Source organism: Ixodes scapularis, unplaced genomic scaffold, assembly GCF_016920785.2.
Source record: "Ixodes scapularis isolate PalLabHiFi unplaced genomic scaffold, ASM1692078v2 PGA_scaffold0__279_contigs__length_252992795, whole genome shotgun sequence".
Lineage (NCBI taxonomy): Eukaryota > Metazoa > Arthropoda > Arachnida > Ixodida > Ixodidae > Ixodes > Ixodes scapularis.
In genome coordinates, this window is record NW_024609835.1 from 68,941,924 (window position 1) to 69,014,012 (window position 72,089).

The 72,089-nt window shown below is 43.7% G+C and overlaps 1 protein-coding gene and 1 pseudogene across 1 annotated transcript; one reads left to right on the plus strand and one right to left on the minus strand.

Moving 5' to 3' along the window:
* The first annotated feature begins 6,192 nt into the window (after window positions 1-6,192).
* On the plus strand, window positions 6,193-52,126 carry LOC8043724 (atrial natriuretic peptide receptor 3). Its single transcript, XM_042292129.1, has 2 exons — window positions 6,193-7,011; window positions 52,050-52,126. The coding sequence occupies exons 1-2, from the start codon at window positions 6,297-6,299 to the stop codon at window positions 52,124-52,126; spliced, it is 792 nt and encodes a 263-aa protein (XP_042148063.1). The 5' UTR covers window positions 6,193-6,296.
* A 171-nt stretch (window positions 52,127-52,297) lies between these two features.
* LOC115329786 lies at window positions 52,298-54,336 on the minus strand (annotated as a pseudogene).
* Between the last annotated feature and the right edge of the window lie 17,753 nt (window positions 54,337-72,089).

The following is a 72,089-nucleotide window of genomic DNA, read 5'->3' on the forward strand; positions in this document are numbered from 1 at the left end:
TTCAAGATTTCCACCGACCAAACAAATACCACGAAAGCAAAACGGCTCGAGCTTTCCAGCGTACATCGACGGCACCTTCCCCCTTTCTCCTCCCCCCCCCCCCCCCCCCCCCTCTGATCCGTGGCCGGAAGTCAAGGCGCTGCATACCCCGCAGCCGAGTCAATCCACGAGAAAATCCAAGAGTGAGGTGCGAGGCGAATTTCACCTTCGCGCGGGCTAAAAGTGCGGGAGTTTCAAATGTGGAGAGGTTCTGACTTCGACTAAATTACGTTCTGTGACGTAAATATTGCTAAAAAAATTTTTTTTTTCGCGAAACATTTGTTTTGTGACATGCTTGTCCCAATTAAGCTGTTTAAAATTTTTTTTCTTTGCAGTTATCCTTTAAAGCGAGTACTATGGTGTACTCAACTGCCTATCGGACATGAGCGGATGACGTTTCGTACTACCGTATACACTCCGAGAGAAATCAAACCTTGCGATTCCACTCGGAGATCGATTGTTCTATCAGTTTGTGATCACACGCTTATTTGAGCAGACGACGCCACAGCGCCTGCCGATGTTATAGTCAGCTGTGTCCACGATGGTATATGCTCGAGTTTAGCACGGTCAGTTATGGGACACTTTGAGAAAGCAGTATCCTTTGAACATTTTGTATTCTTTTCCTACTCCTTCTTAACGACGATGTAGCGACTCGCGCATGCTCGCATAGGGGGTGGACGCCAGACGCAGAGAGTACTGATTTAACATCGAGGGAAGGCAAAAGCTCTCTCATCTTAAAGCTGGTTTCCTCCTGGTTGTGGTGTAAAAACAATGAAACAACGCATTTCGGAACCTTGAAATCGAATATTTCTACAAAAACTTTAAATATATTTTTAATCTAGGGTGGTTGAGACAACAAGAAACTTTTCGGGGAACAAACTGCTAGCCCAGCGGAAGTCAGGAATTGCAAAGAATACAAAAACACACTTGCATACTAATTATAAAAAATATTTAGCGAATTACCTTCTAATAGATAAGTATACACTTAAATTCGAATTAAAAAAAAAAAAAAAACTGAGCGTCATTTAAAACCCCTAAATCAGAATTTAGTATAACTCGAAGCATGTGGGAAGCTCGTAGGTGCGCTAAAGTTACCCTCGTGCAGCAGGCGCAAGATCTTCGATGTGAAAACCTAAACGATTGTCTTGTCATTCGTGTTTTCGCATCGTCGGCGTTTAGGCTGCTGGACGAGTGGGGTAAACTTTGCGTACTACGCAAAGTTTACTCCACTCGTATTGACCTATTTAAGGGTTTTCGATGACTCTCAGCAAGGTTTGAACGAAACCATGTGTTTATTTTCATTAACTGAAGTACCGAATTAGTAAATGTCAGGCAAGTTTTTCTTAGTTTTTCTAATTTGCATGATTCTTGGATTTACTGACACCCGCTGTGGCTGCCAGTTTGTCCCGAAAAAAAAAGTATATATTTTTTTTCGCAATCGCTCTATTTAGAAGGACGTTAGAAATTCTGCGCAGAAACTCCTGGTAGTTACCATAGCCTTTCTTGCGCTCCATGGTAAAGTAAAAGAGAGCATACTTTGGCCTTTTATCACAACGAGGCTGACCGTCAGAGGGCGCAACACTCATTTCAGCTGTTTGGTGACATTACTAGAACATTTCTATCTTTCAGCAAAAAAGAAAAAAAAACAGTGTTGTGTATCTGACACGAAGATCCCGTTATCTCTGTACGACACTATATCAAAGGCATCGACCTAGTGCGTACCCTAAACGCGGCTGTACAGGCTGTAACACCATTAGCGCGAACAAACCTTCGCCTGTTTTCTCCCTTTTTCTTCTTCTTCTTAGTATTAAAGCATTATCACGAAAAAACACTTCAGTGGTCTAAAGTGGGTAGTAGTGGTAGTAACCCAAGTGGTAAATTTTGATTTCCGCTAGTATAATTTCGAAGTCAGATATGGAAAAGCCCGAAGTCGATGATCCCGCTAACCCTGTCGCGCAGTGTGCACAGTTGTTCTCACCCATAGGTACTTGCTCCTCCTGTAATTTTGCTCTCGCTCTTTCAGAGTCGACCTGTGAAGTCCAGTTATATGGAAACCTTCAGATTGAAGTATTTAACTTTAAGAAGTCATTATCTTAAGCGAAGGTCAATGTTATTTGGGCTGCACCAACATCGTTTTATTCCAATCAGGTTTGTTGCGTCGTGATCGATGTACCGAACTGTCTAGCGAGCCCTACGAGACATGTACCCAGAGGCGCGAATTGGTCTCTCGGGCGCGCTTCACCTCCAAAAGAGTCATAGCGCAGAGAAGGAACCTTTACGAGCAAAATTCCACGCCGCGAACGGCGATTTGCGGCATCCACACGAAGTAGAACCATGAGGCATATCCAGCAGTGGCTTAAAGGGTCCCTGCTTGATATGGATATCCAGTGAGGTTTAAAGGCCTCCCCTCTCAAGGGGGGGCTGGGGGCTTCAGGGAGATGGCGTCATGGGCGGAACGCTGCCCAGGTATATTTTGTTAAAGTAACATTTGCTGTGACCAAACACTAAACATTTCTTCCTGAAAAGGGTGGTGTATCTAAAATCTTTATAAAAAAAATGTTCCTTAAGGGAACAAGAGGAGAAGAAAGGGGACAGGAAAGTGCCCCCCTACTTTCTCCCCTTAAATTCACCGATTTTTGATCGTCCCGCTCGTTCGGAAGCACCAGACGGCCGTGATCCTTTCGCGCTCGTTATTTCAGATAAGACGGCTCGTCAGCAAGTCGAGCAGCTTTGACGCCATGTACAGCCTCCAAAGTTCTCTTTAACAATACAGCGCGAATGCAGACCTGCCGGTAGGTCAGCGGCTTACCAAGGCGTGAAAGAGCTAGTTAGTGAAGCTAGGCGTGTGCCTTTCGCTGACTAGCGAGAAGGCACACGCGTAGTCTCGCTGACCTGCTGTTTTATACCGCAATAAGGCGCTGATCTACCGGCGGTCTGCGTTCGCGCGATGTCGGCAAAACATTTGGAGGCTTTACCATCTTAGAAAATATGAGTACCGAAGCGGTTCATAGTGTTCTTAGTGCGTTCCTGTCATTTTCTGAGAGAGCTGTGGTCTGAACATGGAATGGAGTGCAAAGTTGAGGTCCCATACTTCAAAATATTTGACAAAGTGAGAAACTGTCGAGCTTGTGGCGGCGACAAAAGCAGACAAAAAATTCAGAATCGGGTGTTCATATTGTTAGGAGGGGTACGTGGTAGGTAAACTACAGCTACGGCTACGAAAATAACTAACACCTCCTCGCGCTCTAAAAGGCGGCAATACTCGCGCTTAGAACCACATGCAAAGATGGGCCGTTTCCGACAGGGCCGTAAATAGGAAACGTTTCGAGGCGGCATTATTATCTCTGAAGCGATAAGCGTGAAAGAGCGTTAAACACTGATGGCTGTTCACCTCAACACCCCTCCCCGCCTTCGCCCTCCCTCTTCGTTCTACCTCGTTAAGCCAGGGTAACGTTTCCATTAGGAAAAAAAGAAAGATACCGCCGCCGCGGCGTGGGCCTCGTTGCCGAAGGCTACGCGCGTTCGAGACGTGCTCGGAAAAGAAAAGCCAATCCTTATTTCTTGAGACAATCAGGGATTTCCTCACGGAGTAAATCCCGGATTATCCCCATGAATTTACTCGACGAGGAAAGCCTAAGACGCGCCGCATTCGCACTGCTAATACATCGTACAAAACACAGTTTTTAGACACATTAGAGAGTTTTCGCAAACCGTCTCTGCACATGCGATACGGTACGATGGGCCGTCCGATACGAACTGCGCATGTGCGAGCCTTCTGTGGTGGCGCATGCGCAGTGCAAGCCGGAGGGCCCATCGTATAGTATCGGACGTGCAAAATCGGTTCCCTAAAGTTTATTATTGTCTCAGGCCTGCTTTTTTTATTGTACGACGGTCCTCTTACCGAGGTTATAAGAAAACTACCTTCAGACATGCTGGAAGCAAATACATACATAGGAAACAAACATGGTTTGAACATGCTTCATTCGTATCCGCAGATAATTCTCTCACTATGTCTGCGTGTCCGCGGAGAATTTTGATGCGTGTCTCTAGATAAGTTTGTCCTCGCGTGTGCAGCGAACTCAGTGTGTTTTGTTGTATGATGTACTACGAGCACTGGGACTGGGGACTTGAATACCCCCCCCCCCCCCCCCTCTTGAGTGGGGAGGCGCTGTAGGTCTCCCCTGTAGGCCGCATATGCTATTTGCAGATAGCGTAACGTCCTTGTTTTCAGACATATGGCACTACTCCGCGCGTTTTTGAACAGATCGGGTCGGGTGTAGCGGAAATGTCCAAGGGCTTTTGTTTTCCTTTGTTGTTTTATATCAAGTAAAAAAGAATGTAATCAATATCATTAGTGATATCAAAATTGCTCATTCTGAACCAAAACATAAACAAAGAAAGATTTTAATCGATGTCTTTTTTGCGTAATATGCGCTAAAGCGTCGACGCCGTAGCTGCGCTGATTGTGTCGGGCAGTGTATGCTCCAGATGCTGTGTACGTGTTTTGTAGAATATGATGTAGGGGACATCATATTCTAAAGTCTGTGACTCGAGGAAAGAGGCAACTGGCTTCTGAGCAGCGAACATCGACAAAGCAAAAGAAAGTTCTGAAACTGACCTTTGCACTGTTTTGTGAAAAACGTTTCCTTTATGTGTCGTGGTGTCGATGTACTTTACTCTAGGTATATGTTGGTTTCTAAAAATTGTTTTGAGATATATCGCTTCATGTGTTTACTTTTTTCATACAGTGAATTTATTTAGAAAGTGCATTCTAATATTTCTAAAGGAATTCTAGAGATAACTTTTTTGCAATAGAGATAATAGAGAGCGCCATCTTTAAAGTCTAATTTCTATAAACCGCTTTTAGACTTTCGTGACAGTCAAACTGTACAAACTGTATAAATCATACAAAGATAAATATTTCATCATAAAAAAAGATATATATTAACTGCAGTTGACGGAGGCGGCCGAACGAGAGACTAGCAGCTGCTTAAGAAGGTCAAAGATGAGAGGTATTGCTCAACTAAGAAAATTAGATTCAAATGCGAATGTTTTATGGGCTAATAGCTAAGCATTTGTCCCACATCTATGTGAAAAGTGTACTATATTGACTTACCTGCGGATAAAACTGACTTAAGTTAGTATTATTTGATTCAGTAGGCCTCAAACACACGTATCCCTTTATTTCCCGCGTTTGAAAAATTAAATTCAGCGGGTAAGAATAGACAAAATACAGACTACTAATATAAGGCAATGTTTTCACTCGGAGTTCTATCCCCCGGAAAAAGTTACGGACAGCCGTTTCCAAAATAATGTTTAGAAAGTATTTTATCTTAATCAGGCGAATCACAAATGTAGCAGAAATTTGAAGAAAGAACTGAAAATTAAGAAGACGTCCAAGCTTTGCTTGACAATATAGCTCACCATGGGACGCTATGCTATAACCTTTCAACACAGTCTTCTTTTTCCACACTAGTGCAGGTAATATAAAGGGCCTTGAAAATTATGTTTTCATAACACGAAATATAGCGACTGTATTTCGTTTTGAAAGAAACGCGAATTTGTAAAATTTCAGTTAGATTCCCTTAAAATGTGGAGTCACTACTTCAGTGTCATAGAGAAACAGTTTCACTTGAAATATATAACAATACACGGAAACAGGACTCGTCATCGGACACACATATTACCATCGGCTAGATTGTGTGTCATTTAAGAAACAAAATATCCCTAAATAAAAAGAAACAATAAAAAACACCAAAAATAAACGAGACGTATAAATGTGAACAAGCACGGCTAGATGTTCTACTTGTTCACTTGGTACTTTTTGTTTCGCGATGCTTTTTTTCTTTTCGTGATAACTAAAGTACTTCTTTTAATATTCGCCTAGAGAATGTGGTCATTAATGTTCAACCCGTGGTTCTGCAACCCAAGCCATGTTTAAAAAACCGTTCAAAAGCACGAAGTTCATCTGAACCAAGCGCGCAAACCCTCGGCGTTCCCAAGTATCCCACTTCCCCAACAGATGGCGATGCGCGTCCGCTTCCTACCGGACTCCGGTTTCCGCCTCCGAAGCTTTGCACACACAAGCACGCACGCACAGCCTAAAGGCGCCCAGAAGCAAAATCCAGTTACCTCAATTGAGGGAGCGCGCCGTCGCGTGGTCCACCAAGAACTCTGGCCGAAGCGAGGAGCGGGCAAACAGCGACAGTCGGAGCAGCACCCACGAGCCGGCTCGACGTTCCAAACCCAGGCATGAGATGACACCTCCACGGCTGTCCATCCTCCCGTCCGTGGCACTCACGCTCGCTGCAGTCGTGTGCTCGTCGCGTGCTCAGGTCTCCGGCAGAGCCGACAGAATCCGCATGGACAGTCTTCGCCAACTGTCTCCAAGGACTCCTCACTTTCTCGTGCTGGCGCCAGACGATAACAGCCTTCCCTACGCCCTGAAAAAGGTGCTTCCAGCCGTCCTGGTGGCCGTTTCCAAGACAAAGCTCAACGTGATCGTACACCACTACGACACCAAGTGTTCGTCCACAAACGGACCACTTTCCGTGTTCGATTACTACATCTCGGGCCAGGTAGACGTCTTCTTTGGTCCATCCTGCCCCTACGTACTGGCGCCGGTCATCCGGTACGCATCGGAATGGGGGCTTCCTTTGCTCACAGCTGCTGGCCAGAACGACCACTTTGACAGCAAGTCCGTCTATTACCGACTGCTGACGAGGATGAATGGCTCCTTTTCCAGTCTAGGTCAGGTGTTTGTCGAGGTGATGCGGCAATTTGACTGGACTGTGGTGGCCTTCCTGTTTCACCAGTTCAAGGACAACTCCAAGGGTCACACGGAGTGCTACTTTTCGCTCTCGTCCGTCTTCACTGCTCTGGGAAAGAACGCGTCGCACCACTCTTTCGACGAGGATGACCACGACGTGGAATTTCATCAGCTGCTGGGAAAGATCTCCCAGAAGGCACGAAGTAAGTGGATCGGCCTTTTTCGCGCAAAAATATTTAACCAAGAATTTAATGCAGTTAACTTGATTTTTCGAATATTTTGTCAAACTCTTATGAGGCAAACGACATCCTGAGTTCCGGTGGTTGCCTGTTCGTCACATCCCGGTCTAAAATTTCTAGGCAATAATATTAAAGAGCTTCTTAGTATTGGGACTGAATACTCAAGAATACAGAGGTATCCACTAAGTAATTTTATATCAAAAACACCTTGTGGATGCATTATCTCAATAATAATTTGGACTAAGTAGAGAAAAACGGCGTACCAATGAAACATGCTTTACATTATTTACAATGTCCTGTTTAAAAGCGGACAGTCGTAAGTTGCATAGTTATTGCGGAGCTTTACAAGACTGCGAAGCACGGTAATACAACACTTCAAGTGATAAAACCGGAATTAGTTTTTGTGCATTGAAATCGATCACTTCCTTCATCCTCTCGGGCGGGGAAGGAACAGTAGAGGACTTTAGTAGAGAGTAATGACTGTTGGAAGTTGAAATAAGTTTTGGTGTATAATTATCCAAAATTGTTTTTACATATTTTCCATCCTTTAGTTTGCAATATATCAATAACACGTCTTCCACATATCTTACGTTATGGTGGCTGTGCACACTCAAGCTTTTCATTTGCATTTTGTTATTTATTGAAAACAGTAAATAGTCATTCAGTATTCGTCAAGAATATAGTCTTACCATCATTTCCCCCTTGATCTAACAATTCCTTCATCCTACCCCTGTCTTATTTCCGGTAATGTACTCCTTAACTAAAGTAGTCCATGATAAGAAAAAGCTAGTCGTACCAACAAACGAATTTTAGATACTATATTTTTGTCACTCTTCAACCATTTTTGTCGTGGTTAATTAGAAACTATTCGAGTATTTTTTTTCTAAAAACTAAATATACAAATATTACTTGGGTAGTTGTCATGCTGCCAAGAATGGTTAATACCATGGAACCTGGTTTAACTGCTCCAAATACTGCTCTGTAAATTTAAAAAAAAACGGTTTGGAAGTTCCTACAGTACGAAATATTACCTTAGCAAATACCGTATGGGTGCAGGCGAGCTGGTGAATATGAATCATGTTTAATTAACCTGAGACAGTCATAGAAAAGAAACATAAAAACATGAAAGAGACAAAAAATTGATCGGACGTCGTGTAAAAAGAAATAGACAGGAGGCTTCGTCCTGTCTACTTTCCGTCTCTTCTATGTTATAATAGTTATAATGCTTCCTCTATACCACAGTCTCAGGTTAATTCAACATGGTTATAATCGTAGCGCTCACGATGCATTTACTTTTACTTTACAGTGTGCCTCTAGCCACAAAACACAAAACGATGCACAACTTGGCATTGCTTGCTACAGTCAAAAGGAAACGCTTATTTACTTATACTTGAGCTGGACCGTTACTGGGCCCTTTTTTACATTTTCAAAGTTTTTAAAATTGCACGAAATATAATAAAATTTCATTGTTTATTCAAACTATAATTTACTCGCTCTAACGTTCTGCAACAAAGGGGCCGCGTACGCCGCAAGTTTTGCCTAGTATTTAGTCATTCGGCTGTAAATATACACATGTTGCAGGGGGGTTCTTACTGATTTACCATAAAAGCCCGAATTTTGCTCCTTTTCCTTTTATGATAATAAGATCCTAGTGCAATGTATAACAAAGACTGTGCGTTCATGAATAAAAGATGAACTTATGAAAATGCTTAACGTACAGACCTCTTAGCTTGCTAGTAATAAAAAAATATTTAAACGACCTGGTTGCGTTATATGTGAAGCGAGGTCACGAAAAATGTGCACTGTTTCAATATTAAACATGATTTTTATTGAAATGTAAAGTTGTTCGCGAAGAAAACCTCAGAACCTTAAATATTACGTCCTTGCTATGGAAATCGAGGGATTGTTTTGATAGGAATTTAAGGGCACTATTAATTTTTTAGGTTCATACAGAAGTAAATAAAAACTATAAACTAAGCTTTGGGAAATTGTTCGAAAAATTATAAAATCTCAGAATATGATGTTTTGATTTGTTTTGAGATATTTTAAACAAAAATGTGCGAAAAAATAAGAATATTTAGTTTGATTATAATGCAATTAAATGCAAATGTTGCAAGCGAGCTCGACAAGAATGACGAGAATAATCCCTGGAGAAGGGGAACAAGAGGGACAAATGACAAACACAAATCTCCAAACGCAACTAGGTGACTGGTGCGCGACCGAAAAAATTTGCCTCGTCCGGGTTCAAACCCGGGACCTCTCCATTACAGGTGGATGGCTCTACCAATTGAGCTAACCAGGGGTTAGACATCAGTAGAGCAAACGGGTTTTATCAGCCGCCACCAGTCTAACACCAACAAGGGTGAAGCTTGCAATTTAAGGTTATGATTATAATGCAATTAAATGCAAAGGTTGCAAGCGAGCTGGACAAGAATGACGAAAATAATCCCTGTTGAAGGGGAACAAGAGGGACAAAGGACAAACACAAATCTCCAAACACAGCTAGGTGACTGGTGCGCGACCGAAAAAATCCGCCTGGTCCGGGTATCGAACCCGGGACCTCTCCATTACAGGTGGAGCGCTCTACCAATCGAGCTAACCAGGGGTTAGTCATCAGTAGAGCAAACGGGTTTTATCAGCCGCCACCAGTCTAACACCAACAAGGGTGAAGCTTGCAATTTAAGGTTATGATTATAATGCAATTAAATGCAAAGGTTGCAAGCGAGCTGGACAAGAATGACGAAAATAATCCCTGGAGAAGGGGAAAGAGAGGGACAAAGGACAACCATTTTTTCTGTTCTTTGGTCTCCAACGGCGGGAAAAAACGTAATATGTTCCATTGGGGGAATATGTAATTATTTATAACCATCTCTTCTTAAGTAAGCGTCTTAGGAGTGCAATTTCTGTCAAGTAGAAGGTAGGAGAGCGGAGTTTCTGTGTTTGTGATATAAAACTATTTCGTTACATTTAATTTCTTACAGCAATTGTAAGTCACTATGTTCTTGGGCCCCTAATGAGATGTGCATATAATTTGGGTGCTAAATATTTCGTGTTTCCAGGCTCGTTTTCTTCCTTCATTCACCTCGCCTTGACTGTTTGGCCGATGGACGTAATTACGCTGGCTGCACACGTGCTTTGCGCTCACGTGAGAAAGGCGCGAAGTTTCGTTGGGAAACTGCCTAATGACCATGGGAACTTCTCTATCATTAAGCCCGTCCGTTCTGTAGTCAATTTTGTCGCGGCCGCTGACAGCCCTTAGCTAGAATATATTTAATCTAGAGCAGGGTACTGATGTTTTCGCTGGTGGTATATTAAGTCTACAGCTGTATATACCGTGAAATATTTTGTTATACGTATGCCATAAATAAGAAATGCTAATAATAATATTAATACTAATAATAATCTAAGTAATAGTAATAATAACAACAATAATGCCTCGGAGAGCCACGGCATCGCAGAAGAACGGCAGCCCGAACCAAGGAGGCCCACGGTGTCCCGTCTAGTGAGGGTGATTATGGGATGATACACTTTCAAACGCACCATATTCTCTTTTGGGCTAAGCTATCAACCCTTGAGGGTAAGTTTGTTTGACTCACGCCTGCAGTTTTAGAATAAAGAAGATAACATATAATAAGCAAAAATATTCAATCTTAATATATCCAATTACGTCTGGCTAGGATTTTGTACATTCCAGACAACAAATTTTCATGTGACACAAAATTCTCATAAATTCGAGAGCGGGAGTGTCATACTGACATATGTCAAATCATTCAGTTTAAATAAACATTACTATAACAATAGTGAGAGCAGCCTTAGGTGTCAACGTCCGCAGAGTAGTGAAATTGTTAATCACTTAGAATATTTTTAATTTATGTGTCGAAACAACTCCTTTCGCAACAACGAAGGTTGAATACAATCAAACAAATATATCAAGATAATACATTTTGCATAGAATTATTAGGTGAGTGGGTAAAAAGTCAAGCAAAGAAAACGACAAGACGCCGTACCCCGTCGACATCTGCTTTTCTTTTGTTCGGGTTTGTACTTCTCGTAAAACTATATACCAATAAATACCCATCTAGAATATAAAAAATGAAGAACAGTTCAAACGTGTGATAATTAGAGTTTTTTACGATTCCAAAAAAGAGAAGATAAAGAGAGATCATGTATTGAACACAATTCTTGAGAGGTGATGATTTCGTCAAAAAGCTGCCTTCTTATATCAAGATTCAAAGAGAAACAAAAAGCTTAAATAGTTTTTATCTTCAACGTTTGTTGAATGATATAAAAAAAAACACTCTACTCAGACGACCCAGTGACGTAAATGTAGTTGAAAGTTCTCGTGCAATAGGAAACAAAAACAAACCTTTTTTTTTTCGCAGTGGCTGTAGGCATAGATTCACTACATGCAAAAGGTGGAAAGTCATGAACGCTTCTTAAAAACAAAACAAACAAAAAACTTTGCCTTGAATATTATTCTTGATTCACTTTATATTGGGACTGAGTTACCACCGCAGTTTTTGCTTACGGTACTTACAGAGCAAGTTGCTATGGTTTCTAACGGTAAGAAGTTCTGTCTGACAAATAACCATCACTGCTGCTTGTAGAGAATACTTTCAATGAATTGGAATTTTTATCTATAAACCAAAAAAAAAATGACTTCAGCATTTCCTTAATGCGGTTGCTCATGTCAAAAAAAGTAAAACAAAAACTACGAAGTTCTTTCATAGACTATACTATATTGAAGAGCTTGGCGCTGATGTTGGGCAAATAGAACATATAGATCTCTACGGTACTAAATTAAGAATGGTCGTCTAAAATCTATTAAAGCACCAGCGAGATCTTTGCCATAAATATGAAACTTATAGTATCGTGAAAGAATATCTAAATTCACTAAATTCAAATCGTTACAATTTTTTTAGATGATGACCGTTATCTGCTGAAAAGCTGCGAGTACGCAGCTTTTTTCCAGCCCCCTAGTCCCAAATGTAATTGTTTGTGACTTAATAAACTGATTGATTGATTGATTGATTGATTGATCTTGTCTATTCTTACTGTGGGTTTGCTGTGAGCTTGCTGGGCATGTGCCGAGCAGTGTTATTATCTTAGCCTTTTCCCCTGTAAATTAAGCCTTTATTGGTGCTCATTTTGGGGTGCCGAATATATAATCTAGCGGCTAGCGAGAAACTTCGGCTTGTTTGTTAGAAATCTAGTGTGATCTCTATCTTTTTCTGGTAACATGTAGAAAAAAAATAAACTGTACCTAATATAACAATATATATATAAAAAAATGATGCCCAACCTTTGGCTCTGTTCGATAAGTCAGCCTTCGCTGTCAGCCATATATCGCCCATCTCTTCTGGTCACGTGATATCAGACTTGGGGAGTAATCTGTTACAAGTAACAGATTACTCGTAATCTGTTACTTTTTGAAGTAATTTTGTAATTGCCACGTTACTTTTTTCGGAAGGAATTTGCAATGTAATTTTGTTACAAAATATTGGTAACAAATTACTCTAATTACTGGTTACTTTTAAAAAAATAGAGGCATAGTACTGTAACTGGAGCAATACGAGCAGAAAATTCAGCAGCATAAAGAAAGGAAGTTCGACATAATAAAAAAACATCAGGAAAGCCAAAAGAAAACACGATTGTTTGTGTAACCGGTCACTAGAACCACTAGAAGAACGGGCAAGGCATGTAGAAATATACAAAAAACAAAGATTAAGTAAAAGAACCCGGAGTAGGCTCTCCGTCGCCTTGCATCGTGTTTTTCTTCTTCCGGGCTGTGGAAAGCTTTTCGAGTTTATTTGTTTTGTCTTTTACACCGGTTCACCTTTTCCAACTACTTTGACGTCTCCCACCACATGCACAGAAATCAAACGCGGGTCCGTACCCCCTCGACTCGCGGGCTCACAGCTCGCCTAATAGCCGATTCAAACAACGGACCGAATCGCGATTTTCGTCCGCGGACCGTGTACCACGTGATCGGCACGTCGCCGATTCCTGCGATCTGCTCCTCGTCCGCGGACGCGCGGATGATAAAGTCGAGCGTCTCTTTCACTTGCAGATTTTTGGCAGGAGATTGACTTGAAAAGCGTTTAATGCGGCCGCGGTACATGGTTGTCTTGTTTTTTTGTTTCTTTCTACACAATTAAAACAAAAATGGCGAATCGTTGTGTATCTGTGAGTTCGCTGGTTAATTTTGTCGCGCGATTCTTGGCTCCACACGTGAAAGAAACTGCAGAAAACTTGTTCGGCTGAAGGGGTGTTCAAACAGGATACTACAAAACGCACGACTCCGACAAATCGTGCGGCGCTCCGCTTCCGGCCATATTTTTTTGCCAGGGGGAAACTTCCCCCCGTCAAATCTCCCTCGATCGCTTCCTCCACGGCGGCCTTGCTCTGCTCATCACGTGGAATCGGAGAGCCACTCACACGCTCTGTTGGCTGTCAGTTAATCGCCCAAGGACTCCGCCGTTTTTCAAGTCCCGAAAATGAGAAAAGGAACGACACGAAGGTGAGGTACGCGAGGTCGTTGGCGAGGTCAGCCAGACGCAGATGGCGTGTGACGTCAAATCTTACGAGCGGCGACGTCAAAGGAAAGTGGAGGAGGCGAGCAGAAAAGTCGTGATGTTGGCTTGACCACAAAGATCGTCGGGGACACGACTTCTGCAAAAAAAAGCGTCAAAAATGAAGCGCCCGCTTCAATTTTCACGATTTGTCGGAGTCGTGCGTTTTGTAGTTTTCTGTTTGGACAACCCTTCACCCGACGCAGTTCAGGTACTCCTCCGGGTCCGTGTCAAGAAGCTTCCGTCAAAACCGCGATAATTCTTACACGTCCAATTTAAGGTGACCTTGGTACAATCAGGATTTCACCGAGCAAGACCTCTCCTGTGGCAGTGTGCACTTGAGTCTTGTGCACGGGCACGGAGTGCGTGAAGGCATCTTCAAACGCCCCTCCGCGAGCCCAGAACTTCGTCGCTTCTTACGCCGGACTCTTCTCGAGCAGGACCATGCCTGTGTTACTATCGTGCTTTGGGTTAGTAACGCTAGTGGCGCTTCGCGCGAAGCCTATCACGGTGTTTTGTTTCAATCTGTACGTACCAGCGACGTACAATTCTTTAACGAGAAATCAAACGTCCATTTCTCTCTTGGACAACGGTGACACGGTATGATGTTGGAGTTTCGTGGCGCTCTGGGGCGGCGGACGAGCCGCGGACATGTTATCACGTGATCAATGCGCCCGCGGATAAGTCCGTCGTGTGAATCAGCTCTGACAGACGATGTAGCCTCGCGCGAGGGGGTCGAATTTTCTTTGTGTTTGATGTGTGCAACTGTTTTCTGGCACGCTCTTGAGGCACGACTGAAAAGCGCCCGGCGCGAGGCTAAGAGCATCGTCTTCTAAGGTACTGACGATACTTCTTTTGGTGCAGTTGTCTGAGCTTGGTGGTCGAGTCCAGTCTTCACTTTATAGTCAACTGTCAACATAAAAAGGGGGGGGGGGGGGTGAGTTAGGCCATCTAAGGAGTGCTGACGAACAGAGAGAAAGAACACTTAAAAGTGGTGTGATCCTGTATTGTTTTGTGAGACCGATGGCCACCGCTTTTCTCGCTTTCTATGGCCTCCACAAATATTGGTATGAAATTGAGAACCGATGAATGATCGATAACCCGTAACCTCCACGTTTTCTGTCTGGCCGAGTTTTCGGTCATGGAGCGTCCGTCGTCTCCATGGCCATCTCTTAATGGGAGGCTCAAAATTCAGGGCATTAAGGAGAACGGAAACCTAGAGTTTCAGCGCATACTTTGCTCGCCAAAAACATACGTTGTCATCAGCTAGAACAACAAACTCTAATGCACAGAAACACGTCAAGGTAAGCTGGGACACCTACATTCTGCATGGGCTAATAATTGAAACGTTAGAACCATTTTTTTTTTGTGAGTAACAGGCAAAACACCCGAGTCAAAAGGGAGGTTTCGTAGATCGCTTCTTTAGCTCCGATCTGGTAGCGGAGGTAGACACTGCTACTGTGCATGCGCAGCACTATCTTTGTCTGCACAATTTCAAGGATCATTTCCTGAGGCCGTAAGTTAGCGGGATGGCGAGTGTGGTTTCAGCTTTTGGCGCCTTGTCAGCTTACATATGGCCGAGTGCACCTACACTCTTTCTCTTAAATGCAATATTTTATTTTTACAAGAACTACCATAATACGGGCGTATGAGAAATGAAAAAATAGTGTGGCAGAACATTTTTGAAAAATATGAAAATTGCTTCTATTGTTTTCTGGCTAAGTGTACGAAAAAAGTAACGTGGAAGTAATTTGTAACGTAACGAGTAATCTGTTACTTTTCAGCGAAAGTAATTTTTAACCTAACGAGTAAAGTTATCCGTTACTTTTCAACGAAAGTCGTTTGTATTGTTAATCCATTACATTTTAAGCTCGGTAATTTGTAATTGTAATCCATTATATTTTTTTTTAAGTAACGAGCACAAGTCTGCGTGATATGACCATGTGGATTCCGGATTGACTCGGATCTACTCTAGTGCTATCGTGTGAGGTTAGCCGCTAACAGCTGAAATGAACGCGTTGTTTTCACCTGCAGCTACACGTGGTATTGATTGATACTGCTCGTGAGAAGAAGGCCCCAGCACTCATGCAACGTCAGCCTCAACTTATCGGCTCAAAAAGCAGACGTTCCGTCCTTGCGCGCTTCCGCCGCCACAGCTTCGCACGCGAAAAGGCGCTGCAGGCTGCTGAGCGCGCCTCACTGTCGAACGCCAGCTCCTCCGCTAGCCGCGCTACGCACCTTTTACAAAGCGCCCCCTATAGTTACCGCACGGAGCGTATATATATATATATATGCGTTTTCTGAAACACCGTATATATATATATATATATATAGGGTGTTTCAGAAAACGCAGGCCAAATCGCTCCTGCGAAAACTACTCATTGCAATGAAAAAAGGCGTGTGGCGTTTTGGTCCTGGGCCAGGGGCCCATTTAGTAAAATTATCAAAGTCCGGGATGATTATTTTGTTAATTAATTTTCCGTAATTCACTTTTTAATATTGTGTTTAAGGGCATGGTTTAAATTAGACAATTGCTCAGCATTATCGTAAAAAACTGAATCAACAAATTGCAGAACGATAGAAGGCACGCGAAGCATTTTACGACTTTCTGAAAAACCGCACAAAATCGACGGGTTTTTAAGTTTCGGTTTGCTATCGGAGCGCATCTCAGCCCCGGCGGCTCCGCGCCCCGTGGAGATATAGCGCAACCAGCCTCTGCTGCGCTGTCATCGTGCAACGCAGCAGAGGCTGGCTGCACTATCTCTCTACGGGGTGAAGTGCCGCCGGGGCTGAGATGCGCTCCGATAGCAAACCAAAACTTAAAAACCCGTCGATTTTGTGCGGTTTTTCAGAAAGCCGTAAAATGCTTCGCGTGCCTTCTATCGTTTTATGATGCTGAACAATTTTCTTATTTAAACTATGCCCTTAAACACAATATTAAAAAGTTAATTAGGCAACAATAATTAACAACTTAATTATCCCAGACTTTAATAGTTTTCCTAAATGGGCCCCTGGCCCAGGACCAAAACGCCACAAGCGTTTTTGTAGTTTTCGCAGGAGCGATTTGGCCTGCGTTCTCTGAAACGCAGTATATATATATATATATATATATATATATATATATATATATATATATATATATATATATATATATATATATTTATATATATATATATATATATATATATATATATTTAATTATTTATTTATTTATACATACATACATACATACATACTGCTAGCCCGTGGGCTGTGGCAGGGAGGAACAACATATAACAAAACGATACAGTTCATACCTGGAATAAAAACTTTGATCAATACCGTATTTACAAAATTGGATACAAGACGCGCCCAAAGCGGAAATGAAAAAAGAAGGAACTAAAGGCACGTAAAAGTTAAAGTTGTAATCACTTTAACAATAACAGTATACTGACCACAATAATCAACAACAATCGAAAGCACGTGCCGTCTACATTCGACCTGATAACAATGAAGACAATATGAAAAGACAAAAACTGCAATACATCATTCAAAGAATCGCGCGATGTATACATATTTAATTTCAAAGAAAGTGAAACGAGAGAAAATAACAGCGAGGCGGTATGCTTACATTTTAAGCACAGTAATTAAGTCTAATAGCATCCTCAAGGACTGAAATATCGTTGTGATTTACAATAGGCTCAGGTTTCAGAAGATTAACGTTTGAGAAGCATAACGAAGCAGTGCGAATGTAAATGTCTATATTTTTTCGCCGGAAAATCAAGGAATACGTTTTGAAGAGCTAATTAACTACAGATTATTTCTCATGCCTAGACCTCACAACTTTAACTATAGCACCCTTTCTAAATTAAATTTGCCCCTCTTCCCGATGCTACTTTGCTCGACTTAACACCTCGCTAGAAATCGGATTAACTGGGAGAGAATGGGGAAGATTAAACAAAATGAGACGCTGCTAAAATTAAAGGAGGACTTTGAACCTACTTTTTGAAACCGAGAGTGAGTGAGAGCAACACCCAACGACGCTTCGTCAACTGCGCGTCTTCGTCGAGAACCTTCAAGCGAGAAAAAGAGCAACTCGCCGTTATGACTGCACGAAGGCAGTTCGTTTATCGCATGGACCACATAACGTTTAACGATTGTGTCCCTCGTCAAAAAAAAAAAAAAAACATCTCATGTGCTTTTGAGAGAGATTGAAGATATCGAGATGGTGACAACCTTGCGGTCTCGTAAATCACATTGGGGAGCAACGACAAACGTGAGACGTCCTCGTAGAGGACGTTCAGGACAATTAAGCGCGCCAGTTTTAAAAACGACACTGAAAAGGCTGCTTTACATTTAAAAAAAAATGCAAACAAAAAAAAATTGCTGGGAAATTGTCTTGCACGTGAAGCGTGTAACGTCTACGCTCTCGGCGCATTTCATTGGTTAGTTTTGTGACAGGTTTAACGCCGTGGCATGTGCACTCCACTCGATAACAATTCTTCGAGTGGAGATACCGGCACGAACCTGGGGGGGAGGGTTTTAAACGTGCGACAGGGAGTCATGTAGTCATCTGCCGGACGCAGAGCGGATGCCCCGCAGGAATTTCCCGCCAATCAGACATGTGTGTCGTACCCCAGGGGTCATGCTAACAGATTCCCCAACAATCCACCAATGCATCTTCCTGTCATTTTTTTAACCACTTTTTTGTACTTTGCTTGTCGGAGTACGTCGACGCCCTTGGATGCGGTCATCCATCTCACCTGTGGAAAGAACCACATCTATACCACTTGTGGAAGGAACCGCAACTATATAACTCGTGGAGTGAACCGCGTCCATCGTTTTAACTACAGACCCACACCACAGCCCACGCACCAATACTACGGTAACACAGTGCGAAGAACAACCGGCGATGGCAGATCATCAACTGAGCAATTCTTCGCCTTCCACCGCGCGGCGGCGCGACACCTACTAGATAACAAAATAGTAGTGCTGAATGAGAAGGTGTCATCAGAGAAGGCGAACGCTTGGCACAGATTCGACACGACGATTGCGTCAACATTCGGCTCAAACGACACTCTAAGAAAAAAAGGAGGAGAAGGGTAGCAACAGCGACTGTTCCTCCTTGTTGCGGACAAGTTGCCCAGAGAAGCGAGGAACGGCAGTTCGGATGAATAGAGGAGAGCGCGTTCCTCCTTGTTGAGTTGGTGCAGGGGTAAAACATCGCGCTACTGACCAAGTGGTCAGAGGTTCGATCCTTAAAAGAGCGGGCTTTTTTTTTTTTTTTCGTCAAGTTTTTTTTTTTTTTTTATTTACCAAAACACACATAAACAAACCCAGACCGATGGAAGGAAAATTAAAGTCCTTATTATTCACCGAGACGTTTTCCTCCTTCTCCAGGCAGACCGGAGAAAGCTTTCGCCGTCCCGGCTCATCTTCTTTCGGTTTCGTTTTTCGAGCACATCGCGCACGTTGTTTAATAAATTAATGTTGAGTTGATTGAGCTTCAGCAGCAGCGAAGGCCGTCTGTAACTCCGTCTTCCAGTCGAAACGTGCAGAACATTTCGGTTGCATTGACGTTTTTACCACTAATTTTATCAAACGAGCTAACGAAGCCGCTAGAAACAGCGAAGTTCCGGAGCAGTGCCAGCAGCGCTACATACACTGGCCGCCTCCGATTTGCGTGACACACGCGGAACGGCGGAACTACAGCAGCGAAACCACGAGGAACTGTGTCGACGTTTTCGACGTTATGGAAATCACGGGAACTGCATCCAAGGCAGGCAGGTTTTCCTGCCGGCTGCCTGGGTGCCTTCCGTGCTGAGTTCGGTTCTGTTGTCCCGTGCCAAGTGCCAACCGGCGTTCAACGTGATTCTGTATTTCTGCGTGTCAGCAACATCGTCAACGTGGTTCTGTATTTCTGCGTGTGAGCGACATCGTGATGGCAGTGTTGTGGGTTGTGAACAGAAGACTGGAATTATCGCCGATGTGACCGTGTGTTCGCGTATTAGTGGTGTAACAACAAAATGAGATGATGTAAACTGTCGGGCATTGATGCCGCTGGTCGGGCCGAGATCGGAGGGGGCGGGGTGTCGCAGGATAACATTCCGCTTTACATTAAAGAGTTTAAAACCACTTGAGGGATTAGGTGCAGTCGATCGACGTGTGGATAGTCATGTTGGAACGCTGGTCTGAACGGTAAGCTCCTATCGTACAGTGGACAATGTGACTGTCGGTCCCCGAGAGCGATTGCGCTCTGGGGAAAAGACCGAACAGTACGAAAGTATGACGGAAAGTACGTATATTTACAATGGAAGTTTAGCATAAAAAACAGGCAAAATAAAAAAAAAAACGCAATCCTTTATTTTACTGTTTAAATATATTACGGTTCCTGTAAATACTGCCCTCCAAGTGGCGCGCTGGGATGAGCGGTAGAAGTTTTCGAGCTCGCAACGGCGTAGCTGACTGCATTCCAGTTGATCGAAAAGCGATATCTCTGCCCGTGAAGCATCATTTCCAGCTGAGTGAATATCCGCTCTACAAAGATTAATCCAAGACGGCAATTGCAGCCGTGCGCGAACAGCACAAATAGAAAAACAAACACTACAATATAAATACTGGCTACGAAGGGCCGTGCGGGAAAACAAACTCATGGCTTGGAACCACATTGGAGCGGCTCGATTTATTGGCTTTCAAATAATTACGGCATAATCGAGCGTTTTCTTTTTAATAAGAGATTCATCCCCTGAGCCATTAAAAATAGTTTCAGATGTATGAGATTGCTGGGAAAAAATTAGCATGTTCAGAATATTTTTTATTGCTTAGAGAGTCACCGAAAAATTCCGTACGTTCAAAACGACCAGTATAAAAGACGGAAACGCAGGTCTCGGGAGTTGTGATCGGTGTAGTGAGTTGTTGTATTGATGTTTGTATGTGCGATGCCTGTGTATGTGCTCAATATGTCTTCACCTGATGCTTGTAGTGTGTGTAACGTGTCTGCATATGTTAGAAATTCCCGAACAAAAGGAAACGCAATTGTGGCGTAAGCAAAAAAAAATATTTTTTTTTTGTAAAAAACACGAATATGGCGGTACCTAGCGCCACCTAGCCTAGCTACGTGCGATTACTCAGCTTGACCCTGTCATCTGGTGGCAAGCGATGTAACATCCTTTCACGCTACGCGGCTACGCCATAATTTCGTGTTACCGTGCTGAGGTAAGCCAAGAGGTTGCTTCGGATTTCCTTTTTTTTTTGAGAGCGGCTTTTGGTGTTGCGGGCGAACGATATTCACTCCTCCGTGATGTGCGGTTGACGCAACGGTTGACGAAGGAATTGTGGCTCGAGGAATAGCAAAGGTAAGACAAAGTGCGCGAACTGGGTGCCGGTTGTCTCCGTTGAACATCGCAGTGCTGACGATGAGAAGACTGAGTGACTGCATGCTTTCGAAACGTAAGTTTCTTTACCTGCAGGGGTAAAGAAACTTTGGAAATAAATGCAGTTCGCGGAAAGCTCGTGTTACGTTTTTATTTGCTGCTCCTCTCGCTTCGTACAATAGTCTTGGTGTTCTCGTTAAGCCTTACCGAGCTCGATTTGCTCGATTCGTGGCCGCCATAATGAGATGCAGTCGACGGAGGAACTTTTGCTCCCCTGCTTAAGGGACGAAAGTTTCTCCCTTTCTGAAGGAACATATGTGTCAAGAGCGTTCCTCCCTTTAGGGAGGACTATACTGACCCTTTTTTCTAAGAGTGTAGAGCCGAGGCCGAGCGCTGACGCAGCACTCGTTTCCAATCTGAGTCCAGCGTTGGCTTTCACTGATTAAGCAATCTTATTCAGCACTACGACTTTGTTGTCTAGGAGGTCTTGCGCGGCGCCTCCTCCTCTCTGGCTCCGCGCCAGCTGTGCGCGTGACTTTGCCGAGAACAAAAGGGCTCGTTTTGACGAAAAACCGGCGGTGTCTGTGAGTTTGTCAGCGCCGGGGAAAGAGGGAGAGGTTGACGCGTGCTCACGTCAGCTCTGTCTGCGCCGGGGAGAAAGGGAGAGGTTGACGCGTGCTCACGTCAGCGCTTCAGACCAGGGGGAGTGCCGCACGCGACAACTGAGAAACGAAAGACACCGCCGAGTTTTCATCAAAACGAGCGTTCTAATCCTAACGCATTAATAGAAACCCGACGATAAGTCAGGACATATAGTGTCGTGTCTAACCTTGGTTATTTTGAGTAAGTTATCTCGACAATATGGGGCGGCGGAATCGCGGACCTCCTGAAATATACCATTTATTGTTATTAATATTATTAGGATTTGGCATGGAGTCACGTGCAAGTTATTATGTTGGGTGTTTAATGTCACGACTGTGTATAAAGACGCGGACAAGTAATTAAATTGAAATGATAATAATAGCTGTACCTTGGCTTCCCTAACTGGGTTTTCTTTAAGACGTTCATCTATACCATCTGCTCGCAAATTGACATTAATCCGAAAACTGCAAAATACGATGCAAACCTTAAAATAACAATATTTATAACTAAAATACGGCCACTATCTAAGGTAATATGTAGCAACGTGTTCTGTGCAGTGAAGTCAAGGGAATAAGAAAGTGGAGCAAGGAGCGCCGTTACCAGTCTAAGAGGAATTCTTATATCTTATGACGTCTTCCAATGTCCTAAGTTAGTACAGATATTCACTTGCTGCGAATTAAGGACTATTTATACGATGATCGACCACTGCCCGCTGATGAAATATCTTTAGTCTCTAATGGTACCGGAGGTAGGGCACCCTTGGTTTTTAATGTAGTGGTGATATGGAAAAATAAAGCAATGATATGCTCGAAGAACCCGCTATTATAAAGGCCACGCTAGTGATCTTTATATTGTTGTTCCGCTGAGGATCGACGGGCGTCTTGACGGGGATTCATTTACAATGAAATGTTGTGCAGTCAACCGCGAAGCACTGTGGCATCTGTGGCGCGAGTGAAGACGCAGAACACAAGAAAATATTTATAGAATAGCAGAATACAAAGCATTAGGCAAATGTTGCTTCCTAAAAGAAAGTAAGCTTTACCGTAACTTGAAGTCATTTTTGGACCCAGCCATGGCAAATGAAATGGTCCGTAATACAATGCATGTAAAGTTAAACAAACAGATCGATGTATATGATATTTGTATCACCACGTTTTCTTCTCATGAAAAGTCAATTTGAAAAGAAACGTCTGCGAAATAATATGTTGAGGAAGTGAAATGTTTCCACCTGTAAGTACAAAATAATGTTGTAACGTTCTACAAATACAATTCGAAATAGCTTACGGAATAGTGCTTTACTCGATCCGCCATTAGTATGATGCCCCATCTTCCTCTTCCTCTATCCCTGCTCAGCCTGGTTTCTTCTTCTTCTATGTCCATCATCTAGCTGTCACATTATACCAACCTTTTTTACTCATTACTCCTGGGATGATATGGAAACACATTTCCGATGGTAGCGCAATCAGTGTCATTTGTTGAAGTGGTTTACCATATGACTTTTAGGATATCTTGCGTGGTAGCTGTTTTCGTCACTTGGTAGGGCCCGGAAAATTCTGTGTGTGTTACATGGATGCCTTTCCTAACAATAACGAAATCGCCCACTTCAATGTCAGGGACTGAACGAGATCTTTTGTCAAAGTTTTTCTTCATTCTTTTCCTGTAGAGCTCTTGCTGTTTATAGGTCTTCTTTTCTTCTGTCAGCACTAGATCATCTTGGATACCAAGTTGTACATCTGCCGGTAAGTAAGGTACAAGTCCGAAGGCCGCGTAGTTAGGACTACAGCCTAGGGCTGTAGTATGTGAGCGGTTAGGATGGGCCAGTGCTGCCTCAAGGGCACACTTCCAACCGCCGACGAAGTTCGGGTACATAAACAAGTACTGCTTCAAGTCTCGAATCAGTCGCTCGGCGAGGTCGTTCACTTCCCGGTGATATGGGGCAGCAAAGCGCAGTTCGATTCCCCTGGATCTTGCCCATTGCTCCAGTTTTTTACTCCGGAACGCAGGACCATTGTCCGAAACAATCACCTTGGTGTTTTGTCCCTTTCTAGCATTGAAATGACGTTGTTTGCGTCTTCTTTTCCTGCTCTTGAGGCAGCGATGCGCGTGCACTCGTCTATGGATATAAGAAAAGTTTGGGTTCTAGCCACTCTATCACCCTTCATTCTTAATTCGGCAAAATCCAGATGGACTACTTCGAATGGGACATCCGAGTGAATCGGTAAAGTCATCTCATTGAATCGTTGCTTCTACTTGGCTTTGTTCATCTGGCATTCGTGACACGAACGCACATACTGGTAGATGTCTTGCTTCATTCCAGGTCAGCAGAATCGGTGAGCCAGTTTACTATACGTCTTCCAATATCCATCATGGCCGGCTGATTCTGAACTATCATGGTATAGCCTGAGAATGGAACTTACAGCCGTGACTGGAACTTCAAACTTGCCATCGCTGAAAGTTAGATCTTCGGTTCCCTCCCACAGTCGAGTGTAGAAGACCTCCTCCGTATCATGCCTCAGCTCGGAAATCGACAGACGAGACACTGCATCTGCATCTTTAAGGTGAACTCCCGGCCGATGAAATACCTCAAACTCTAATTGTTGGAGTTCGTTTATCCACCTAGCTGTTTTTCCTTTCGGTTCAGTCATTCATAGGAGGAGCGTTAATGCTTAGTGATCCGTGAAGAGTTTGAACTTCTGGCCCTCGAGGTACGAGCGAAAGTATCGCAGAGAAAAAGAAGGTACGGCTTCTTTTTTCTGTTGTTGTGTAATTTACTTCAGGCTTAGAAAAAGTATATGAGTGATACCCTATGACGGAGAGCTGTTGAGATGTTGGCTTTGTCGGATTACGCTGATAAAGAACAGCACTCGTGCCATAGTGGGATGCATCCGTGTTCAGTTCAAAAGGCAGGTCAAAATCGGGTAAGATCAATACAGGATCAGAAGAAATCGCTTGCAATGGACGTCAAAAGGTTTTCGGAGGCAGGAGATCCGAGCAACGGATTCTTGCTTGGTAGTTTTAGACCTTCCGTCGAAGTTCCGCCCAAGAAATACCACCTTTCCTTGGAAGAATTCACTCTTTTTTATATTGATCTTAAAATGTCTCCCTTTCAAAGCATCCAGCACGGATGCCAGATGTCGACCGCGATCTTCTTGACTCTTTGAATACACAATTAGGTCCTCGATATAGACGTTACAGAAGTTTCCTAGAAATGGGCTTAGTAGTTCTTTTATCATCTTTTGGAACCAGATTGGTGAATTCTTCCAGCCAAAGGGATGTCTGTTGTACTCGTATACAGCAAATGTTGTTATGAATGCAGTATATTTCTTGTACTCTTCCCACAAAAGGAACTTGTAAAAATCCTTTCTAAAGGTCAATCCTAGAAAATACTGTGCATCCTCCTGTCTCATCGATGATGTTGTCAATTCTGGGCATCGGAAAAGGAAAAAGTTGGGTTTGACGGTTAATCATGCTATAATCGATACATAGCCGTAGTGATCCATCTTCCTTCGGCACGATGGTTATTGGCGATGCAAAAGAAGAGACAGAGGGTCGAATGATTTCGGCATCCAGCATGTCGTCTAGTTCCCTCTTTAGCCAACGTTTGTTTTCTAAAGACATGTTGTATGGCTTCCGTCTGACAATGGTGGTATCTGCCAACTCGAATGGTACTTCGAAACAAGTGGTTGCGGGTGGGTATTTGCCCACAGGTAATATTTCTTGGTAGTTTAATGAGTATATCATCAACTGATTCCACATATTCTGCCTTTTTATTTGCATTGGCAAGGTTTGTGTCAGATACTTGGACCGTATCATCCCAGTATTTGTTGATATGCATTCTCTTGATATGTGGCCGAGACAGTAACAAGTCATAATTTAGTCCATTAATTACTAGAGCTTTGGTCTGGACTTGTTGGGATTTATATTGAATGCTCAGGTAAATCCATTTGGTGTGTATTTTCTTTCTTCCGCCGTAGCCTTGAACCTCGATTGTACGACCCTCAAAAGTTCTTTTACGATCAACAACCTCTTGGTTAACTATAGTCACAGACGTTCCGCTGTCAACGAAGGCTTTTAAGGTTCTTCCATTCACATTTACATTTATATACAAGAGTGTTGATTGGGACAAAAAGACAGGCTCCATTGTTGTCGAGGGGTGGGACTGTAAACCTCCTTCATAAGTTTTTGTGGTTGACTGGACTTCAGCCCTTTCACGGTCCTCAAATGTTGCTAGGTGAGTTGCTGACTGCTTCTGCGGCACAGCTTGTGGATTCCAATGTGAAGGTTTTTGTACAAGACTTCCATATCTGTGCGACTGAAGGGTTGCTTCAGTAGGCTTCTGCGTTGTTCGGGGCCACGCATCTAAGCAGAGATGTTAAAAACAGTCCAGAAGGCCCTCCACACTTTTGGGCGCTTTCACTTGGACCTATTTTTGCAGCTCTTTCGGAAGTCCGTGAATAACCAGCGGGACAACGGATGAGCCTGGTAGGGAGTAGTCTGCCATCTGGAGCAATCGTCGTTTTTCATAGAAATATTCCATGACACTTCCTGCTTTGTACTTGTAGAATATAGCTTTATCTTACTTCTCCTCGGGATTTTGTTAAAATGCCAAATGAAAACTCCTTTTCCACTGTTCCCAGGGGTCGTTGAGATGGTCCGTTAAGTGGAGCTCATACCACTTTTTCGCCATTCCTTTGAAAAAAAGTCGCAGAAGAAGAGGAAGAGGAAAACCTCTTCCTTTTCTTCTATCCCTGCTCTACCTGGTTTCTTCTTCTTCTATGTCCATCATCTAGCTGTCACAAAGGTTACTTATTTTTATATATCTTTAAACAAATTTACAGTGAATAGTAAATAGGCTTCCTTGTATTTTATTGCGTTTTATTCGGTTTTTCTTTAACGAAGGAGAACCTATAGCGATGAATTTTGGGAAAGCTAAAATAGCATTTATTTATTTTTTATTGGATTTTATTTATAGCACGAAGCTTTAACTTTAGAAACACTTATCAAGCAGATTATGTGCTTGAAATATGCTCAAGCCTTGCTACTTTCTAATACATTATTCTGTTTTCTTTTCTTTAATTCATATTGTTTTATGTTTAGGCCAGGGGAATACTTCGCGTTTATCGCCGATGGCGCCTCGGCTAACAAAGATAATAAGGTTTTTTTTTTGTCCAAGAGAGCGGCGTAAAATTTAAGAATTGTTGAAGCCTCAAGACAATTAACGAGCCTAATGGAGTGTGCCATCGGAAGGCGTTAAAGTACAAATGTTATAAATATCCCTGCGTGGCACAAAATATACGCTAGTAAAGGGATTCCATTGTTCAAGGCCGAGACAGCCTTTTGTTGACACTTTTAATATACGTGGGAAAGAAAAAAGGTAAAAAGAAGTAAAAATGACGCATATGTCGTCACCATCTTATTAAAACCTTCGAATAATTTAGGACGATGATATCTTAACCGACAACGAAAGATCCAGTATTTGGAATGCAAGGTTGCTGAGTTTTCAGTTTCATTTCAAGAAGCACTAGCGAAAAAGACGCGAGGGTGCAAATGAGCTGGTTTAAGTTTGGAATTGTATAATTACGCGAGACTTCGGTGACATGACGACAAAAATATGACAAGAAGAAGGAAAGAAGTCTCCCTGTCGCTTTACTGTCGTCGCCGCAGTTTCAGGTAATTCTACAAACAGGAAGTACGCTTGTTGTTTCAAGCGCACCATTTTTGGCTTTATGAAATAGTTTTTATTTTGGAACAAATCAATTATTACAGTACACGAACAAGGGTATCCGAGAAATCGCAAACCGAGTATTCATAAAGGAAAGAAAAGAGTGGTACATTAAGGGCAGAAGGAGACGTATACTGAATACTATTGGGACTTCACTGCGAGCGCGGCGTAGAGCGCCATCACCGCCTTCTCATTGTTCTCTCTCCAGAGCAGTAAACGTTACACGACGTATGTGTCCGGGCATTGCTGCTTATAGCCGCGCCCACACGTTTACGCGAATACGGCAAAGATTGTAAGTTGAAGGGAGTGAATCAAGATACCACGCCGTCTATTATCGGATCCTTAGTCTGACGTCATTTGGAGATTAAGCAGGCCTTGTATGTACGAAAGGTCACAAACAACGTAATAATGCGGCGTTTTTATTTGCTCATTACCGAATTCTATGAAATTCGGATCATTAATGCGATGCCGGGAAGTCGTCATGCCTGGCGTTTCTTAAGCTGTCTAGAGCTAAAGGGGCTATTGATACCATCCATATAGCTAAGTACTGCTCCTCCTGGCTCTAAAGCTACTACAAAACTAACATTAATAATATTACACCATATTTTGGACTCCTTTAATAACGAGTCGGGTGATCAAGGTAAACGAAATAAACCCGACGAAACCGTATACCACCCTTGAACACTGCTCAGCAGTAAAGAGTCATCGTACGAAAGAACCTCCAAGAGAGCCTATCATACAAGGTAGCTGCGAATTTCAATGTTTTGGTTTTCGCCTTTTTTCGCCCCGAATGTTAGACCTGTTTTTATGACCACGCTGCCCTCCAAGAACAGCAAATAGGAACATTACCTTTATTTTGACGGCGGCTATACGGCTCGTAATTTTACTTTTGATTGCACCGCAAAATTAAATTTTTTTTCGGACACACGGTGTTAAGTTTTCGAACGTCAACAAGACAAGTTTATCTCTCAATTCAACCTGTGGAGAGGACAACCTGGTACGTCGTAAAGCTATTTAATTGTAAGTCTTCCTAGTCCATTTAGTTTTCCCTTCGGCTAGGCTCTCCGCGACGAGGACGCTGCAACTGCGCACACTCTAAGAAAAAAGGGAGCGCGACTTAGTCCCTCAGGGGACCAAATGCGCTGCCACCACCATTAGTCCCCTAGGGGAGCAACTGTAACGGGAGCAACTGTTGCGCCCCGTCAGTTAGTCCCTCGCACTAGCACCGTTGGGACGAACTGTTACACCGTTTCAAATGCACCTCGAGGACTAACTGTTAGGCCCTTGCACTTGGTCCCCTGGGACCAACTGTTACACCGTTTAAATTGAACCCCGAGGACGAACTGTTAGGCCCTTGCACTTGGACCCCTGGGACTAACTGTTACACCGTTTCAAATGAACCCAAGGACCAACTGTTAGGCCCTTGCACTTGGACCTCTGGGTCTAAACGTTGCGCCCTTGGATTTAGACCTCTGGGACTAAAGGTTTATCCTTTACATTTGGTCCCGAGCCACAAATCTCCGAAACGAAATTGTGGAGTTCAGGTTAAACGTAGCTTTATTGCCTCGTAGATACACATCGCATTCAAGGATGACTGAAGTCGAAGTTCCTGGGCGGTAGAATCCACGATAATGCCAAATTCCGAAGAGTGCACTTGCGTCGACGATGGCTTGGACACTGGGACGTCTGTCCAAGCCGGTCGTGGTCCCAGCACCGTTTATTGGGGCACCGGCAGCTTCTAGCCTGTTTGCGAGGAATTTGGGTTATTAGTAACAGGGCAGCGTAAATACCCAATCGCTTGACAAATATATGATATATAAGTTATAACACATGCATAATAAATTAACAAATAGACTGCATAAGTGATACAATGGTTCACATCCAACATGCGATCTGTTGACAGCAGACCAGCGCAATATTAGATTTTAGTAGACTGTTCGCTGCGAATTACAGACCCGGCGCGTGCGTGCTCGAACCATGCTTCAAAGTGACGGCACGATCTCCCGCCATCAACGCGAAAGTCTAGTGTACAATCGAATAAATATCTCCATTAATGCCGGCTCTCACACGCAGCGAAGCGCTGATGTAGCGCTGCTCACGTGTCATGAGCTACTTTTCGTCTGCCATGAGCAAGAGTTTTGTCGGTGCGATACACAGCTGGTGACCGATCCCATCAGCACGCGGTTAGCGCAAGGTCAGCGCTATGCCTGTAGCGCTCCGCTGCATGTGTGGACAGGCGTTTATGGTCAAGCGATTCTGCTTGACCATTTGTGTGTCTGCGAAACATACACACACAAAAAAAGAATAAGTCATAGGTAGAACCGGCGTTTCGCTTGATACGATTGAATATGAGGTCTCTGTGCTGCATAACAAAATCAGCAACCACGGTGCCAAAAAGAATAAAGCACGACGCGCGCTTTGCAAGCTAGAGAACGCGCTCAAAATAAAACACTTTCTAAAGCCGCAGTTAATAATCACACCATAAACAGAAGTACTTCGACATACCTTAATCGAGTTCCCTTGACTTGTGACTTCAGAACAGATCAAGTGCAGTGCTTCAGTACCGCGAATCCAAACCGGATCCCGCCATGATCGGAGACGACACAAGGCGACCAGCCTCCGACGAAGGCTGTATTTCGACTTTCAACTTACTAAAAACAGGTTCTTTTCAAACAAAGACACTTCCCATTTTCCCGACGGACCCCATCTGCCCAACCCCCCCCCCCCCCCCCCCCCCCCCCCCCCCCGTGTACAAGGAGCAAAGAATGCGGGGTAGGGGATTGGGGGGAGGGGGCAGTGCGCGCAGAAGATAATCTCTTTTCCCGCTCCCACTACTCACGACACAAGGACACCGAAGAGCTCCAAGGCCGGGAGAAGGTCGCCACTTTCAACACGCCGGTCGAGTGACGTACAAGCAAACACTTTTTTTTTCTTTCTTTTCTCTCTCTCTCTCTCTCTTAAGAATTTTCAGCTTTCTCAAGTGGCTTTTTTTTTTTTTTAGTTTGCATTTGTTTTGTACTAGTAGGGTGCTGCCAGGTGTGACGTTCCGGGCGTGATTCGTTCTTCGTTGTTCATCTGGATTGTTTTGGAAACAGCGACGACGATGGCATGAAGGCGTCTGGATACTGCCCCTGAATGTGCGCTTTAAGTGGAACGTGCCGTGCATCAAGTGTGTCGTTGTGGATTTTGAGTTCGACATTGGACTACCCAGAAAGGTTTGTCACGCAGAGACGGAGGCGCGTTCCCACCGGCGATGCGATCTAGTCGCGCGATAACTTTCATCGCAAAAGCGACCATCGCGGGCAACAAGCGACGCGATTTGAGCAGTCGCTTCTAGACCCGACTTTTTTGCGATGCGATCTTGTCGCGGAGCGGCTGAGCCAATCAACGGCGTTCGGAGCGAGAGTTTTCGAGAAACGACTCGCCAACGAAGGCGTTGGACTCGCTCATCGCACACGCCGGTGTGACCATCTAATTTTTTTTGCGATGCGATCTAGTCGCATCGCGCTACTGCTTATATCGCCGGTGGGAATGCTCAGTTTTAGCGATTGAAGTGACCATTTATTGTGACTGCAAGATTCCGGTGTTAAAAGCGTGGCTTTTACAAACTGTTAAGTTTAATTTTAAAAGGAAAAGAGTGTTAGTATTTGGAAGTGTTACGTTTGGATAAATGCACATTTTTTGCGCGAAGGCAAATTACGTAAATGGGACTTGTGGAATGTCAACACATTCTTTTTGACGAGATAGTTGGGTGAAGTCGAGTCAACACATTCGTTCACTCGCATTCACACAACACGTGAAGCTCTACCATGTAATGTCTTAACTTTCGTGGCACATTAAACAAATTCGCCGGTCTCGTCCGAGTTTTGTCAACACTTTCAGCCGTGCTGGGCTGAGTCTCGCCGACCCCAAGACAAGCGAAATAGCATCCGTCCTCCTCGCGAACATTCCGTTTGCCTTCGGGGACTAAATCATACAGATGCACCCTGTCTGAGGGGGACTAATGGATGCTTTTGCTCGCGCACGCCTATCGGTTGGTCCCAGTCGAGCGCAGTTAGTCCCCAGCTTTTGCGCACGGTACCTAGCTTGATCCAGATGGTCCTTTCGGGGAGCAACTGAGAGTTCAGAGGACCAAATGCTGCCGTTAGTCCCTTGAGGCCAACTTTTTTCTTAGAGTGCATGAGCGCCGCTGGCCTTGCCTATAGAGTTATGGATCTCCTAGCGGGTTCCGAAGAACGTTGCGGTGCGGAAAACACGACCTACAGAAAACTGTCTAATACGCCTAGACAATGGCAAGATTGAATTATTTTCAGGCCTCTTTATAAAATACAGCAGTGGTTCTCAACCATGAATGTTTCGCAGACCCGTTGTGGATCGGCGGGGATGATGGAGGACCCCGTTCGTTGCAAGGGGAAGGCAAACGTACAGGTGAATTATCAGAACTATTTAATAAATGGAATTAACTAAGGGCTATGTGAAGTAGGCTTCTCTTTTTAACGAATTTACGAAAAAATTCACCCGAAAAACTTGAACGTTTGTTCTCAATATGAAAAAATACAGCTTTTATCGCCGCGCTTGACTGGAGAGGCTGGGCTTCGCGGACCTCTAGATTGCCTTCGCGGACCCGAAAGGGTCCACGGCCCTTTTTGAGAACCACTGAAATACAGCATAAGAAGTGTCTCGAATCAGCGTATAAAACTCTGGAAAACACCATACTGTTTTTTTGTTTTTATTTTTATTGGGAAGTGGTATGAGGATGTCACTGCGCGTGATATATTGTGTAACTCGCTGAAGACGTTTACATAGAGTGAAGCACACTGATAATCACTGGCGAGATATCTACGTCTTAACCATTAGGTTGGTTCTTTCAGCAGTAGACCATAAAGACATCATATCACTTTTACTTTTAAAATTAAAAGATCGATTTAAGAACAGTTGCATCGCTACTTACCCTCCATTAGCATTTTGTGTTTTTCTGAGGCCTTGCAGATTCATTTTTAGATAAGAATATTATAACGGTATACCTACGGTTTAAAGCACACACTTTTGGAATATTGTAGTACATTAGCCGCTTAACTCTCCGTTTTGTTTTGCTACACTTTACGCGCCAACCGCAATCTGCAGTGACGTCTATAGCTTTAATAGAAAGACACTTTTTTTTTTTTCAGCAGTGAGCTATTAGCTTTTGTCAATGGCATGCATGTTTTATCGAATCGTGCTCGTCTTTTACGATTATCGTGTAATTGCTGTAAATCGCCTAATTGTTCAAACTACCATATGAACTCTTTTTTAAAAAAAATTGCATAACGGCAAATATTTTGACACGCATGCCAGCATAGAAATTATGATTAGACAAAAAACAAATCTCGCGTTCGCTAAATTGTCTTGACACGTGCAACCCTTGTAGCTATAAGAGCAGATTTCACAGCGTCGATGGTAAAAAATTACACCGTTTTATACTAAGCAATGACGGACGAACGCCGATGAAATAGTCACGTCACAAGCGAAATACCACAGGCCCATGCGTCTTTCCAAAATACCATCATGTGTTCCTCTTTTACCTTATAATCTCTTTCTGAATTGATGAATCGTGATTATCCTATTTCGATATTGATGGGCAATTTATTATTAAACCGGGAGGCAGAGATCCCGAAATCTTTATAAATTGACTTACCACCCTCAAAAACAAATTGAATTTCAGTACTAATAAAACATAGTACACGACAGGATAATCATAGCTCGCTTCTCAGAAAGAGGAGCCTACGCTTGTTTCTTCTAAAAAAAAATATAGTTTTATGTGTTTGGGCTGCGCCCAAAGTGTACCAACGGAAGTCCAAATCAGGCTTTGAGGTTGGCCTCGTTTCATTTTTCACCTTGTTTGTTTTTGCCTCTGTACTGCCTCTGTAATGGGGTTAGTTTGAGCGCACGGTCCCTAGAGTCCGCCTGGCTTAACGAGAGGTTCCCGTGTGATTTAAAGCCACCGGTCTATCTGTCTCCTAGTTCGGCTGAGAGTTTAATGAAACTAATTGGTTTCAGCTTTTCGAGTAGCCAATTATTTGTGTACAGAATTAGTACAACCGATTTAATGTAAACTTTTGTGATGCTGCGTTTTGTATTTACTGTTGAGATGTTTTTAAATAATAATTTTCGACCAAATATTTTGTTGACAGAATACAGGTTTACATCTGAATGTCACTATCACCTTTTAACAGAGAATGAGTTTATCAACTGGACTTCCTGTGAATAATGTAACGTGCGAGTGCGACGAAAATTCGTAACACGCGGGCCTAGGCAACAAAATTATGCATGACTCAACATCAGCTGACGCATAAGAATTCATAGCATATACAAAGCATGCTTTTGTATCATAATTCACGCATAATCATAACGCCGCACGGCTAATCGCTACCAGCGAGATTCACAAAAAGACTTAACGGGAATGGAACCCTGGACCATATACGATTCGCTGCTTGATGTCTTTGATTGGTGCCATAGGGCTTTTTTTTGTAGGGCATATGAAATCAGCCCAAAACTCCCTCCCCCCCCTTCCCCCCCAAAAAAAAGTTCAAATCAGAGCGAGTCTTAATACGCGCATTACGAACACATGACACATTCTGTTCTCTCCCGGGTTTATGAGAAAAAACAAGGTAGGCTTATTTTAGGCGTAATTGCTGTTTGCGTTGTATTCGATTTTTCATTTTTTCTACCGTGACAATATTTGTGATATTCATATAGCATTAATTCATTCTTGTACACCAGGCTACACAGTTAATCCACATGCTTAATTGTATTGTTTTAGTATTTTGATTACATTGAATAACGTATAACAAGCAATCGTTTCTCTCTTCCTATTTGCCGTAATGAGTATTATACAGAATCACTACACTTATACTTCCAGTGACTCATTTTTAGCTGAATAAAAACAAAACCCGCGATAATCGCGTGTTTGCGTTAGCTGCCTAGGTTGAAAGAAGTGATAAATAATCACTCTGAGATACATCTTAAAAAGCTAAAAAAAGATAAACTACAGCTCTTTTCATGCGTTTTCTCATACAAACTGCAACGGCTTTTTAAAAATAAGTTTGAATGATATAGTGTTGTGTGCAATATAGTTAAACAATCTATGAAATCAGTAGCTGCGGTTTAATAGCTTCGATAATGAAACAACAAGTAGTTGTTTTTTTTTAATTTCAAGGAGTGAAAGCTGCGCAAAGCTCGGACATTTGTTTGTTGTGCTCTAGGTATGAAGAGACTGCAGAATCTGTTGCATGAATTTGGATATTTGTTGGAAATATAATGACAACCGTATGGCTGGAAATCCTTTTCAACTTTCAGGGAGACAAGTGTTTTTTTTTAAACATTTGCTGGTAAAAAAAGAAAACGAATTATTTGTAGACACACACACACACAAAAAAAAAAAAAGAACGGCATAGCATAACTGCGGCGGGACGCAGTCTTTCTGTTTGTCAAAAGAGCAACCCCAAGTAGATCCCACTGAAGGCAACTTGAAGAGGCAATAGTCACGTCAGAAACAAAAACTGGAATGGAAACACGATTATTGCATATGCGTGCTCATGCAACCTTGTAAGCTCTGTCTCACTAAAAACAATATCGTTTGCTCGAAAACAAAATAATGCGCCCATTGTGATCTGCAGAATGAAACAACCAGCGAGGCTTGAAGGGCAGCTCCGGCCAAAGCTCAAAATGAAATAAATTACTGGTATCGCTGTAGTGACACAAATTACGACCCGAGTCAAAATATTACGTCCGTGGGACGCCGCATTCTCAACTAAAGCCGATAATAAAAATGCGACCCGCCGCGAGCCGCTGCTCCTTAGCGGGCGGCCAGCGGGTTGCCAACCGCGAAAGCAACATTGGGCCGTGACGTCAGTATCGTTTTCTTTTCTTTTTTTTTCGGTCCGGTCGTTGCGCGGAGTGCGCTTCTTTGAGCCACTACCACCGCTCCTTTGGCTTGTGATTGGCGTGTTTCGCCATTGCTTTTATCTGTAGCCCGTGTAGCTTCGTTATAGAATTTTGTTTATTTGCTTGTGAGGACTTCAAGACTCATTTTAGCGAGCAACTCGGCGCGCCCAAGGCTGCCCAGCTGTTCCTCGAAAGATGCCGAGTGCAACCTGTAGCTCTGTGGCTGCTCAAACAACCCGCTGCGCAACCCGGTGGTGCTTTTTCACAAGTTTTTAACGGACCGGGAATTAAAGAAGGCGTGGGTGAACGCTGTTCGACGAGTGGACTTTGGACTTCGGCTTTTACGCGCCCGAGGAAAAAGACAACGAAAAAACAGACATGTACAGCCCAGCACACGTGTGTTCGGGCGGCGCTGCTCGCGCCGAAGAGCCTCAAAGCTTCGTGTCTGGGACTGACCCGCAGCGCGAAAGCGAGAGGGCCCCCAGTAACTGTACGTCACTGGCAGCGCGGCGTAGAGCAACGCCGCTCCATCCACGGAGCCCCGATGACAATGTAGGCCTAGCGACGAGTACGGAAGACCGCACACACGGCGACAGCCGCCGAGTGCGGTGCCGAACGACTTTACTCGTTTTCCAGTCGCTAGCTTTTGGGTACACAAGCGACGAGTACGGCATAGCGCACGCACGGCGGCGGCCGCCGGGTACGGCACCGTACAAGTTCACGGGTTTCCCAGTCGCTAGCTTTTGGGTATACGCACTAACTCTTGCTACATATGCTGGATAACTACCACGTATACAGAATTAAAACAAAATCAGCTTACCTCCTATTCTTACACGGCTAGCGCAACAGATGTAGGTGCCGCTAGGCCTGCGTACTCGTTGAACGAGAACGATCCTGACGTTGCGTTCACATAGCGGCTGGTTTCCAGTGTTGCCGGAACCTCGAGCGGCTAGTTTTGGTTTTGTTGGCCGCGCCCCAAAAAAGCTTTGAGGCGTCCATCTCTTCAAAAACTACGCACAATAACGAGAAAAAAAATTACACCTTGCAGTTCAGGGAGGCTGACTGCACTAAAAACAGTCATAATCACAAAACCGAAAGTATGGACCGTAGTTGTCCTCTAAGCATAAATTGCAATGAACTTATTCAGTTATGCCAATCATGTGGCCAGATTGTTTGTATATCTCGGCAGTTAATATTTGAGTTTGCAAGAGATTAATCAGTTTGTATCACTGCAACATTAGGTAATAAATATAACAACAACACGCTGTTCATTTTTAGAAATTATAATCTTGAAACATCGGTCATTCACCAAGAACATAAAACGGCTGCTTCCGCCTAAAACCCAATTTCATTGCGGATGTTCCTCCAAGAGGCGCCTCTCACCAACCATAACTTATAAGCCGACTAATCGCCCTTTTTCGCAAAAGAAGACGGAAAAAGTAGGAAGTACTCGACTTCCGGATTTTTCTTTCACGTTAGAAGCAATCACCATTCGACTTCAAGCTGAGTCCCCCGTAACGGACGTAATAGTTTATGGAATAGGATTATTCCGCAGCCGTCCCATTAAACGCCAAGGCGAAGGGAAATACAGAAAGTTGTTAGTTTCGCATTATTAAGTATTAAAGCAGCGCCTTTCTTCGAACTAGAACTTGTTCTTGTTTACCTGATTAAAAGCAGTAGTGTAGAAGTGGACACTAGTATCTGCTTCCCAACGCTTAATGCATTCACTCAGTACAACCGTGAATAATTTATTACGGCACTAAATTTTCTGAATGTAACGAGAGTACACTTAAATAAATCATGCGTAATTTCCTAATGAATTAGCTTGCTTTGTTTTGTTGACACACTAAAAAGAAGTACGAAGAATTGTTCTGCGTTTGGGAGCTTGAACTTCCTTATCGGCTTCCTTATGTAAGAAAAACGTTATTATTTACGGACATGAAGGGCAGTTTTTACCTTCTTTTTTTGCTGAAATGCGGATGTGTTTTGGTCATTTCATTAGATTACAATGTACGTTTTTTTGGAAATTAACGCCACCATTTTCTAAATAGTCCATATGCGAAATGTACAGCGCCATCTAGTGGGGCGCCGAAGAAGGTGCTCTGTCACACCTGTTAGCTTCGGCGATAGCAAAGGCCAGAGCGCGAGAGCGTAGTTCTGAAAAATCCTTCGCTCGCACAAGCACTCGCGCAGAGAAAGCGCTTTCGAAAACCAGGCGCTCGCACTCTTGCGTTAGCCGACACTGAAAGCCACATTTCGAGCTGAAGTGTGCGTCCGCCATGTTTGTTACGGCAAGAAACGCGCAACCGGCGAGGCGACAAACTGGTACATGCTCAAGGAGAGCGTAAAACAATACTAATCTTTAGGTCGTAGGTGTGGGTGAGGATCGATGACGGTGAGCAGTAGGCCTCAATTGTTACCGACAACGCCATGAAATTGACATACAGCTGAAGAATCTCGATGCAACGAACATGGCAGCGCATGGTGTTGACCGACGTTCAAACCATTTCGGATTTTTTTTTTCTTTTTTTCAACGTGTCCACAATGTTTGTTTTTTACTTAGAGTTCCTAAATGAATCCATTGAAAGCTTGCGTACAATAAAGAGCTTCCGTGGATAAGCACAGGCTTCTCGGTGGTGCTCTGCGCGTTGTCTTTCCCACGCTCACAAATTGGCTGCCTAATCTGACAAATAGGCTTGTGCCGTAAGAGCGCTGTAGTGCGTCATCTATTAAAAATATTTGAATATTCTTGGCGCATTCTTGTAAGACGGTCTTCACAAGGAGTGAACTTGATGTTGCGGGACCCTCTAAAATGTAATTTAAAAACCCACAGAAAGCGAGGAAAGCGAAGAAAAGAAAAGGATAAAGACAATTCAACAAGGGCTCTGGGAGGTAAGAACTCAAGACGCCGTACTTTGAAAGAGAGATTAACAGGCGGGCGTCAGTCCTATGAGTCAGGGACAAAATTTCGAACGACAGCCGCCGAGGAACGCAACGAATTCCTCTCATCCTGCAAATTTTAGAGAACCTGAATTTCCGTAATATCACAATGACGTGACGATCCTCAGCTAGCGAAGTGTTTTGGATTGGTAGTTATGTCCGACTGGCTCTAACGTTCCGACATAGACATCACAGTAAATGTAGGAATCGGCGTCAGCAACATTACATGAATTACGCACGGCGCTCTTGAGTTCTGACTGTCGTGAGATTATGTCGCTGTTGCTTCGACGATGCTTCGACGCAACGTAAAGCCGCTGGCTGATTGCACTGGTAGAAACTACGGCGTAGTTTCTACCAGTGCAATCACGATGTCAGCATCGTGATTGCAACGATGTCAGCATCGCGGGCATAGCTGCTTTTAAACTGAATGCTATCAGAGTGTACGTTGACTGGCGGGCTAAAGGTTACTCTAGAGCAAAGCAGGCGGCTGCCATATTAGGTTCAGCTGCGGTACCACCCAAAATACAAATCGGGATTCTTATGCTAAATTTGTTGATACCAGCGTCCCGCTTCGTTTATCACATATCATGGTTTCAATAGACTCGCATTTTTGACACGAAGAATTTTGCCTGCAACGAATGTCATAGATTTAATATATATACAATAAGCGCAAAAAAATTTAACTCAACTATTCGTTAATTTTTTTGTAAGAAGTGGTGAAGCTCAAAGAGATCTAACGCAGAGTTGGGAGAAAGCCCTGAGAAAATGTTCATTTAGTTAAAAGAAGCCTAGATTGGAGGTAACGACACACTCAAAAGTCTCAACTTTGGAGTGGGTGTGCCGTTACCTACAGTGTCGTTTTTTTTTTATTCATGTTCAATGTACAGCAGCTTGTTTGCGCCCTTACATTTATTTCAGAACGTTCCATTTTGCACCTATACAAACCCAACATTAATTTTAACTCTAAACCAAAATACGTTCGTACAAGCACGTTTTGAATCGTAATTAAGATAACACAATCGGAGAAAAGAAATTTAGGTGATATCTTGCACAACATTTGAAGCTAATCTATATGCTATCTTACACCAAAACAGAAGATAATTCGCAGTCTTGTGATTACCTTTATGGTCAAAACTATTTACAATCCATAATCACAACCGTGGCACCAATCTTCTGTTTTTGTCGTTGGAAAAAAGTTTCAAATGAACGAACAATATAATGTTAAGCTCGATGTAGAATTCCAGTGAGCTGAATTAGTGAATCCTTAATTAATCTGCAATGTGCACACAGGACAGCTCGAGGACTGAATTACCTATTGAATAGTTTTAACAAATATTTTTTTTTGTACTTATGAGTAATCCGCCACAAAGGATATTCTTCTCATGTCGACTTTAATCTTAAAAGGAAGGCGTCCTTTGTGGCAATTTGTAATAGGTCCTCTTTTCAGCGAACACACAAGGGAAGAGTACTCAAAAATACAAAAGAATATAAGAATGTTGAGGATATTTGTGCCTCAATTGGCAATCTTAGAAATTCAGCCTTTCTTTTTGGCAATCTCAAAATAAGTCCAATATATACACAAACAAAAGCTCGTGGATATATCGGTGCAAACATGTAGTTGCATATGCTCACGGATACGCATACTGGGAATACTTTTCGTTCCCTTTTGTTTATTAAGTATTTCTTGCTGTGTCATATGTCTTTCTTTTCTCAAAATGTCGATTAAACGAATACAAAGAATTTAATCTCGGTGCGCAAAAGACGGTAAATAATATTTATTTGGATTTTGCCTTGTGAGATTCCACAGATTACGCAAAAATTTGACTCAGGATAATCTCTGACAAAGGTTCACAGTAAAACAACAAGTGCTCTATTTCGAATGACGGAAAACCACCATATGTCGAACGAAACTGAGCAACTTTATTTTGAAGCGAAGGTCTTAACAAAATGCGTCAAACTGTTCAGTCCTGTCTACGGTATCTGGTATTAAATCCCCACCGGATTGCACTCTAGTGAAAGGATATTTAACTTTGCAAACATAGCTACTGACTGCATCAAAAAGCAAAACAAATCGCCCATTTTCTTAGTCAGAAGGTAGGTGAGTGCAACAGCGTCATAGTGAGCCAGTGGCACATATATTCAACATATAGTATAGGTAATTTGCTGAAAAAGCTTTGCTCAATAGAGACAACTCGTTTTTCCTTCCTTCCATGGCTGTTCCTAAGACAGAACATCTCGAATGAAGCACGTCGGCTGATCGAAGAACAACTGACTTCTGGAAGTATAGAATTTCAAATTTCGGCAGTCTTCCATAAAATACTTTAGGTGAGTCTGCTTCTTCTGTTCATGACTGTGAACACGTATATCTCAAGTGCTCAGTTTGTTGCAGCTCTTTACAGTCTTCAAATGCAGGGCTAAGCAGTATATAAGATACATGTATCTTCGATGCTATCTTTCGATGCAGTTACGTGTCAGGTATCACATATTGCTTCCAATTAAAAAAGAAGTATCTGAGTGCCGGTATGGAAGATACGTTTTGAAAGTATCTATTTTCAAAATACCTGATACCTCTAAAAATGTGCCTAAGCTTAAAGCTCCTTTTTACTTCTGTGTCGTCCTGTGTACGCCAGCGCATTCAGTCAGAGCATAGACAAATTTCCGAAAGAAACATTGCCGTCTTACATTCACGTGTTCGTCGGAGTCGAATGACCTAACCGACCCTGCGCCGATGGCACCGTTCTCAAGTCGCTAACCATGGTGACTGGAAGGGGAAGTATGGCGGGCGCCGAATGTGCGCAATGATAAGGAGGGTGGCAATATGCGATGGAAATTTTGAAGGAGCCTAGAATACAGAGAGTTTTATGTCAAATCATGGGGATTGTGTGCAATTTAACGGAGGACGCCACCGGCGAAGAATGCTCGCCAATGCGCATGCGCTGCGTCTTTGGCGTAGCGGGGAGGAAAGCAGGCGAAGTAGCTCATCGTAAGATTGGAGGGAGAAAATTGGCTTCGAAGGGTGGGAGGAATTATTTGTTTGTCTTTTTAGACTTAGGCTGGATGGAGCTAGCTGCCGGCAGGTGCAAAGGGTATAGCCATTAACATCGATCCATCCATCCAGGCTGAGACGCTCGCAGATGACCAACGCGGTCGTCAGCTCCTCGCAGCTCGTAGCACGAATGCGGCCCATAAACCACGTGATCCCGATCGTGCAGTTGGGAACTTTCTGGAATGCAGGCTCTCTCAAGTTTTTTGGCACCGCTTGACTCGTCTGCTGGCTGCAGCGCCCCTAACTGTCTCCAAACATTTATTCACGAAATTTTCGCCTCAAAATTTAGGCGCCACCCATTTAACGGATGAAACGTGCGTAATTCATGTAGTTACAGAAACCCGAGTCAAATCTATAAAGAAGCTATGCGACCTTTCAACGCACGCGGTGCCTGCAGCACGTGTGTTGTGATGAAAATCTTCGCCACCGCGAGGTGCGCTACAGTCTGCAGACAAATAGTTTTCAACACAACCCTGTGCCGCCCTTTGCTCCGGCCCGGCACACTTTCACTTCCAGCCATATTACGCCAACTGCGCACATCAGGCACGGTGCGCCAGTCGCGTTTCCAGTTTTTTTGTCCACCCCCCAATATCAACCTAGCGATCATATCCACGGCCTGGTTGTGGTTGCAGAAATACAGAAGGGAAGGATTTTTTGCTTTTTTTTATTAGGGAACGAAAGGAGCAGTCATAATATTAGTTTCGTGTTTTTAGGCTACGTGGCGCAAGCTGTCGCTCGATACAAAGGGGACAATCATTCATATCCATCCATCCAACCCTCCACATCGTTCCGTGCACAGACGCTCTCTGAGCCAAAAAAAGAAAAAAAAGAAAAGCTCAGTTTTAAGGGTTATTTTTTAGTATTATACGTTTTTAGACTGGTTATAGCCATAAAGTAGATTTAAAGGTCATGTTTGCTCTACATATGAAGTTTAGCGGTTTTTCAGAATTTCTTTTGCGGGTTTTTGACTTCTGAGTAGACAGCAATGCCCCTTTCGGTCACCAACAGAAGAACAACTCGGCTAGTTTTGGCTGGGCACTTGGCAGACCCAGCCGAGTTTGGCAGGCCTCACTGTAACTTCCGGTGAGCGCCCCACTCCCCTCTTTACAAAGCGGCCCGTCTAAAATTCTTTCCAGTCCAAACCCGCGTGCATGCTGCACAAAAAGGTTCTCATATGCGCAGTCCATGGTTTTCTGTTGGAGCTTCTGTTTCCCAACTCCTGAATTATGGCTTACGAACCTCGCTGTGCCTGTTTAGACAAAACATATTTTACCGCCGCGCCGTCTAATGAAGACCGGGTCAAAGCTAAGTGCTCTTTTTGTGTGGCGACAATCACTGGCGCGTACGCTTCGACCTCCAATCTCAACCGAAGCTCGAGTAACAATTTTTAGAGTCTGAGACACAAAAAAAAACCTTCAAACAGAAGTCGTTCAGATACTGTATTTTCAACGAAAACGCATTTGCTTATATTCCAATTCATTAGTGAGAGTTTGGACGCAAGCAGCGTCAACAGGGTATTTAGATTTGTGGATGACTACATGGTTGTAACAAAAGGAACTGATGAGGTTTCGGGGGATAATGTTGTTGCCTCTTCGTTGGATGTATTTAAGCGTCCCTCTGGGGGATTGAAGGTAACACATGAACGCCAGGATGGCATGCTGCGGTAGTGCTTCGAACTAAGACAGAAGTTCGCTATCATGTTTGTTAGGCCTATCGTCCCAGCACAAAGAGGTCACTTTTGCCGTATGATTCAGCTATTTCAAAGCTGGTGAAGAGGGACATTGCGTTACCACGCCTGCAAGCTGCCCTAGAAATGTCTGGCCACCATACGCTTCAGGACAGCTTTAGGTGGCAGGTAGAACAGCTTTAAAACTACGGGTTACCCTGTGTCCATTTTGATCTCTCTGGCTGAAAAGCTACTTTGAAACATTAACAACTCCAACCTCCAACAACGTACGGATCGACCAAACAAGAGACCGCAGAGAATGGCTTATTTCCATACGTTTTATCATTATATGGGGCAGCATGATGTAACGGTCATCTTCGCGACGCCTTGCAAAATGGGGCAATTATGATCCAGCCTTGTTGGTAGGGGAGAGAAATTAAACGAATGTACAATAAACCACAAAACAAGCTACGTCCAGTGCGAGGTGGGAGTGGTGTACTGAATCCAGCTGAGATGTGGTTGAGCATAAATCGGACAGACGTGCCGTTCACTCAACGACCAATCACACGAGCACGCGTTGTCGCCGAGATCATCTGCAGGAGGGCAATTAACTTTACACCATGTGACTTGCATGTATAAGCGAAATTTTTTATTTGTATCACGATTCTGGGAAAACGGGTTGATAAAACTTCAAGAGATCTGTTGGAAGCTTTTCAGATAGGAAAGGAAGGCGCAACAAGAAAGAGTAAAACTTTGGACTGTTTGCATTAGAATGAGGTAGCCTTTTTGAAGGACGTGTCGACGCGATAGGTATGTGGATTGTTAGTTCTATGTTTTTCTTCTTTTTTTAATTAAATAATCAGTTGAAGTGCAGCGTTCGTCCCGTCTACACCTTCCTCGTCTTTGTTTTTTGCGTGCTGTTTCTAGTTGTGGGCGTTCGGTACATTTGTATTTGTTCACCAATATAAAACGGTTAGGTATCCCGCTTCCTTATACGAGTGGGACGATATTTAGGTGATTTATCAAAGTATTTCACATACAGTGTGAGTATCTCTATCGGAATCGGAATTATATTTGGCTCTATACCAAGTATGGATATCTAAAATAAAATTTCCAAGAATGAATCAATGATACATTCTTGGAGTATCTTGTCCAACCCTGTCCGAATGTCTCAAATTTCTGGTCTCAGAAATTTCGCCACAAAAGCATTTTCTCGTTTTCGGCGCATGTACAAACACAATACGTCATTGGAATGCAATGTTGTTAGATCAAAGGACTGGCACCCGCCGATAGTAAAAGGTGTCACGGAAAATAACCCCTCGAACCAATTTAACGAATGAGTGAAAAATCAATGGCAGTCGTGCGAGGAAGAGAAGGAGCATCCCAGGAGAAAATAAGAAATGAGCAAGTAAGGAGCATGCCGTTGCGTGCCCTTCACGCAACGGCATGCCCCTTTAAAAGGAATAACAAAAAATACAATCGCAACCTTCTCCAGAATTCTCTTTGTTTTGGTATGTGTGTGCAAAGTGACTGGATGGCTGCACCCAATTTGAACATCATTGTCGGAATGCCCAACGGAAGCCTACGCAGTAAGTTCCCTCCTCTTTTCCGTAAATTTTTAGATCCTTCCTGGACACATCCATAAATAAAAGTTAAAGCTTTGATACGTTATAAACATGGTGCAGCCTGTCGTCATGGTGAGGAGTGGTTCCCCAGGTATCTTCGAAGGCGGGTTGTTTTTGACATTTGCAAGCTGGAAGACGTTCTACATCCCTGCCGCAACTCAGAACTAGCATGGGCCTTAAATCAGCAATGGCTGTCGTCTACACACTTAAGCGAATTCGAAACCAAGAGCACACACAGAGCTGGTCGAATAGTGAGTCCGCCGAAACAAGTGGCCGGGATGGTCTAATTGGTGAAAACATTATCCCGGATTGGCGAAGATTGCGAGTTCGATCCCTAGTCCTGGCCCAATTTTTTTACTGCTCTTTTCCTTTTCCTTAAATCCCCTAAATTGTGCAGTGAATTCGATAACCACTCTCTCGCCTTTTCGTTCACAATATTACTACGGCGGCACGGGTCTATCTTCCTCGACTCTTTGTTTTTCCTTTCACCACTTACGAATGGAAACGTCTTGACCGCGAAATCATCGATTCCTCCATGTCGTTCTCAATATTATAAGATGCGTTTTAGACATGCTGGTATAAACTTTTTGTTCTTACCTTTTTAAAGTGTATATTTTTTATCTATTTGTATAATATGTATCTATATCATTTAACCACCTAATTCCCCCTGAAAAATGTAGGTGACAGAATTAATAAATAAATAAAACAAAAATATTAGGGTTTCTAAAAGGCGCATCATTGACGGGAAGTTTCCCGTGTTTTGTTAATATATATATAATGCTGAACCTGGACATTTTTATATGCTAATATAGTACACAAGCCAAATCACCCAATTAGACCCATTATTTCTGGTATAAGTACAAACACAGAACATATTTAAAAGTTTATTAATGGACAAATTAAAAGTACTGCAGCTAACGCCGCGTCGTACGTGAAAGAGTCTTCCCATATTCTCCATATATTTATGGTACGGGAATAGATTTTATTTAAAACAACGTATTACTAGTAACAATGGACGTCATCTCGTTATACACAAATATACCACATGATGAAGGAATACAAACTGCTCTAGATAGCGTCGGTGACACTGGACTGCCTGCGAGTAAGAATGTTTTAAATATTTTAATGAATCAAACATTGGAAATCAATAATTTCACATTTATTAATAACCACTACTTACAGATTCATGCGCAACGATGGTATCATGTTTTTCTCTGTCTTACGGAATAAATGTACATGACGAGTTTAGAGGAACCTTTCTTAAACTCATTTCCACACAAACTACTTTTTTTATACACGTTTTTTCGACGATATACTTATAATTTGGAATGCCGGCGAAAAAAAATATTCTCGAATTTATTATTAACGTAAGCAGTTTCAAACTACATATTTAATTTACATACAAGTACTCTGACACAGAAATATACTTTCTGGATGTTAAACTATGAATTGTAAAAGTAATTTAAAAACGAGTTTATATAGAAAGGCTACAAATAGACGTAAGTTCTTTCATTACAAAATTTGTCATCCTATGCAAAACAAAAAAGGGATACCGTACACTCAAATCTAAGATTATGATGTTTATGTATAAATGAAGATAATTTAGGAGAAAAAGCCAGAATACTATGGGAGGTTTTGATTAAACGCGGATATATCATGCAGCTGGTAAATAACTCAATATCCAAAAACCGTGCTATTCTTCGGGTTCATAGTTTAATACAGAAACCAAAGAGATACAATGATGAATTAGGAATTACTTTACCAAATCAGTCGCAGTTCCCAAATATTAATGTTATCCCTCGACCACATACGCATATTTTACAAACGGACAAAACTTCAAAAAACATAGTTCCCCAGCCACCTGGTATCACCTTTAAACAACCACGTGATTTTATGTATATGTTAAGACAATCTAGATGCTCCATTGGACGTAGCATGATCCCCTTCGGTTGCGTAAGATGTAATAGTACACGCCGTAACTTGTGTATAGATTTCTTGCATTCTGACTCCATCCGTGGTACAGGAAAAAATTAACTTTAATCGAAAACTAAGCGACACGTTGAAATGTAATTAAGAAAATGTCATTTATTTTGTTCGATGTGAAAAATTACTAATTCAATATCTAGGAGAAACTGGAACAGGTGTGCGGAAACGTATTAATCTACATATAAGTCATATTCATAAACTTGTTTCTGGATCAGCTTCTCGTCACTTTAACTGTAAGGAACATAATGGAGTTCCTAATTTTAGTTTTAATATTGCACTTCAAAGTGGATTTAGAACCCCCAGAGACCGTAAAAATAAAGATTCACAATGAATCCATAAATTTAATACTCTAGAACCGAAGGGCCTGAACATTTCTAAAGGAAAATTACCGCATTTTTTTATATTTAATATAAATATTTTAATCGGCGCCGCACTGTTTTTTTTATGCTTTTTATTTCTCACTTCTTTGTTTAATACGATGCAGTAGATATTTTAACAAATGATCAACAAATTATGACGCCAGGTATTATTGGCTCCACGACAACCACAAGTCTCGAAACAAGTTTTACCTCAAATAACTCGTCTTTTTTACAACTTAATAAGGTGTTTGGTTTCTCAGTTCTATAGTATCAAACCATTAAGCGAGATATTTATTTAATAGATTTGTTTCATGTCGTGAGTATTTTTTTTTGGGTTGTTTTTCTACACATGACGATTATATAATTTTAAAAAAGAATAATGTTCATTCAGGCTTACAACCAGTCAGACATGTTCCGAAACGTTTTCCGCTTAATTCTCGACCGCCACCCAAGACCTTTTCTTTAAGCGCATATATATATATATATATATATATATATATTATTTTTTAACAATTTACAAGGCATAACTTCAATGAAAACAGCTAAATGAAATCTGCCTTGATTTGACATGGAAAATTTTAGAGCAAATTTTGGTCATGTTGATTAAATTAAGTTCAGAAAAAAATATGCATATATATTTAATCGACTGTCTGCTCAAAGTTCACGATATTCCCCTTCAGCCATTTGCGACACGGGGAATGTGATTACTTTTTTTACGAGCTTACGAAGGAATTTTTTGTCTTTAATGGCATCCATTAGCGACGGCGGCGTTTTCTACCCCCACTATTTTATCTGGCCCTCCAATTTTTTTTAACCCCATACATCGCTAAACGTTTCTTAGGGCACTACCCCAGCTCTTAGCGAGCTTTCTGTGAAAAAAATATAATTGTGATAATCTCGTTTTTTCACATGAAAAAATATTTTTATACAGCTTCCATTCACCCCACTCGTCGACTGAATCTTCTGAAAAAAATGGCCAAATTGCTGGCGAGTTTGTGCGTATTAGTCATGACGTTTAAACCCTGATACTGAAAATATTCTTGAAGATATATTAGTAGAAACTGAAGAGAGGTGACGGAGAAGCATGTCAAATATATATATATATATATATATATATATATATATATATATATATATATATATATATATATATATATATATATATATATATATATATATATAATTTGTTGTTAGTGGTGTTGCCTAATCTTTGACACAATGCAAGAGCGCGCCTGCGGTCGATAGGTAGCCCGGCTGCCTCTTGGCTGGGAGAGCTCGAAAAGTTAACGACCTGCTAGTCCAGACACTGGCTTTTTTTGTATGTATTTTCTGTACTTTGCGTTTTTGGCTTTTGTGGTATAGTTCTTTCTTTAATGACGTAATTTCAGGGGAGACAGTGTCAGCTCATTTTGCTGACAAGACTAGCGTTCCTCCCTCCGATGAAGTCTTCCCCTTCCTTTACCGCGCGAACCCAGTAGATATGGAACGACGAAGAGCGTTGCCCAACGATCCCGCCGTGAACGGTTTTGGAGGACGCACCATTGTGCTGGACCCTTTATTGTTGGCAAGACCGGGCTACTCCGCGATAGATCGCTTTAATTGCCCCCAACTCCCCATTGTTCCAGCGTGTTCAGCCGCACAGAGTTTCCCCAGCAACAAAATTCCTAGTCGTTGTGCATAAGGGAGATCCTTCCCCTCCTTCCACCCACGTCCCAAGTGTTATCGCTGACGCAAGCTTCTTCTCTGAAGTTTACCGCGATGGCGAGCGCCGATGGAGATCAAAGCATGCTTGTTCGCCTCTACCGTTAACGACTGAACTCCAGGGGGGTGTTTGGGGGATACTGGTCTTTATTTAGGCGACTTCCGGTCACCGCGACGGGGCCGCAGATCACTTCCGGTTCCGGTCGTGTTTAGGCTAATCGAAAAGAGTTTGTTGTTGTGAGTGGTGTTGATTCTGGTTTTGTCAACGAGTCTCGGGCGTCGACGTATATGGTTGGACAGGTGACGTGTAGTCACATTTGCGTACTATGGCGGCGGCCTGAGAGGGTTCACTTCCTGTGTTGACCGAAATCCCGGTTTTTCGCTGTAAGCCCCTCTACCTCGTTGTTTTCACGCGACCTCTGCCAGGGCGATCCCCAAATTAATACAGCAAAAATGTGACGCAATTTTTTGTATATTTATACGTGAGCAAAGCAGTGCCTGAATTACGTACCATAACTTGCTAACAAAGAAAAAAGAAATTGCCCATTGTGGCAGGTGCGACCATTGATAAATTTCTCCCTTTCCACTCACTGCTTTTACACGTAGTTCAACTGTCTGCTTCCGCCAATATGACCCACTGTCGCGGTAATTTTCTAATAAAACTCCTAAGTACTTAACTGGCGTGAAAATCCAAAGAATGTTTTCAAATAAGCTATATAAAAAATTCCAGTCGCCATCCCAGCAAACATATACATTTCTGCGGATATATAGCACTTCCACGATATTTTTAAAACTCTTTGACAATCTTCACTGGCTCAGTTATATTATATTTGCCTACTTTAAATAGGGCAAAATGATAGGCATAGGCCAACACTCGTATCTCGCATGCCTGCAGTTTAAATCTACGAGCAGTGTAAATCTGCGAGTCAGACTATTTTTGTCTGCACGAAGTAGGGCAATATCATTGGCATGTACCAACACTTGTATTTCTAATGCTTGCAGTGTAAATCAACGAACAATATTGCGATTCAATATTTTTAAACAGAAAGATTCAATAAAGGTGCAAAAGAGGAGGGTTGACAGAGGACAACCTTGGCGCACAAAACGGCCAAATTCAATCCGTCCACTTACTATTTTGTTAATAATACGATTTTATGAAACACCTTCTGTAAGCCAGTTGTAATTCCTCAAGAAGGATCGATCCAACATTTATATGCGACAGTAATATATAAAGACGTTCAAGCGAGACCTTATCGAAGGTTTTTTTGCAAATCAATTTGGAGCATGGCAACAACTCTGGGCACGCAATCCTAGCATTCAATATTATTTCTAGCTTTGCGTATTTGATATACTATTGTGTGTCCTTTTACTCCACATGCTTGGTGCGACCGATAACAACTGTAATGACAAACTACAACGAACTAGCTAATATTTTCATTGGTATTTTATAATCAACGTGTGTAAAACTGATCGGATGGTAAACAGATACTCGCCTCAGTTTTATATTGTCGTATGCTTTAGAAATCAGACAGACATGTGCATGTGTAAGGGATTTAGGCATAGTGCTTGTTCATATTATTCGCAATATATTTGACATAGTACTGAACTGATTTACGCCGTAGCGTTAACCACCCCTCTTATATATTTTATATATAAGGTTTTGGTAGTACCCGATGTCCACTGCACGCGCTCTCTCAGAATAAAAATGAATAGCCAATAACAAACTGCCGCTGTAGCACTGCCAATGTCATGAGCTCGTGGCGGAAGACACGTTTCACGCGCTCCGAAGAAAGAAAAAAGGAAAGAAACATTCGGAATTAAATAGTACTAAGTCTATTTTGTTGCGAACGCTATTGTTCGCGTACTCCACGGTGCGTGAACGAGACACTGATGTCCAGCGACTTCGCCGTGACCTGTCGTAGATATTGCTGGCATGGTACTGTGGATTAGCGCAGAACTGCTATATATTTTTAAACTATTGTAGTGCAGGCATACACCGCAAAGCGCAGGGCACGCTTTGAGTTCCATGCAGTGTTACGGTTTGGTTTTCTATGTTATTGCAGTGACTAGACACGTGCCAATACCCAAAAGCTTGGGGAGCCCGTTGATTGTCACTAGTTTAAATCGAGGGCCCACGCAGTGCTATTGTCGAATCTGTGCGCTGAATTTGAACATTGTCACCATGGGGCAAAAATGTCTATCACTACAACAATGCAATCCTCATGACTACGTCATCACGCTTTGTGAACGAAAAAGTTCCCTTTTTATTTTTAAAATAGCGCGGCAAAAGAAGGTGATTGGTCAGTAGCGTTGCGTGCGAGCGTATTTGGGTCCATTTAGTGAGAGTAAGCTTTTTTTTTAAAGTGGGAAATGCCAAGTATCTTTGCACTGTTCTTTAAGATGAAATAGTGCATAATAAATCATAGTACGGTACGTTAAGAAACCAAAGTATACGGTCGCTTTTCTGTCCCTAGCGTCCATTTTTCCTCTTCGATGTCATTCATAGGATCTCTGAGATGGGCCGACGTGGTCGGACTCGGAATCATTGTTTCCACTTATCGTCAAAGACATTACCTTCGGTACTATTTTTTTTTTTTTCTGGGGGACAAGCAGCAGTGTTTTTGAGCGGGATGTCGATTAGGTGGTCGACAAAGGGCCGTCCTCAAAGGCGCACCCCAACCCAATACCGTCGAGTTGGTCTTGGGCCACCCAGAACACACACGACCACGACGCACGGTTGGCGAAGTGATGTGGGCTGGTGCACGCATACGTTCTCCCATTAAGGAACTAATTACAAAAGCTTCGAATAAATTCTTTGAATCGTGTAAGGTCTTTGTGTAAAAAAACTTCCACAAGGGTGACTGACAGTACCGAGTAACTTTTTCAGGGAAATAAAATTAATAAAAAACATGTGGTAATATTCCTGCGGACATTAGGCAAAAAAAAATCATAATTCCGCAGTACGTCAACTTTGCGGCATACCATCTCTTAGTTTCTTCCGAAAAACATATCAAGTTCCAGTTGCTTATACTTGCATATAGAAACATACCTAAAAAAAAAGGTCTAGCCAGATGTTTCTTTCGGCCCAGCGGAAGTTCGGTCACGTTTTGTTTATATGCGGGTTGCAATTCCATGTATTGATGTCGGAAGCTGGGGCAGCCCATAAAGTTTGGCATTTTCTTTATTGCCTGCATGACTGCTTATCTATTGCCGGGTCTTCTGTGGAAGGTGAAATAAAGAAATACGTGATTCGACTCGGACCTCGGTCAGCTCTGAACGACGTACGTATATAAAGGACATCCATGACGTCAATTCCGCTTCCATGTGTGAATGCAGCCATATCATTTATCAAAAAGATGACCAGCCACATATACGAACCATTTTCAATATATGCAGAGACTCGCTCTCAACTGAGTCAGTAAACCGTAAAGGGAGACTTACTTAATTCTTATTAAGTTGACCCTTCAGACTCGGTGGCGCCAGAGATGTTGCTGGTGTCTCGCGGCGGAGTCCCGAGATCGGTGCTCTTGTCGTTCCCGCCTTAAAGCCGGGCGCCGGCAGGGGGAGCTGCCAGGTTCAGGAGGAAGTCGGGTAGCGTCTGACAGAACTCCATGGCGGCACCTGAAGTGGCGGATAAGGGTCCCGGACGCATGAGACGAAGTGGGCGTGATACCTCGCCAAAATCTGGCCAGGGCTCAGGTCCGGGGTCCGGAGTACTAGGCAGTACTAGGCCCCCCACGGTCGAGCAGTAGCCACCGGGGTCGACTCTCACAACCACGGTCGAGGTGTCCAGGTTTCCCGCAGGAAAAACAACAACGGTGGGCGGCCGGACAAATCTTCCTTGGGTGGCAGGGGCCACCGCACAAACGGCACCACTTTGGTGACGACGATGTGCCACAGGCACCAGAGGAGTTGGGGGACGGACTTGAATCCGCTGTAGACGGTGGCTGCGGGACCTCAGCCTTGGTTAGATGTCCCGGAACTGCTGTTCTGGGAGCAGCAGCATCGATGCTGAAGCACTGGAGTGGTGCCTCGGACAGGAATTCGACGTCTGCCGTAACGTCTTGACGTCGATGCTCAGGCTGTCGCTCCGGAAGATCATCGGGCGACGCCACGGCGTAGATGGTCGACCGGAACTCGTCGTAGTCCGGGAAGGTGCCGCCTTGCACGGGTGTCCTTGTCGGACCAGGCTCTGCTTGACGACGCTGGTAGTGGCCGCGGGAAGAGGACCGCCACTCAACAGGAAAAGCCAGCTGTTGCTGGTAATGGTCACCCCTTGGACGACTCCGGCAGACGCTGGCGAAGTGGCCCGCACGGCCACACAAAAAGCACGTAGGTCCGGATGCCGGACAATCTTGCCGGGCGTGGCTCTTGCGGCCAGAAAAGAAACAAAAATAGCATGACGGGCGCGCGCGAGCTCCTCGATAGGGGTAAAACGTGCGGCACGAACGACGGCGGATGAATGGGGGAGGAGGTCTCAACTTCCGACCCGACGGGGAAGCAGGAGAAGGAGGAGGAGAAGGGCACTCACATCTTGGGAAAGGAGAATGCTGAGTCCTTCGTGAAGATGATCCCTCGCCATCTTGGTCATGCTGATCGCTCAACGGTTGAATAAAACGGCCATCTTGGGCACGCTGTACCACGTGCGACGCGTTTGGATCTTGGTTTGACAAACATCGAAAAAAATTGCAATCTCGAGATGTCCGCTCGAAGTGCTGCGCTAGTTGGACAGTACGATCGAGGCTAGGTGCGTTAGCGTTAACTCTGTTGGACTCTCGGATTAAACGATGCTGCACTTCTGTGCTGTGGATCCCCGAAATGAATATCTCCGCGACGCGGCTCTCCAAAGACTCGCCATAATTGCAAAAAGAAGCTAGGCGTCTGAGCGCCCCAAGATACTCGAGGACGGGCTCTCCTGGACCTTGCACTCGGTTGACGAACTTCCTACGCTCAACAAGGATGTTCCGAGCGGAAGCGAAATAGGCCCGTAGATCTCAAGTCTTGAGCAGCGCTCCAGGTGAGCAAAATAGAATATTTGGCTCGCGTTTCGAACATGCGTGTCAATACGCTTCCCCACTAGAGTGTTTTTTCCACTTCGTTCCATTCCAAGTGCCAAGTGCCAGCGCAGCAGGGCTACAAGAGCGAGCTGCGAGCTTTCAGCGTCCCTGTCAAGCACGCGCGCTCGTGCACTGTGAGCATCCTTCAGGAGGACGAGCTTTTGCGAGTAGGTTCGGCTTTGCTATCCCGTAAAGTGAGACATACGTGCTTGCGGAAACCATGAAAGAAAGCAAAGATGAAAGGAATGTTTAATGGGACACTGCGGCCGCAAGCTAAATAATTATTTTTAGTGTCTTTTTTTTTTTTTTTTTTGCTATCGCGCATTTTTAGATGCTTGCATTCGAGCGTGGCACGTGCAAAATCGAACGTTACAGAGTTACCTGAATGGTTCAGCCATCATAACATGGTCGCGTCTTGCGGATGCGCTCGCGCCCCCTGCCCCAGAGAAACGGGTCTATTGGTGTCCAGAGCGGACAACCAGAACCTGAAATTCATCTTGTGCCGCGTTAACGGCTGGACCCGCTCGGTTGAACGCATCAATGACGCGATTTCCTTTTTCTCCCAAGAAGGATAATAAAATTGGCCTCTTTCGTTTCGACGGAAAATCCTCGGCGTCGATCGCCTCGAGGTAAGTGAGGAAACCTCGCTTCCACGTAAGCCACGGCATTGACGGTTCGCCGGGCGTCGGGAGAAAGTCGGCGGGAACGCGACCCTGCGCAATCGCCATCTTGAATGCAACAGTTACTCCGCGTCTAGACGCGGAGTACGGTTCGGACAGAAAAAAAAAACAAAAAACTCTGCGGTGGGTGGCTGTTATACCAAACTAAGAACTCCCGCCGTGGGACAAGCAGCACCGGCTACGGCGCGGTGGGTTACAAAATGCAAGTACAAAAACAATCCCACGCTCGTTCGCCGAAGATGTCGTAAATGACGGCCACCTGTGAAAATAAAAAGGAGCCCTACGTGGGCCTGTGGAAAAGACGAGGTCTCACATGACGAGGTGGTGAGGGGAGGACCGTCGGAGCCCAAGGGCGGGAACGCCCCGGAAGAGAAGACACGTCAGGCAGGGTCAAGGTCCAAAGACGTACTGATTTACATAACGGTAAACAAACCTGGGGGTTAAGCGCCATGGGGACGTGACCCTGACAACACATGCACCATGGTGGACAGTGGCGCCATCTAGGTAGTGTGCATAGGACTTGCGAAAAATTCAAATACAACACGAACCAGTGAAACAGAATGCATCAAAAAGGCTTGCGCAATCGTACGGAGAAGTAGCGTGCCATTTCGTTTGCTCGTTGTTCTCGCGGAAATGTATTTCTCGACTCAATACGCCCCTTTCTCCCCAGCCATTCGCTCAACATACTGAGTTGAATGGAATGGTTAACTCACCATGTACTTTATGAGAAAGCAGAGGGTGGGGGTATCAGTTCCCGAGTGTTTTAACACGCCGAGGCTCAGAAATGTTGAAGCGAAAGCTCGCGATGTAAAATCCAGGGATCATGGGTTCAACCTGCATTTTTGCCCGGATTTCGATCTGCACGAGCATCCTATAGCAGCGTCTGTTTGTGTATCACTACTGGGTGATGCCGAATAAAGACCCCAGGCTGGCAGTGGCACTGCAGTGGCAAAATTTCTCACCTACAGAAGACACACCAGAGGGGCTTACTAACTTCACGCTGTCTTAACATATATATATATATAAATTACATTTTGTTAGGGAGCGAAATCCCTACTATTCTTTAGAAAGCAAATTTGTTATAAAAAAACGGCTAGACATTTTATAATCATCAGCTCAGGGGGAACCTTGCTTTTCCACGGTCAAAGCTTTCTTGAAATTAAAATTTGGCGTAGCGCTAGGGTGAAGAACGGTCGTCTAATTCTTTTATTAGAAACGGCTACCCTACTGAAAGAAAACATTTGAAATTCAAACTGGTCGACCCGTTTGAGTCAGACCTGTCGATCCGTTTGAATCAAACGTGGTTATGGGATACGGGTACCCGTTTGAAACGATACCCGTTTGAAACGGTACCCATTTGATACGGATGCCCGTTTGATACAGGTGCCCGCTTGATACGGGTGCCCGTTCGACCTGGCACGTGACCGTGTGCCGTTCGGATTCGCTAGCCCTAAATAAGTATCGTCTGGGAGGTTGGTTATTTTAAACTTATTTAAGACGTCCCGAAACTCATAAACATATCTATGACATAGAGAAAACATGTAAAACAAATGCGCTCGCGTAGGTGCTTGCAAATGGACAGGAAAACAGACACAAAGGATTGTTTTCAATTCTCCAAGTTCATTACCTCTTCTGACGACAAGCACAACCGTGCAAGCGATCTGTGAAATGCGCGAGGCACTTTAAGCTTTTATACAACTGAGAAGATTGCAAAGCAAACAAGAACCGAGGAAATTCTAGACTATACAGCTAGACGTTCGGGGAAATTATTTTCCCAGCCGCCGCGTTAATAGGCGCTGCATAATTCTACGGATAACGTGGAAGAGTACGCGTAGAAGAGCGGTCAATCGTTGCCAACACGTATTTTGCAGTGCACTTACCATAATAATAGCGGACTTGAAAGATGTAATCCGTTATATTTGTCGTCACGGTCAAAGCAGGACAACCACACAAACACAAAAACGAGAAGGAAGGCTCGTTGAAGTTTCAACACGATGCGGCGCACAAGCTGTCATTTGCCGAACCCAGCCAAAGTGGAAGAATTCCTGACTTCTTTAAAGAATCGCTTGTTGCCGATATACGCGCAGGACTTTTCAAACATTTGGTGCACATCCCATACGTTGTCGACAGACATTCTTATAAGACCGCAGGGAAAGGCGGCAGATCGAAGCAGGCAGGACAAACGAAGTTGCAACGGAAAACAAGCAGACAAAGAAACAAGGGACAGTCAACGCGCCCGCAGCCGGATCTGGCTATGCTTATCAGCGCGGTGCGTGCCCTACTCTCTCTCTGGTCACGTGACAGAGCCGACCAGAGAGGAGGAAGGGGGCGACGGCGAGGTCAAGGAGCAAGACACCGGGACACCCCACCCCCCTCCCCCGCCACCCTCTCCTCATGCATTCTATAAAAAAAAAAAAAAAACACACACACACACAATTTGTTGTTGGTTTTTTGTGGCAATGCAGTCAATGCTAGGGGAGAGGGTCCACGGACCGCTGTACCACGGCCACTTGATCCCCCCTGTTGGTGCGGCCTGCCGATGTTTTTCCGAAAACAGAAGAGCGCGCGTGAGAGGAGAACTTCTCCCATTTTCCGTGGGGGCGCTGCACATCGGTGAGCGGTAAAGTCCCTTGATGTTTTTTCACTGCGTTTTACAAGTACCGTCATTCTTTGCCCTCGCCGACATCTGTTTCTATTGGAGGAGAGCGGTGTCACGTGATTTCCAGAATTGTCACCACTTCCGTCCGCCATTTGCTTCCAAGCTGCTCGGCTCGCTCGGCTTCTCCGTCCGCTCGCGTGTTACGTGATACTCGCCGACGACTTTATCTCGACGTCCTTGTTTTGCCGGACCGTAATGAGGCAAGTCAAGTAGTAAGTTTTCGTGTTAGATGACTGGGTGTTGCGCTTCTGGGTGCAGCCAGAGTTCTAGTAGTGGAAAAAAGTTGTTCGCCGTCCCGCTTCGGAAAGCCGATCCGAAGAGGCAGAAGGCATGGCTCCACATGATTGGGAGGAAAAACTTTGTCCCTACCAGAAGCAGCATACTCACTTTTTTGTGTGCTTTGCATTTGCGTGAACCCAATGACATTAATTATATTTTACAGCACTGCTCATGAGTTTCAACACTTGTCTTTTGAGATGTATATATAATCGCACGACTAGAGCTGAAATAAACAAAAATGCCGGCACAATGTACGGGCTTCGTGTTGTGTTGTCCTTTCTTGCCCCCAGTCTCGGCGGTTGTGTCTAACAAATTATGTGCGTGGATGTTACAGTGGAAGGCAGAAAGAAGTGGAGAGAGACATTAAACACGTTCATAACGAATTCCTTGACCGCGATCTAATAAAATTGGTCTTGGATTCACCGTTTAATGCGGCAAAATAATGTAAGTTGTGCGAAACATTTCTTCACTGCACGTTGAAGGTGTGCTGTCCAGCAAATATTGCCACCAATCGGGTATCTCAAAAAATAACTTCAAAAACAGCGAAAGTTCACAACTCAAATCCTTCACAGAGGTACTTGAGACCAAACACGGCTCCGCAGTAGATGTTCGAAGACGAGATTGCCCGTTATCGCATGTGGGGTAAACACGTGCGATGGTGGAACTTCACCCGACGTATTGTTTGGTACTGGTGAGTTAAGTGCTGTAAATTCATCCGCACGGGCCTCGCACCGTCCAAACTCGTCAAGGTCACTACTTTGCACGACGTTTGTTTTCCATCCAAACACTGCTACTAGTACTGCTAACGAAATTTATGTTGAAATCATGTAAATACACCCCAAAATAATGAGTTCCAGACGCGTTTGCGACTACACCGTGCACACCTATCCGTATCATTACCAACGCTCGCCACGAGGGACAATGGTTGCAAACAAAATAGAGTTCTCAGAATAGCTTAATTATGCGGCTCTATCGACGACGAAATGAAATATCCACAGGACATTTGTCTTTATTACAAATATAAATAGTTTATTGTAACGCAGGCGCGCACATATCTAGAATCGCCGGGAGCACTGCTCGCGAAACCTCTCGCCGCGGTATGATAGGGATTGTGGCAAAATATTCATATGTATATGGGCTTTTTTGGAAATAACAGCTTACCTTCCAATCACGTAAGTAACTCGATGATATCCAAATTCATTTCACGCGCTGAGAATTGCCAAAACAAGAAAGACTACGCTATGCTAACCGCATAATAACACAGCGGAACCGTCTTTCCGTCTGACGTTAGGAAGCGAATGGCGGCGCTAGAGAGGGAGAGGAGAAAAGTTTGGGGGGTAAAGGGGAATCGTAGATGGAAAGGAGGAAAGTTGTCGCTACCTGTAAAAACGAAAAAAATATCCAGGGACGTTAGTGAGCGGTAAAGTCCCTTGATGTTTTTTTCACTGCGGTCTTGTGAGCTGAAAGCTATAGTCTGTTTCACCCTATGTTGTACCGCAGGAAAGGCTGTAAGCGTGAGCTTCTTGCTCTGGGGCAGATCTCGGCGGCACGAGCTCTCGTGCAGTAAGGGCAGCTGTCAACGCTATGAGCTCGCGCTTCCAGCCTTCGCTGCGGTACACCATAAGGTGAAACGGAGTATAGAGAAGGCGCCCAACGCGCTCTTGCTCCACTACCCAGATAAAATATCTGCCTGTCATTGGCTTTGCCGATACCGAGGCGGTGCCGCGGTTGCAGAAGGCAGCAAAACCAGCAAAACTCGCCCCCCCCCCCTATGCACCGCTGTGCTCGGCGAAAATATCGTAGTGTCACTCTGCGGTCGCGCGTGGGGCTTGTGTTGGCATTTTGGAAGCTGCCGGAAATGTAAATGCGCGTTCTAATTCTGAGTGCCAGACGGCGATGAAATGTGCCAACTCCACTCATGAAACAGGAAATCCTGCAGTTGATGAAGTACAATGAAGTTTCTTCCGAACTTGAATTCGCACTGCTGACTTACATGGCTGGCTACTTGGCCCTCGATTGCGAACAAAAGGTGACCATTTTTATTTGTAGAAATTATCGTAATTTCAAAGTAATTAGCTGAAACATTCAACCTAGCAAAGCAATAAGAATTTCTCAATGAAAGCAAGGAAGGCTAATGTGTAGAACCCGCTAAACTTTGCAGGTGACATGTCCTGAATGCAAGCGCAACTTAAGGGAAATGCATCGCGTGACGGAGCATATCAGTCGATGTTTAGCTTTGACCAAGGAGGACTCAGCTATCTACGACCTGAAGCTGTCTGGCTGTGCAAGCTCGTCTGCACCTTTGTCGAGAGGGCTCTACAGTCGGCAGAGATTCGTGGCTGTGGAAAGATTTGCAAGGTCCTCTCGAGCGCTGTGCTTCCACACCTAATGGACTGCCCGCTGATGTGGTGTGTTAACTGCCGAGACCCCAACCACACCGAACAGCTCTGCAAAGCTTTTTCTCAGAAAACTCCTCAGACTTTTTTTGGCAAACTGGGCTGGTGACCTAAACAGCCCACTAGAGAATATATTGAGGCTTTCGCGGAAGCCTCTTTTCCGAAAGGTACTCCGCTTGTGAACTATATGACTTCCTTGATCTGTTTTTTTTTTTTTTTTTTGTGAACAATGAAGTTTATATTGCTGAAGTTATCTACGCGGAATCCGATTTTATATTGTCCTTCACAGTTGAATAAATGGCACAGCTCGCGCGTGCTCGAGAGTCGGTTAAAACCGGAAATCATACGGCCTATAGCTATATCCAACTATAACTCCTATATTACAGCGGTAATAGAAACGGGGCAACGGTTACGGGAACAAGAAAACAACAATTCGCTAATACTGTCAGCAGAGTGCAGCTTTAACGAGCAGCCTGGAGCTGAGCGAGCTTTTCGCAGAAAGAATTATATTCTTTTATTCTACAGAGATTTGTCACATCTTTCATGCAATCTGGCACTCGTTTCGATTGAGACTTGCGGCTTCACGAAAAAAAAAAATCTAAATAGCCACACCGGGCCGGGCCGGGCGTACTGCTCCTCTCTCATTATATTTCGTCGTACCTTAGCATGGGCTAACCGCGAACGCTGTGCTAGCGCGAGCGTCTAGCCTTTACTGCCTTGACTGGAGCACTCGCTGCACGAGCGCTCATGCAGCCGCCGAGGCTTCCTTCGAAGCAACTATCTCACGCTATTAGCACGCGCGGCTAACAAGCACATAATAACGTGAAACGAAATATAGAGTTCCTCGATATGCTCCCCCGAAAGGAACTCTATCTCTCATCGATAACGAGCGCCACGGCTGGCGCTGCGGGGTAAAGTAGAACTATCGCTCTCACCGGCGGAGTGAGGCATACGGCAGGCCGCTCCCAAGGGGAGTCCTAATCGAGTGGCCGTGGCTGTACACGCGCTTTTCTTCTCTCTTGGAGTTGCCATTGCACGTCGCGTTTGCAGCCTTGGAAAGCAGGCGAAACGCGCGCATTTCAGCACGCACGGCGCAGGCTGGAAATGGCGTCGGCCATGAGCTCGGCTTGCGCCCGAGCCAAAAAAGCACCCAGCACGAGCTCGTAATTTGACTGTTGCAACTGCGGGCGTGCTCTCGCAATGCTCGATGTTCTTGCAGACACGTGTTCGCGCTACCTTCGCCGCGTCTTGAAATGAAGTGAAACGGACTCTAGAAGTACATTCTTTCATGCGGTCGCGTCTTTTGCGAGAGAGATTCGAGCTGAATAAGAAAATTGAGGAAAAAAAATGGACAAAGCTTTCAAGTTCTGTCAAAAATATCGGCTCACCAACGTCGCGCGTTTACGTAAAAAATAAAAATAAATAAATAAATAAAAAAAATGTGTTAGTTTTAGTCGCAGTATAAGCGCACATCAGCGCACTTAAAATATAAATACAATTACTTGCATTACGCGGCCGATCTGAAATCAATGAACCGGCGCTCCCAGCCTTCCGGAAACATTGGCTGCCACGGCTCAAACAGCTAGGCGTGCCCAGGCCGCCGATCTGTACGTTCAATAATAAACGGGCTCCCGAGAGCCGTTTGATTAAACCGGTACAGTTTGAACGGTCACCGGTCACCCGCTTGTGCAACATGTTCACCGGTTTGAGCAAACGTGTGACAACTTTGCCCAAACGAGTCGCCCATTTGCCCCGACGAGTGACCCGTTTGCAAAAGAAGTGACCTATTTGCGCAAACAGGTGACCGTTATGGCTCATACGGGGGACCCCTTTGAGCCATACGGGCGACCCCTTTGGCAAACTGGTGACCGGTATGGCTAAACTGTTACCGGTATGGACCCTTTTATTTTCATACAGGCGCCAAATGGTTTTTTTCAGTAGGGAACGGTAAGTTTTGCAGAGATTTTTTACATCACGAGTTTTATGGTTTTGATGGAAAATTTTACCTGCGGGTAAATCATGTGGATGGCTATATAATGCTGGCCGTTACTTTATCGCCGACGGAACCAATGAATGCTTGCAGGGGTCGGTTGCCACATAAGAACTGCACAGGTGACTCCGCTTTGAAGTCCCACAGATAAATGGCGTCAGTTGATTACAAAGTATAGGAAAGTGCGATTTATCTGACGTCCTCTAAAGAAGGAGAGCATCCAGTAGCACATTTGTTTGAAATTGGTGTCAAAGGAAACAAAACTCCGCCTTGAGTCCAGAGCGCCTCGGCGCACTACACTCTTGGAGAAAAGTGTTTATATAGTCGGTCCCCAAAGGGAGAAACGCTCTTGTAACACATGTTCCTTCAGAAAGGCTGAAACTTTCGTCCTGAAAGCAGGAAAGTAGAGTTCCTCCGTCGACTCTATCTCAATTTGGCGGTCTCGAATTGAACAAATTGAGCTCAATAAGGCTTAAGTAAGACGCTAGGTCTATTGTACGGGGCGAGATGAGCATCAAATAAAAGAGTAACACTACCTCTCCGCGAACTACATTTATTTCCGAAGCCAGCTTCCCCCGCAGGTAAAATAACCTGCGCTTTGAAAGCAGTCACTCGGTCTTTTCGTCGTCAGCACTGCAATGAGAAAACGTTTTGTTAAAAGTCGAAAACCTGTGTTGTCTGCTTGTCTTCAGTGTCCCTCTTTCGTTATCGTAAATTAGAAACCAACACGCTCAACCATCTAAAACATACATACCCATCCACTTTGCGCAGTTCGTCTCACCGTTGATATTCCTCAAGCCACACTTTCTTAATCAGCACCGCACATCACGGAGGAGTGGTAAACCATTTGCGAAAACAAAAGCCGCTCTCGAAAAATCAAACTCGAAGCAGCCTACTTTGCTGATTGCTGCACGGCACCGCGAGGCGTTAAAGTAGATTAAATCGCTCGCCACCAGATGGCAGAATCAAGCAGTGTAGTTGCAAGTAGCTAGACTAGGTGGCGCTAAATATGGCCGAGGTCACGTCCCACAAAAATAGTTTTATTTGCTCACACAACATTGCGCTTCGGGCACCTTTATTGCCTTTATTATCAAACATCTACATACATTACGCTAAGGAAGTTAGAAGACATTAGAATTGGGCATGACGTCAGCCCCGTAGCCCCCGCAAGCCATAGGCTCTCTTCGTTCGCCCCTTTTTCACGCCTTCTCACCCTCCTGCGCCAAACCAAAACAAACCTCCTCGACTGGAGTCCAAATTCCCGTGGTGCTCGCGGTCGTTGATAGTTGTACAGCCGATCAAAAATAACTTGTTGCGAGAATACATGGTGCATAACGTTATGACACAATAAAATTTCGTATCGTAAATACAGCGGCGCTCGAAGTGTTTGGAGTTTGGCGTTTGGTTCTCGTCTTTACTGGAAACTCGGTGATTATCGATGCCCGTTGTTATGTCCTTGGTAAACGGAGCAAGGCAGTGAGTTGATAAATGCGCTGTTGGACACTCACCGAAAGCATGATCGCGGTGAATTTGCTAGTGTATGTCGGCGGGTGCTCGCGTTGGTGCATATCGCAACGGAAGAAAAACATCGAGCGCCGATTGCGGATGACCTCAGGTATGTACGAGTGAGCTTAATATATGTTCCTAAATCAGAGCAGAGCAAGCGTGTGTTTGTCTAAAGATATCGTGACTGGCGTATAATACGTAACATCGGTTTCGCACTTTGCGCATATTGACGGGATTTTGGATAGGTTTAGCCGGCCGACGACTTCCTTGCACTACGCGTACCACAAACATCAGCTGCACATACACAACGAGCGTAAGCAGATACCCAGCACATAGAAACAGGACCACAACAGCACACTAGCCGGATTACTACTTCGGCGTTCTGCGTTTCCGCCTTTTATACTCGTCGTTTCGAAGGTGCGGATTTTCTCGGTGATCACCTAAGCAATATATATAATTTCCAGCATGTTGATTCTTTTTTCAGTGATGACATACGTCCAAAGTAATTTTAACCGCTCAGGGGATGAATCTATATGTAGAAAGTAAACGCTGATGCCGTAAATATTTCAAAGGAAAAAAAAACAACAAAAAAAACAAGCCGCCGCTCCACTGCGGTTCCAAGCTATTTGATTGCTTCCCCGCATTGTACGTAGTAAGCAGCTTTTCTGTCGTAGTATTTGTTTTTCTGTGTGCTGTTCGCGTGAGGCTGACTGTCATCTTGAATTAATCTCTGTAGAGGGTGTATACACTCAGTTGGAAGCGATGATTCACAGGCAGAAAATCGCTTTTCGATCAACATGAATGCAGTCAAAGCCGCGATTTGTGACAGGTGTTATGTTCACGGAGCTACGCCGTAGTGAGCTCGAAAACCTTTAGGACTTGTCCCAGCGCGCCACTTCGAGGGCTGTTTCTCAAGGAACCGTAGTGTATTTGAACATGAAAATAAAGGATAACATCTTTTTTGCGATTTCACCATCCTTTCTTAATGTTGAAATTCCAAATTGTAAATATACGTACTTTCCGTTATACTTCAAGGGCAGGGAACAACTGGATATTGCAGACGACAGTCACATTCGCCACTGTATGATATGAACTGGTACAGACAAGCGTTCCAACATGGGTATCCGCTGGTCGATCGTTTGCACCGTAATCCCTCAAGCGGTCTTAAACTCTTTAATGTAAATCATAATGTCAACGTTCGACACTCCACCTCTTTCGCTCACGGCCGGACCGATGGAATCGATGCCCGTCAGTTTACTTCACCTAATCTTGCTGTTACACCAGTGATACGCGTACACACCATCAAATCGGCGAGAATCCCAGTCATCGTTCTGAAGGCTCAACACTGCCATCGCGATGTGGCTGCTTTTTTGCTGACACGAAGAAATACAGAACCACGTTGATTGCGGGTAGGCACTCGGTATGAGAGAACAGAACCAATATCAGCACAGAAGGCACGCAGGCACCCGGAAGCAAAACCTGCCTGTTTTCGACGCAGTTTCCGTGGTTTCCTTTACGTTGTCAACATCGACACGTCTTTCCGCAATCTGGAATCGGCTATCTTAGCCCGGTGTACGTAGCACTGCTGGTACTGCTCCGGAACTTCGCTGTTTCTTACGGATTTGCTTGCTCGTTTGAAAAAAAAAAAAATAGATGTAAAAACTTCAATACAACCGATATGTTCTGAAGGTCCGGACTGGGAGACAGAATTACAAGCGGCCCTCACGGCCACTGAGGATCAATAAACCCAGGAGCGTTTACTTTTTTTCTTAGAGTGTATACTTCGTTTCGTCCTGTCCAAGCAGACGCAAATGCTCGTTGGCACACAAACACAAACGAACATATGAAAAACTCGATGTCGCGACGCATTTTTCGTGCTTGGCTGGATCTGTTGACGGTAATACACGCATATAAACAGAAGACATAACGTCACCTAGCGCTTTTAGTATAACTTAACTAGTCCCATTGGGTTGAAGCATTGATAGCGCTTGAATTTATAATGAAAGACAATATAGACATTTAATTGTGCGTTCTTTCCTTTTTTATGCGTGGAACCTTTCATGCGGTTCTTAATATGCAAGAAAAGCATATTATATTATGGGAAAGCAATGAACGGCATGTTAGTAGTGCGTCTTGAAGACAAGCAAACCCATAGGGTTACGTGAGGAAGCCCCAATTGATCGAAAGAATATTAACACTAGAAAAATGTAGGCCCTATATTCGCCGCACCAGAAATGCGTGGATACTAAATTCCTTTCATACTTTTACTTTTTAAATTTAAACACGTAGTCTGCGCTTGATTGCTAGTAAGAGTATTTTGGTAGTTAAGGCGTTGTCGGACGAGCGCTTGGGCACAGAGAAAGAAAGTTAAGCCCTCAACACGTCTGCCCAAATTCGATTATACCTTCGGCGTTTTAAGCAGCGAACCGCTAGGGTAACAGGCCCGCATTCTCTGGAGGCGCCATAAAGCGGAGACAAATTACTGCGAACCTCTTTTTTAGTTGGAGAAAGAAGAGAAAAGGCCGAAAGAAAAAATGCATTGTGTATTTTCTTGTTTTTGAGAAGAGTCTGTAATCCCCACGCGGGGAAGAGAACTTGTGAGGATTCCTGAAGCCCAACACGAGCGGGCCGGTCTCCGGGGACTCCAGGTCTCCATGGCAACGACTCGGATTTACATCAGAACCGATTTCCAAATGGGTCGTCGCCTGAGGCGAAAGAAAACATTCGCTCGCAGGTGCTCGTTAGAGACCACTTTCTTTCAGTATGCGCCCGAAAGTGTCGAGCACGGTGTGTTTCTCGCAACTTCAGAACACAAATTAGCGTACCAAACGTAGGCTTGTTGGAGTGCGTGATTTAAAACTGCGTTACGAGATCTGATTACGGCCGAAGTTCCACTGTTTGTCACGTAGAATAGGTTTGAATACATCGTTGTTTGCGTTTATTTAAAAACAAGAATACTGATGCATAAAAAAACTAAAACATTCTGCACTCTCGGTTACTGTCAACATCAAAGGTCAGAGAGGACAGTTTTATCGGTGCCGTCCCAAGTCTTCTGTTTTCGCGGGTGAAAAAGACATGCTCGGTAGATTTGTGATTAAAACCGACCGGGATACATATATATATATATATATATATATATATATATATATATATATATATACTCGGTTTTTAACAAGTACGAAGGCAGCCAAGTGTATGAGCGGCGTCAAATAGCCTATCGTAATGGCTCTCGTCGTCTTCATGTGTTTGCAATCCCCAACTAAGCTAATCGGAAACAGCGAATGCGCCACAATCCTGCGTTTTTTTTTTGTTTTTTTTCTGTGCGTGATTGGTTCAGATAGTGATAACCGGATAGCGGGTGACGGTTTAGTCGGTTTAGTCGGTTTAGCCGGTAACAGGTGTGGCGACGATGCATTTCTGTGGGGCTGCTTGATCGCCTCCATTGGATCGTTGGCTGCGGTCAGACGTAATGCAAATTTTAGTATAGCTACAACGTTCCCGAGTTTCCTATTCGCTCTGCAAGTGAAAGGCAGCGTAGTATTAGACTGACTATTTAACGAAAAGACGGTGAGAGTGCAGGCGAGCTGGTGGTAGCTAATCATGTCGTATTACACCTGAGACTGCGGTGGAAGAAATCGGAAGAACTTTCAGTAGAAGGAACAGACACAGAGAACGTCTCAATTGAGACGTTCTCTGTGTCTGTTCCTTCTACTGAAAGTTCTTCCGATTTCTTCCACCGCAGTCTCAGGTGTAATACGACATGACTATTTAACGTTTGGATCCTCACTGAGCCCTTGGACAAATGTTTTCGGTATTTTTTGTCTGATCTTGATATGCGTGTTTTAATGCATCGTTAAATATTTAGAGGGAACTAAACGTCGAATGTGTTTTTACAGCTATTTAACTGCAAAATCTCAAGTTACAGATCATATCAAGTTTTGTTTTTCTCGACACATTTCGAAAGACTTCCGCTGGGTAGTTTTCATTATAGTTTCCTTTATTATTTTAATATCTATATCGTGTTTGAAATTAGTAAACACGCAGAAAAAAAAAAAAACATTCATAGCGTTCAACTAATGCCAGGTTTTACTGTTCTATCGAATGCGCCAAATAATTATAGCCTTTGCAAATTCTATTAACTTGTACGTACATTCCACAACTCCCAAGATGTTTTATTTCATGCGAGGTATTGGTGAGAAAACCAATACTCCATACTTAAGAAGTTCGGAGGTAGTTTTCCGCGAAATGATGGACTTGTAGATGTTGTTTATATCACATACCATTCAAACCTCTTGCACACCGGTCATGGGCGACGAGTTGGTTGACGCAATCGTTACAATTTTCGCACCAACTGCGACATCCCAGTTTAGAACAGTGGATAGAGTGCCTTCCCGGCTGGCTGATGTTTACTGCCAGAAACACGGTTAGGAATCGGATAAAGAAAGCGAGGCAGGTAACGCCTCGCGAAGCCTCCAGTGTTTCTACAATAACCTGCAACGTTAAAAAAAAAAATACCTAACAAAATGTGTAAAGTTTTTTTTTTTTTTTTTTTTTTTTTTATTAAGAACAAATTGCCTCAATGGCTACGAGGCAGTACACCGGCCTACGGACCTCCAGACCCGGGTTTGAAACCATGCCGAGGACCCCCAATCTGACGGCGGCTTAGTGTTAAAGGCGGCGCCGTGCATCGAGATTTTGATTGCACGTTTAAAAATCTCCATCGGGTTGCAATTGATCGTCAGTGCTGGGCTGGGAGGCGCCAGATGCCCCTTTTTGGTTTTGTACGTAAAACCCTCAGATTTTATCAGGGATGCACCGAAACAACGGAATACTACAAAATGTTTCTGCATAATATTTTGCGTCAAATGTTCCGCAAAAAAAAAAAAAAAATACTCGATATGTTTTCAGTTGATGTCTTCACCTTGCGCAGCAACGTAAGGATATGTTTTGCGCACGTGGTAAAAGTCACCATAGAAAAGTATAGATGGGAATAGCATTCACCGCACTCTTTGGACATCAGCATACCGGACTTTGGAGTGTTCTTCACACTCAAAAAATCGCTATGATGGAGATGATTCGGAGCCCTTCCGGAAGTTTCTAATAAGGTAACTTAAAGGGTAAGTGCAAAGAAAAAAAATATTTTTTTTAAACAGCCTAATTGGGACAAGCATGTCAAAAAACAATTTTTCCGCGAGAAAAAAAAAATTTACAGCAATATCTATTGCGTGAGACTGATTTTAGTTTGCGGCTATTTCGCCCGTTTTAAATCGCGCGCCACGAAGTTGGGATTCCGTGACGTTAATCCCAATCGGCTCTCATTGGCTAAGAGTTTGACTGATAGCTTAGATCTTGGTTGTTAAACCTTTGTTATGTGTTGCAATTTCCTTTTGAGCGGCATATTTTTACGTTTAAAGAATAACCCATGTGATGAGAGTTATTATTCTTTACAAAAGGTTTACAAGACGGGCACTTCCGTTTGGATTCATACCATAACAAACAAAAGCTTCGCCATTCTTTCATGGCCGCCGAAGCTGCTCCCGCCTGTCTCGCCTACCTCGACTAATCGTTTCGGCGAAGTGATCAGTGTTTCGTGCTGACCCAGGTGCTTGAGTGAGACTTCTTGAAGTGAAGTAGTGTGTGTTTAGCAGCTGTCGCAGGTGTTAGTGATAGGAAGCGACGCGGGGTTTTGGCTTTCATATCGCGGTTCTTTCGTTTTCCTCTTCGCTTTCTTAGCGTGCTTTTTTGTGTTTGTTTTGCTTGTTTGCGCGTGCAAATGCTGACTTTTCGGAAATGTCAGATGCGTGATCCCGACAGTGAGCCTTCCAGCAGCCATGTCGCCCCGAAAGGAATGCTATTTGGCTGGAGGCAATCGGGCATTCGCGTAGCGACAAACGTGTCCAGTTACGTTCTTGTCATATCGCTCCGGAGGGCATCGAGATTCGCACCGGGCGCACCTAACGTCCAGAACTAGACACACAAAATAAAAAAGCACCACGTTCACTACGTAAAAAGTGGTCTCAGTTCATGCATCTGTAGACAGGTACGAAATCTTGCCCAAATTTAATCACACCGCACGACGAGCGCAACACGTCGCTGCGCAAACCCAGTCCAACAACACGAAGCATAAAAACGGCAGATTTAGGAGAACAATTCGGAGTCCAATGTTCAATTAAAACGACGTAATTTATTTGAAAACGCCCGCAGCTTTTTACTCACGGTATGCGTCCGGAATCTTCCACATTTTGAAATGGAACGAAGGAGGAAGGAAGGAGGCCCGGGAGGACGCAGCGAGCTTTTAAAAACGCTCGCTGCGTCCTCCCGGGCCAGTTTTACTGGATCAGCTGACGACGACGGGACTGGATTCGTTGTACGTCAACCCCGCATAACACACATAGCACCGCATTACACACACCCCGAACGTTTCAGCTCTGTCGCATCGCCGTGTTGCACCAAACAGAACGAGATCGCCGAAACCAACGCAGCGCATTCATGAACCGTGGATTCTGGTTGCGCACTCGTGAATTCTGTGACTTCCTTCGCTTTCAAAGCACGCACGACGATTACGAACCATACTTTCCGTCTTCCGGGAACATCACAGGGGCACTTCTCCCGGTGAACGTGTCATGTGTCATGTGACGTGGGCGGAGTTGCTGTTTTCTTTGTTTTGTTTCCTTGTGATTAAATTTCAGTTGAGAGTCAGCGCTTGTCCTGTTTGCACTTCCTCTAGTCCCCGTTTTCTGCGCGCTGTTTGCCTTTTCGTCAGTATGAACCAACTAACCCACATCGCTACCCTTATTACGTTAAATAAATTGGCCTATGATTTTCCGCGCTTATTTTAGCTTCCCATTTGTGTATTGGCACCACATTTGCCATTTTCCATTTTCCATTCTGTTGGAAGCTTTTTATTACTTAATGATTTGTTAAGAAGCATGTATAAATATTCTACACATGTTCCGAAACAGTTCTTCAATGTAGTCGGATAATGGGTCAATTGGTTTCTGCACATCAAGTTCTGGTAGTAACAAAGCTATTATATTACGCATTATTTTTATAAGCGAATGACATGATTCATCAACAGTTTGGCGTTTTGGAAACTGCCTGTGGTAGTAGATTTAGAAAATACAGATAAAAATTTAATTGAGATATGGTGACTTCATCTGTTTGCATAAGATAAGTTGGTCAATTATAGAGATAGAAGAAACAGATATACAATTCTTCTTGAATCATTTTACAGACTCAAAAATTCCTTAGGGCTCATTTTTTGGTTCGGCGGCCAACTGCTTGCTCTACTTGGTTTCGGACTCTATTATTGTATTATGAAAATTCGTATTAACTTTAACCAAGGGCCCTAAACTCGTCGAACGCAAAGTTGGAGCAGAAGTTGACGGAGCGCGCCGATTGGACAATCACGACGATGACTTCGCGTTTTTCTCGCCCACGTCCAATTGGCGCGCTCCGCGAACTTTTGGCTATAACTTTGTGTTTGACGAGTTTAGAACCCCAAGCTGTCTTTGTTAGACGCTCCTCCTCTATCACTATATCGGAGCTACGCTCTTCGTTTCCGTTGGATTTTCTGTCTTATTTCTTTTGGCCTGTTTGTTTTTTCTTTTTTTTTAAGGTTATATATTTTTGTCGTAACTATATCAACAAGCTCTAGAGTTCATCAATGTTGATCTTATTTGATTCTTCTAAAAATACAAAAAATAACTAACGAGTTCACTTCTTATTTGGTTATACACTTTTGTGTTATAATAAAAAAATTTTATTTTCTTACACTGTGTTCTGTTTATTTATGAATGAATTAACACCGCTATTACAATCTTACAGTAAGAAATTCTAGGAAACAAGCACACGTTGTTAATCGCTCCCAGAAATTTGCATAACAACAAATACATTATGTTATAAAGCCACATTCCGCCCGTGACGTATTGTGTTAGATCGAACCTTTATCAATGGCATTAAGTCGGATGAGAAGAGAGTTTCCTGAACAGGACCTCTTGCCACCCTCTGAAGTTAAGTCGGGGAGAATAAAACCACCCCACAAAATAACATATTCTCTAGTAGCCGCAAGTATTGTATCAATTCATCAAAACCTTCGCCGTTTTAATTTAGTAAACGAATATAAGAAACCACCGAAAAATGTTTCCCGTCTAAGCCCATTTCGTACAACAGTTTCTACCTTGACTTTTCGAATTGTCACTGGCGTGCTCGGAATTCAATTTTCTGCAAGAATAAAGGCACCTCCACCGTGTAAGTGTCTATCTTTTCTGTAGTCGGCATAATTATCAAGAAATATTTCGGCTGAACCCGTAGAGCAGTGGTTCTCAGTCACTGATGTTTCGCGGACTCTTGTGAATTGGCGGAGATGATGGAGGAGCCCGTTCGTAGTGAGGAGAAGAGAAATGGTAAAGGCTAATTATGATAACGATTACATAAATGGATATTACTAGAGGCTACACTCTAAAAACTGTCTGTAAGTCTACTTTCACGCACAACACTCGGAGAGCCAATCACCGCAACTTACGGAGGCAGATCAGCGAATGCATGACGAAGCGGAAACATATGATTAGACCAAAAACCGCAGCCTGAGTTGTGACATTAAGCAATGCAAAACGTCACGCTTGCATTGCTTAATGTCACAACTCAGACTGCGTTTTTTGGTCTAAACATATGTTTCGGCATCGTCATTCGCTGAGCTGCCTCCGTAAGTTGCGGTGATTGGCTGTACCTAGGACAATCGCACGTTGAACATTTTAGAGTAAGCTCATGATTTAGTCCACTTTACCTTTGATACTGCAGGAGTCGGTAACCATAACTGTTTTAGTGACGAAGTTTCTCCTAGTTATAGCTGTTTTTTTTTACATTTTGTTTTCCACGAGACCTGAAGTTTCAACGTGAGTAGTTTAATTTTCAAAGTAAATTTCTGGTACATAACTTAAAT

Coding starts and splice junctions, on each gene's coding strand:
- LOC8043724 (XM_042292129.1), top strand. CDS start 6,297: ATGACACCTCCACGGCTGTCCATCCTCCCGTCCGTGGCACTCACGCTC. Junction 7,012..52,049: donor GATCTCCCAGAAGGCACGAA/GTAAGTGGATCG, acceptor TTGACCCTTCAG/ACTCGGTGGCGCCAGAGATG.